Source organism: Hordeum vulgare, chromosome 2H, assembly GCF_904849725.1.
Source record: "Hordeum vulgare subsp. vulgare chromosome 2H, MorexV3_pseudomolecules_assembly, whole genome shotgun sequence".
Taxonomy (NCBI): Eukaryota; Viridiplantae; Streptophyta; class Magnoliopsida; order Poales; family Poaceae; genus Hordeum; species Hordeum vulgare.
This window is the reverse complement of record NC_058519.1, coordinates 647,745,523-647,817,611: the sequence shown is the minus strand read 5'-3', so window position 1 is coordinate 647,817,611 and position 72,089 is coordinate 647,745,523. Positions and strand designations below refer to the sequence as shown.

Here is a 72,089-nt window from a genome sequence, read left to right as displayed (position 1 = left end):
TGATATTTGTAAATTGTAGAATATTTGTAGATTGTAGATTGTACATGTTTAAGTGAATTTTCTTTTAGGCGTAGGTTAAGCTAGAGGAAAGAACATTGTTAGTGTTAATAATGGATTTATCAAGACTGCCACATTATGTATGTGCACAAGTTGATTCAATTTTTTTAGGGCCACATTCAGTAAGTTAGTTTAGGGCCTTTTAGTTTAGGTCACAGTTAGTGTTTAAGCATATACAAATCTACAATCTACAAATATCACTTAAATCACTACAAAAATCACTTAAGCATATAAATTAGTGTTAATTAGGTTAGTGTTAGCTAGTTTAGGGCTATGTAAATTTAAGTAAGTTAGTTTAGGGTCGGTCCATGGCTTCATCATTACCTGGTAGTAACAGACGCATGGCGCTATCAAGCTCTCGAGACTTGTTTTGGAACGGAATTCGTGATAGAATAATTCTTTTTTGTACAAAGTTCAACAAAGTCCTTCCAAATAGCGATATTCGGATGGCTCTTTTTGAACTGCGTACCAAAAAGCTAATTATCCTATTCGGGATTCCGTTACAAAACAACTTTATAAAGCTTCATAGCATCATGTTCCTATTTTTTTTTAAACAATACAATTGCACATGCTTACATACACGAATTTTTACACACACTTAAAACTTTTGTCAATATATAGTTGAACTAGTTGGTTTAATAAAACTACTTTATTTTACTATATATATAATTAGTTTATTTTTAGCAAGAAAATTAATAGAACTAGTTTATTTTTTTAGTTCATTTTACGATGTCTATCCCGCATCCTCGTTGTCGACTCGGCGGAGGACACCTGCTTGATCAGAGGGGCCATGTCCGGGACTGGGCTCCGCCCGGCTGGTATTGGGAGGTGCTACCTTCCGGGGGGCGTAGGTTGGTGAGGAGCCAGCCCGTTGTTGACCCGATCCTTGTTTGGTGGCGATCGCGTGGGCCAGTGACGGTGCCGAGGCTTCCGGACACCGCGCAGGTGTTACGTCACCGTGTCAGCAAGGAGGATGAGCATGTCCGTCGCTACATGGTTGCGTTGGAGGGCAGGTTCGACCATACCTGGCAGGTTCTTCAGGGATCTCACTAGAGCTATGATCCTGTGATGGTTCCTTCTCTTTGGGTGTTCACCGCCCGCGATGATACCCGTCGGGCGCTACGGTTCTAGCTGTATTAGTGATGCTATATGTATGATAGTATTCGAGGAGTATTAGTGATAATATTCGACGATGTACGGACACAAGAGATGATGTAGTTTTTCTTATAATTGAATGCATGCTAATTTGAATACTACATTATTTTACGATTTGGTTTTGCTTATTGAATGCTCAAATTGGAAAAGTACTCCTACTTTGAATACTATGCAGAAATCTAGGAGTCCCGGGTGGAGCCACAACCCGGGACTAAAGTTGTTTTGGAACGGAGTTCCTGATAGAATAATTCTTTTTTGGTACAAAGTTCAACAAAGTCCTTTGACACTAGACAATGTGACATATAGAAGGGTAGATGAGATCAGGAAAAATAGGATCATTTTCTACACATCTAGAATGTCGCCATTTTCTTAAATCCTTAAAGGTTAAGAGAATCCGTTAGACATATTTTAGAGTTCAGGTTCTAGCCAAGACCCGGGACTAAAGGTCCTCCTATATAAAACGACACTTCGAAGTTTCCAACCCCTCTTATATAGTTTGTTAGTTTATTAGTTAATCAAATGTCCGTTTTTTGGAGAACTATGGATCCACATATCAGGAACCTCGAAGAGGAAGAACTTCTCGAAGATATAATCAAAGACGGCCCCGACGTTGAACCAGTTGAATCTCGGTCGTCATATCTAAACCCCTCCGGATATGGAATGGAGGTCGACCGACACGAAGATGAAGCCGATGGGGTAGGAGATAGGTCCAATGACGGAGAAGGTGATAGCTCGACTGATGGAGAAGCCGGTGGAGAAATAATAAAGTCCGGCGAGGTATACATATGAAGTTCGACAATCACTTGTAATATATGAAAAATATTGGAGATAGTTCTATATTGTATACATATACATTCATTTGACGAATGTTTCTCCCTCTTAGGCCTCCACATCGAGCAAAGCTACGAAACGAGGCCCGACTAAAAAGTTGGATGCACGGACGCATTACACCTTTGAGGTGATATTGCCTACGGGCGAACCCAAGCTTCCTAAGAATGCTGCTGACACATTCAAGAAGCAATGCGTAGTTCTCGTTAGGGATCACGTCCCGATCAGCGTTCGGGAGTGGAACAAGCGCAAAGGGGCAGCCGATAGTGACTATGTCGCCGAAAGGTACAAAGGTAATCTTTGGAATGATCTCATGTCACATTTCAACCTGCCAGAATGTGAGAATGAAGATGCCGCAAAAAAACTGAGGGCCAAAGTCAAGCAGTTGACTCTAAAGAAGATGGCCGAACTGTTCCGTAGCTCGAAGAAGAAGCTATGGAAAAACTTTCTGAAGACAAAGAAAGTGCCAGTATTCGAGGGGTATCTAGCCAAGCAGGCGAATCACTGGAAGGCATTTCAAGAGTACAAGGAGTCAGAAGATGCCAAGGCATTATCACAAAAGAACAAGAAAAATGCCGACAAGAAGAAATATCACCACACGCTGGGGCCAGGGGGCTATGAGGCTGCCATCCCAAAGTGGGATAAGAAAGAGCAAGATCTGCTAGCTAAAGGCATCATACCTGAACCCATCCGTGATGAGTGGGAATTGAGAGCAAGAAATTGGTTCCTTGCGCATGGTGGTTCGTACGACGAAGAAACAGGGGACCTCATCTGCAGTGACGGTCTTAGGATACCCACGGAGAATTGGAAAAGGATAGTGAAAGAAATTAAGGAGGGAAAAAGACAGTTCACTGCATATAGAGAGAAATATTTGCTCACATGGTCCTCGGCAATGACGAACATGGAGGACGAACGCGAGGCTTCGGTCCTTCTTACCCGTGGTGGCTTGGGTTTGCCAGAGACCAAGACACTTACAGAAGCCGAGCGAGAGCAAAGAAGCGACAGCAGGATGACGAGAATGACAAGTTCAACCAGTTGCTTGCCAGGCTTAACGAGCAACAGAAGCAGATTGATGAGCTTAGAGGAGTAGCATGCCAGGAAGATCCTGCACTCGATATTACCAGCGCCCAATCTAAGCGGAAAAGCAGTGTGGCTGAATCTGAGGCCCCGCCCGACGATGCACGAAGAATGATAGAGGGCGGTCCCGACTACCCCGTGGATGGAATCAAGGAGTCAACATCATGTGAACTCCATCAGAAATTCAAGAACATATCCATGAAGGTGGCCGTCGGACAAGCTTTACCTTCTGGCCCTGATGCACGCTGGCATGGCCGTGAGATTCCAGCTAGCTTTGCTAAAGTCGGGGTGGATGAAATCATGGCGGGGTTTCATGATATGGAGCTCGACATAGCTGGACCCGAAGATGAGAGGACACTCGAAGAAGTACTGGGTGGAGTCATCCTATGGGACAAGAACTACATCAAGCTTCCAGGCTCGGCCCCAAGGACAACACCGCCTCCGAGTCGCAGCAGGTCACCTACACCTCCATCACCTCCAAGCCCTCCACATGACGACGGCCAGCACAACACGAGTCCATCTCGATCACCACCGCCGGACTTGGGTCGTCTGTCTCCGCCGCCGCCCGCTAAGGATACTAAGCGGAAGCGTGCCAGCAAGAACGCTCCGTTGATGAGTTCTAAGCAACGGAGCTCCCCAAAGCGCAAACTGTCGCCCCTCCCAAAGGTACCTCATGCTAATCTTCCTATCAGGCCATATGATCGTACCGACGAGGAAAACGCCAGGATAGCAAAGGAACATTATGATGCGCAGATGAAAAAGAAGGAACCCGAGCCCCGCCCAGAATACACCGAGAAGCAAATAGCATATGCAAAATACTTCACGACCCTTCCATCACAGTATGACTTACACCATAAGCCTGATGACTATACACGCACATTGCAGAAGGAAGGGAAAAAGAGCAGATCACGTGCAAGTGCAAGTGGGAGCAAATCAAGTTCAACTACAAGCAAAAAAAGATCAGACGTTCCTCAGCTTGGACAACAGGCCAAACAGTCGATCCCACCCCTCAGGGTGTTACCCGAGAATGTTCCCTCTCTGGTGCAGGGGCAAGATTTGGAATTAGCAAAGAAGTGGGCGGATGAATGGGGTATCCCGGTTGAAGACGTTCTGGCTTCCCAAGACGACAGGTTACCCAAGGTTGTGGTAGCCCCTAAGCCAGAGTTTGTCATGGGAGCGCCTTTGGTCAGCAAAGATGATCTCCCAACAAATATACGTTACTTGCATACATGGTACTTAAGTGAATCAAAGAATGGGAGAACGATGATCGTGGCGAGTGTCCCACGGGAGTACTACGGCCGCCCCGAAGAAATCCATATCGACTTTGATGAACTCTTCCAGATGTACAATGCCGACGCTCTCGACAAATCGCTTATGAGTTGCTATTGTCTGTAAGTTTTTCAATTCGTTGTCTACATATAACTTGTTTAGTTATTTCAATTCATTATCTACATATAACTTGTACTCTATTATGCAGAATGAAGATTCTGGAATGTAAAAGTAGGAACATCCTAAATATTGGGTTTATTGACCCAGATAAAATACATATAGCGACGCTAACTGATAAACCCAAGGAGACGGAGGAAAACCTTCTAAGGTTTCTAACAGATCAAAATTTCTGTGACCACATACTGTTTCCATACAACTTCAAGTGAGGGTATTTACTCTGTTGTGTCCATTCACTTATAAGTGTAATTGATAAGTTACTCACACACACACACACACACACACACACACACACACACACACACACACACATATATATATATATATACATGTGCAGCTACCATTGGATTCTGTTGGACATTCAAATTGATAAGGGAAGAGTTGATGCCTTCGACCCATTATCGAGACCCTTGGAACAGTTTCAAAGCCCGCGGGACATGCTCCAAGGGTAATTTCAATCATTCTTGCGCTCTATCGGTCTATTTCGATGATTTTCTGATATATCAATTAATATAAAACTTAGCAAATCATTTTCCTTGTCGGGCAGGGTTTGGAAGCGGTTCAAGTGCGTGACTCCCGGTATCGAGCATGAGAAGCTAACCTTTAGAGCGGCTCAGGTAAGTAGTAGTATGATATACTTCTAGTTTCAATACATTTATGATGCTAGATTATTATTTTAATTATATATATTCTATTCTCGTAAAGTGCGACCAGCAGCCACGGGGGACGCATCTATGCGGATACTATGTTTGCGAGACCATTCGCACGTTTACCTCTGAGCACAAGGATTACAAATACGACGTAAGCAATGAACATTCACACCTCTATTTTTACCCGTCATTCTTTGTTATCATGATTGATATTCATATTCATCTCCTCTTCTTATATAGTACACAATCATGAGGGAGAAGTACCTACCAAAGCAACGCGCGATTGCTGTTGCAGAGGAGCTTGTGATCTTTCTGAGGACGGAAGCTATAGATGACAAAGGATGATTTTGTGTAGCTAGGGGTCATTACTGATGTTGGTCCATGTAATCGAATAGACGGGCTCTAGTCCCGATAATTCGGATCTCCATATAATTGTATATATATGCTCGCTTGTAAGATAAGTTAATCTTATATATATATGCATAAACATGTATATTTAGAATTATATGAAAACTAATTCCCGAACACCAAACGAGGCATCACGTTAATCTCCCGAACACCTAAACCCTAAAACCCTAAAACCCTAAAATAAACAAAATCTGCAGAAACTCTTTAGTCCCGGTCCGTGTTAAGACCCGGGACTAAAGGGCCTGCCCCTAAGGGCGCTCCGAGGCGCCCACGTGGAGCACCTTTGGTCCCGGCTTGGAACAGGGCCGGGACTAAAGGTTAGGCCTTTAGTCCCGCCTCTTTGGTCCCGGCTGGTGAACCGGGACTAAAGCCCCTTACGGGCCGGGACTATAGGCCGTGTCCCCACTAGTGGTTTCATGCAGGACCACCACACCCTCTAGTATGTTCCGTCCCGGCATGAAAGTCGTTTGACTAGGTTGCACTACCTCATGTGCAATCTTGGTCAACCTATTCATTCCTACCTTTGTAAATATTTTGAAGCTGACATTCAGAAGACAAATAGGTCTAAATTGTTCTATACGTATTGCACCCTCCTTCTTTGGCAACAGTGTCACTATTCTAAAATTCAGGTGAAATAATTGTAAGTTTCCATCAAAAAGGTCTTGGAACATAGGTAGCAAGTCACCTTTGATAATGTGCCATCACTTCTTGTAAAACTCAGCCGGAAATCCATCCGAGCCTGGTGCCTTATTGTTTTTCATTTGTGATATGGCTTCAAACACTTCTTTCTCCGTGAAAGACCCGGTTAATAGCTCATTCTCGTCTGTCCCGAGCTGAGGTATGTCCCTGTCCATTTGTTCATTCATGGATACAAAATTGTCTTCCAAAGCCCCGAAGAGTTTTTTGTAGTACTCAGAGATATACAATTTCAGATTTTCATGTCCAACAATTGTACCCTCATCCTGCTCAAGCTGATGTATTTTTTTTCTTTCTATGTTTTCCGTTGGCTATCAAATGGAAGTATTGTGTATTGTCATCACCTTGCACAACATGGCGAACCTTTTCCCTTAGTGCCCACTTCAACTCCTCCTCTTTGATCAGTTGTTTTAGGTTTAATTCAGCCTCCGCTTTTAATGACCTCTCATTGTCACTTAATAACGAATTTTCGGCTTTTAAGTCTAGCGTATTTATAAGTTCGAGAAGCCTCTGTTTCTCTTTCTTATAAATTCCACTCTCATGCTTAGCCCATCCCCGTAAAAATTGACGCATGTGTCTTATCTTATTTTACCACCTGTCAATGTTGGAGGTACCCCCATATCCATGGCCCATTCTCAGGCAATGAGATCCATGAATCCCTCTCGTTCGAGCCATCCTAACTCGAATGAGAAGAGGTTTTTATTACCCACATGAGTTGCCTCCCTTGAGTCGACAAACAATGGGGTGTGATCGGATATAGCTCTGGGCATAGCGCAAACTGTGACATGAGGAAACTTCTGCTCCCAATCCACACTCGCAAGGACCCGGTCCAACTTCTCAAAAGATGGATTAGGTAGGTTGTTTTCCCAAGTAAATTTTCTGCCTGATAGCTCTATTTCTTGCAAAGCAAGGCTTCCGATGATAGAGTTAAACATGAATGACCATCTGCCATCAAAGTTCACATTGTTTTTCGCATCTCGTCTTCTGATTATATTAAAATCTCCACCAACTAAAATTGGCAACCGCTCGTCCCCACAAATCCGGACAAGGTTATCCAAGAAGTCTCTTTTAAGCTCAGGTTGGGCTGCCCCGTATACTAGCTACTAGGGCCCATTGGAATCCATCCACCTTTGACCGAACTCTAAATTTGACAGCAAAGTCTCCAAACACCACGTTCCGAACTTGTAGCGTCTCTCACCTCACCCCAAGCAAGATCCCCTCAGATCTTCCTCTTGGAGGTAGACAATGCCAGTCAAACTCAACACCGCTAGATAATGTTCCTAAAAATTGAGCAGTAAAATGTCTATATGGAGAGAATTTCACTTCCCAGCCTCTGCACCAACTAGGGATGCATACAACCATTTTAGTATGAGTACCAAGATAAACATGGTCCTCAAAATTTTCTAAATGAGTATCAAGATTTCTTTGATGAGTGGTTTCACCACATGCCAAACTTGATCCTTAATAAATGAGAGAAAACTCCATGTGCATCACCTGTCAATTCTAGGAATTGAACTTGGGTCGTTGGGCTGCACAAACGCATGCCCAACAACTGAGCCAAGGCTCTCTTTGCACATGTTTGTTATTATACTCGCACATTATATTACTTATGTTGAAGATAATTAATTGCACCAATGATGATGCTACTTTTACTTTTAGTAAATGGCAGAATTTTAGTGCTGAAGGCTTCTTAGATTGGAATGAGATATTTTCATAGGAATTTTGTGGTACTTTTGCTATACATGTATTTTCATTAGTTTTGAGTTTAGAGCCCTTACAAATTGTCTTATGTGATTGCTGTTATTGACAGTTTCGACCTGAGAGAGCTCACTTTGTGTGTTACATCTGGGCCAATAATAGATTAATCCCTATTTATGAAAAACTTGACCGGATGCTAGTGACCATCGACGGGGAATATAAATATCCCTTTACATCGGTACACGCACTAGAAAGAATCGATGCCTTATCGGATCATGCTCCTTTGCTAACCGATTTCTAGCAAACAACTTCAACCTGTAACCATCCACAGTTTAAATTCGAACTGGGATGGCTCACTAAGAGGGATTCCACGACCTAGTTAAGAAAGTGTGGGCGCGTCAACCTCGGGGTAACACACCCATTCAACTATGGAACAATCGAATTCGTGCATTGCGACGATTCCTTCCTGGAGCTAAACACACAGTCGGCATATACAAAAAGAAAGGTTGTGATTATCTACCTTAATAGATACCCTTGATAAAATTGCGGAGGTCAAGCCTCTTTCTGCTGCTGAGATTGAGGAAAAAGGTCATCTCAATGAGCGGATTGCCCACCATTTACGTGAGGAAGAGATTAAATGGTACCAACATTGCAAGGTCGACTCTCTTGTTCATGGTGATGATAATACGAAGTACTTTCAAATGCTCGCCAATGGAAAACATGGAAAGAACTGTATTTTCGCTCTGGACCAAGAAGAAGGCCGTATATAGGGGGATGCACCGTTTAGAAATTTAATTACTAAGTAAAACAAAGAGCTTTTTGGACCTTCACCTGAAAGCATTTTTGTGCTCGACGAGTCTATTGCTCATGACATACCTCAAGTTTTTGATGCCGAAAATGAGTTTTTAATGTCTCCGTTCTCTAAAGAGGAAATTCGGGCCGCGGTGTTTCAAATGGAACACAACAAGGCTCCTGGACCAGACGGTTTGCCCGCAAAGTATTTCTTTCAGTTGTTCAACCAACTACATGCCAAAAACCTTGATATTAACCGTTTAAACTTTGGTGAAATTATTCTGCTGCCCAAGACTAAGGAGGCAAGTCGTATTCAACAATACAAACCAATTTTCCTTCAGAATGTTAGGTTCAAGATATTCACAAAGGTGAAAACTAATCGGTTGAACGGGGTGGTTAACCATGTGAACAAACCCACTCAAACAACATTTATGCAAGGACGCAATATACTAGATGAAGTTGTTATGCCGCATGAAACTGTACATGAGCTTCACTGTAAAAAGTTGAATGGAGTCATCTTCAAAATAGACTTCGAATAAGCATATGACCAAGTCAAATGGCCCTTTCTCTTTTGCCCATGAAGGGATTTTTGCCCAGATGGTGTCAACGGATAGAGAGTTTTGTATCTGGAGGTAGTGTGGCTACCAAAGTCAACGATGACTTTGGCAACTACTTCCAGACTAGGAAGGGGCTTCGCCAAGGGGGGCTTCTATCCCCTATTCTGTTTAACATTTAGTAGAAGAAGGTTTGTCCATTCTACAATATGCAGATGACACTATACTTTTTATGGATCATGACCTAGATAATGCAAGAAACCTCGAATTGCTTTTATGTGCATTTGAGGAGCTCTCTGTTCTCAAAATAAACTTCCACAAAAGTGAGCTTTTTTGCTTCGGTGATGTTGCTGAGTCCGCATCTGAGAATGCTAAGATTTTCGGCTGCCAGCTAGGGTATTTCCCGATTAAGTATCCAGGTATTCCGATCCACTATCGGCGTTTAACTATTGCTGAGTGTAAGCACGTGGAGGAAAGACTTGAGAAACGTCTAGCCCGCTGGAAGGCCAAACTCTTGTCATATGGGGGGCGGTTGATTCTGATCAATTTCGTCCTTAGCAACATGGTTTTGTACATGTTGTCATTCTTTCACTTATCGAAAGGGGTTCCTCGGCATATTGATTGTTTTAGATCCACATTTGTTGGCAGTGTGATAATGAATCCAAGAAATATCGGCTGGCTAGGTGGAGTGTATTATGCCAACCTAAGAGTCAAGGGGGTCTTGGAATCCAAGATCTTGAGATTAGGAACATCGTTCTTCTGAGTAAATGCCTATACAAACTACTCACGCAAAATGAAGTGTGGCAAGAAATCATTCGTAACAAGTACATGGGGCCCAAAGCCATTTCTCAAGTTCTCTGGAAACCTGGTGATTCACATTTTTGGAGTGGTATGATGAAGGATTGAAGGCCGAGGAATTCCTTTTCCACTTTGATACTTTCTCGGTTAGGGATGGTTCTCAAGTGTGATTCTGGGAAGACACCTGGCTGGGGCACTCCACTTATGATGCAATACCCTAGCTTGTATATGATCGTCAAACATAAATTCGTAATGATCAAACAAGTATTTGGACAAGAAACCCTTAATATTTCTTCACGCAGGGACCTTTTTGGGCCTCACTTGGTACCATTCAGCCGTCGGGCGAACCAGATAAATTTTGATGGAATTTGTATCAGAATGGTAGCTTTTCAGTGAAATACTGCATGATGCATTGGTTCACACTGAAGTTCCGGTTAATAACAAGAAATTTTGAAAGCTAAAAATTCCTTTAAGAGTTAAGATATTCCTCTGTTTTCTTAACACATGGGTCATCTTAACTAGAGTTAACCTGACACGACGCAATTGGCAAGTAAGCAAGACATGCATCTTTTGCCAACATGACGAGTCCATTAAACACTTACTTTTTGAGTATAAGTTCGCCCTTGCAGTCTGGGCAATAGTTCAAGTAGTTTCAAATCTATATACCTCACGTAGTGCACCTAACATGGTCGGCAATTGGCTGCATGGAATCGATAAACAATTGTCTACACATCTACTCGTGGGGCAGCTGCCTTATGTTCGGCATTGTGTCTTATACGGAATGATGTGTTTTTAACAATAAATGTGTTTTATCTCCTGTCCAGGTTATTTATGTGTGTACGCAATGGCTCCGTACATAGTCTATCTTGCAGAGGTCCGAGGACAGAGACATTTTTATAATGGCATCCACACAGCTGGAGCATACTATTAGGGAGGTTTTCTCCCAACATGGATGACGGTGTAATCTCTGGATAGGATAGGTCCCACCCTAGGCTGGACTGATTTACTCTTCTTGTAAGACGACATTTATTTTTAGGCTTGTTGGACTTGTTAGCTCTGTGCGTCGTGCTATGCAGAGGTCAGGCATTCTTTCAATGCGGTTGTATCACCTTGATATATCAGTTGGATAAAATGTTTTTTATCGAAAAAAGAATCAACTTTTTTTTGAAATACATATATATTCACTCACAACATTGTAAATTCGAGAGCTGTAAACTCTAGTGAAATTTTAAAAAAGAATTGTTTCTCTATTACATACTCCCTCCATCCGGAAATACTTGTCCGAAAAATAGATATATCTAGATGTATTTTAATTCTAGATACATTCAATTCTATCTTTTTGCGACAATTAATTCCGGACGGAGGGAGTAAGTTCTATTCTTCTCTTCGTGCATTTTAGAACTCAACATTCCAGAAATGTTATTTTAGAAATTTTCTCAGGAATTAAGTAACGAGACATGATCGTATTGTCATATGCAAGCCACATACTATTACCAGTATTAGTGGGCGCAGAGTTTAGTTTCGCCCCACATAAAAAAGTTTAGTTTCGCCCTCTACCCCAAAATCTCAGGATTGGCCGTGCTACCAATTTCTAGACACTAAAAAATGTTGATTTGAAAATAACACATGATTTCAAAAGATAAAACACCCAAAAAAAACAAATACCCAATGCTCCGATCTATTACACGTGTTCCTTGTCCGTAATTATGTCCGAAGACATCAACATGCACGTCTGGATTGTTGGGCTCTATGGACTGAAGAATTTACAAAAGCAACCGCTAAGGCAAAGTGAGAAATAATACTCCCTCCGTTCCTAAATATAAGTCTTTTAAGAGATTTCATTAGATGTCTACATACGAAACAAAATGAGTGAATATACAAACTAAATTATGTCTATATACATCCGTATGTAGTTCACTAGTGCAATCTCTAGAAAGACTTATATTTAGGAACGGAGGGAGTAGAAGACAACTGTTGTTCCTAATTTTCCCATGATCTGGGAAGTAAAAAAGGGAAGACCACGAGGAGCACCACTAACCAGTTAGAGATGAGAGCACTTATAGTTGAAGTAGTGTACGAATATGTGGGTGCATATAAAAGATAAGTTTAGGGGTAAATTTCCTTATCACACAGGGGATGCGAGAGAAAATGAATAATCTACCATTGCCATTTTTTGGGTGAAAGAATCTATCATTGCCATTAACTGTTCTTGCATGTTGTGATCCATGATTTGTTGTGATACCATGGAAAAGAGGCTGAGAGCAGTGTTTATTTGCTAAGAGTCCTGCTACACGTTTTCATACGATTTACATACGACAGTCAGCAGCAGCCGTTCGTTGAACCACACAAACGAGTGAGATCACATCGTACACAAATCGTACAAAGCTTTTGTCGTATGCACAGCATTTTCGATTTGCTAAATGGTGATAAAAACATTTAAAAAAATACACACGAGGTAAGTTACTTGACAAATTTGCTCGGCATTTGATATGCTCTTTGGTTAAAAAATAGCATTATATACATGCACATGATGACATTGAGCAACACAATCAAAGTACGAGAGAGACATCATGCTGAAAGTAACAAGATCCAATGACTTTTTGCTGACCTAATTCGCCAATGCAATGATTCTGTGTCGGGTGGAGGCCTTATACTTGTAAATAAAAAAACTGAAGATATAAAACAAGAGCTGTTTTGACTCAACCACAAGATGCAGATGTAATGTTTCTATGGTATCTTTTCCTTTATATGTTTATTCATTATATGGATTTTCCTTTTTCTTTTGGGGTATACGAGTTTGTTGTTTCATCTATACAGTGGCGCGCATACCTGTTTCGAGTATAGGAGTTTGCTAAATCAGAGTTTGAGTCACTTTACTCACGGTCATATGATATGTGATGGATCACAAACGGCACGGCGGATTTAAATGTTTGTGATGTGGGCATCTTTCCGCACACATTCCATGTTGAGTAATCGTCTCGGATGTCGATCGCATCGCAGTAGATTTAAATTAATGTTTGTGATAGACATCTTTCCGCACATGTTCCATGTCGAGTAATCATCTGTGATGTCAATCACAAACATTGAATCAGAACATAGCGCATGTGATAGATCTGTCATCCAACACAATTTTGATGTACAAAACATTTGAGACATTTTATATGTATTGGCAACCCTTCACGAGTCTCGTGTGGGATAGGATTGGGGCATAGAATTGCTTTCGTCAATGTCTTCATCGTTGAGTCCCCATCGACACATATGCATGCATCAAGTGAGATAGACCCCCCCCTTCGCAAGGCGACAGGTCGAAACTGTATTAGTGAAAGGGGTTTAAAACCGTTTTCTTAGTACTTAACTGGATTATTGCATGACCACCAACCTTGCAATGTTCTCCGAAAAGAGTAGTGTACCATAGCAGCACACACAATGCCCGCGCCCACCGTGGATTGAGTTGAGGGATGAGTCAATGTAATCAGATCTATTTTCAAACTAAGAAAATAATTTGAGCTCATATTGCATATAAATGAAATAAATTCTCATATAATTATTTTCAAACTAAAACCCACAAATCACTATATTTATAGAGCATTGCACGAGCTAATCTAGCAATGAGAGATGAAAGGACAAAGTTGCTAACCTTTGTGAACACTTGGATAGATGGGGGTGCCTCAAATCTTGACAAATCTTGGCAAACATGAAGGATGAGCTCGAGCAAGGGAAAGAGAAGAGAAGAGAAATAAGAAAACGGAGAAAGGAGAACTCTTGGGCTCAGGCTGGACGAAACACTATATATAGTAACATCTTTAGACCTGGTTGGTGATACAAACGAGGACTAGAGATGGACAACTAGTCCTGGTTGGTAAAAACAACCGGAACTAAAGGGGATCCCAGGGGGCAGGTCTGACGCAATCCTGTCATGACACTTTTAGTCCCGGTTGGTAACATCAACCGAAATTAAAGGTCACAAATAAACCGGGTCTAAAACCTGACCATTGGAACCGGGACTAATGTTCTGGACGAAAACCCTGTTTTCTACTAGCGGATGAGTCAATGTAATCAGGATCTATTTCATAATGAAATGGTAGACTGCAACAAATGATTTTATTCTTTCCAAATTTAGGAACCCAATATTATTCCAAATAAAACACTAACATAACATAAAATCATGATTATTGATACCCAAATGATAAATTATTGAGGTGGCTATTCATATCGAATAGAGATAATCTATCAAGTGCTCTTCTGGAAGGGCCCACCATAGAAGAACTTGCCATTGATCACGGAACTAACAGAGTATGTGTCTCGGCTAGTCATATACGCGGACAAGTTGGGAGACAAGAGTGAAGCTTGCCCGTCCTGATCAATAACCTGGATGTTGCTGAAGGACGCCGCCATGGCCGTGGCCATGGCTTTGTCCGTTGGGAGGTAGCCACTGCCCATTGGAACCAAATCTCTCGTGCGAGCGGCCACCACGCCGCCAATATGAATGTGGGTCGCCCGATCTGCCAAGCCACCAGGAAACAACGACCTGGGGTAACGACCGATCAGCGTAGGGTCACGTTGGTTAAGCCCGCAATGCACCATCCAGTCTCCCGATGCACCGTCCTACAATATCATATCATATAATTAAGCTATTGCTTGACACACATTTATAATTTGTAACATTATATTTATATTTTTCCTGCTTAGATCTGTATATGTACACTAAGCTATTTTGTTGGCAGCTACCTTGAGGAGTTTGATTGTGATGGTTTGCTTGGTTCCGTTGAGGCTGGAGAGGGGTTCGATTATGTCGCCAAGAACTAGGGTCGCGCCAGCCTCGGGCTGGAAACCTACCGCACAGTTGGTGTTGCCACAACGCGTTTGGAACCCATCAGCCTGCATGCAAAAAAACAAAAACAGGATTGTTACTCGTACATATGCACTAACCATGAAGGAAAATGAGGGGCCGAACATCTTTACCGTCCAAACAGCACCTAAATGAGTGCGTGAATCACCACCGTACATGTGTGGGTAAACCTAGCCGGTAGAAATTTACATTAGGTGACTATATATATATATATATATATATATATATATATATATATATATATATATATATATATACAAGATCAATGTATTTTTGATGCATATATATGTACCTCCGAGCCGATTTTGATGAAGTTCTGATCGAGTGCACCGTCTTCTCCACTGGAGATTTGGACACCAGCCGAACTGTACTGATTGTTGCTTAGCGACAACGCGTACACATCCATGGTCACGCTGACTCCATAGTAACCGGCTGATTCCCCCGCTTGCAACCGGTGATAAGCAAACTATACGTGGTATATGATACAGATTAAGCCAACATAAAAGGGAGAAAAGTAATCATGACGTATATATATTAATTAAATAAGATAATGAGACTCGTGTATATATATATACATACGTCGTAGGTTATAAAAGAATCATATTTGCTCGCATCCACAAACCCTTGTGGTAATCCGGGTGCTTGAACAAAAAATTATGTGCCGTTGTTGTACTTGTGAATAAAAAAATAAGGTAAAATTAGTGGCCTGTTAATCAAAATAATAATACTGTACATTAGTGGCTTAGCTATTACGACATACCTCTTGGCTTTGGCTTGTTTGGTAGAGTCCATTGGCTCCACAGACGAATGGCAGCACCAGCACGGCGACCACAGAAAAGTATGCCATGAAGACTCGCTCGGCAGCTATATATGTTGATCTTTGTTGTCTTTGGCAGAGCAAGCCCCACAATTTATAGGGGCGCTTGGTTTCGGTTCAAATTAGGCATGCACTGCACGCTATAATGGAGATGGATTCGTATGTGGGATTGGCCGTCTATAAAAGGCAATTTCTATAATTTGATATCTGCCCTTCTGTTTCTAACCCTTATAGATGTTACTACTTGGAAACATATTGATGTGTTTCCCTGCACGCTATTCTATTATAATATCTTCCACTTTCCATGTTTAATTATTTTACCGATTCGCGAAATCACAGAGGAAGTGCCATGATAGTATACTAGCAAAAGAGTCTGTGTGTTGCACTGGAAAAGAAATAAGTCCTTTAAAATCTGGACAGCATTTTATGTCGAACAAAACATGCATCTACAGCCGTACTTGTCAAACCCGCTTCAAACGCCCGGGCAGCCCGCCCGTTCGCTGACCGATCACAAATAATCGATCCAGCCGGACCCCTCATATCCATCTCAAACGTCCGGACTAACCGGCATCCCTCATATCCATCTCAAACATGAGGACGGTATGAGGATTCGCGGATGCGCCCGGGCACGCTCGGTCAGTCCGCCACGTAGGACACGACTTCATCCTGAACCACCTTTTCTCTTTCTTTATTCATCATTTTCTTTCTCTCTCTCTTCTTCTTATACTAGTATAAAATGGGACTCTCGTTCTAGCTAAAGGAGAAAATAGATCCGACAAAAATGAAGCGTTGTCTAAAAACCCTTACGCCACCAGCGCCTTCGCTGCCATCGAACTATGACCACTCTATTATGAAGTCATATAAAGAACATGTGCAGCGGTCGGGAAGTAGTAGTGCAGGCCCGGCTTGGCGAACAGAAAAAACAATCCCCCCCCCCCCCTCTTGCTCAATAATTAGGGCAGCGGGTAGAGTTTCCCAAGGCTGATTTAGCATACAGATGCCAACACGGGAAGCCTCTCGCCGGATCTGGGGAGGTCCGACTTCTATCAACACAAATGCAAAGATTGCATAAATGGTACATGAAAGCCTCAAAGAAATGGAACAACTGGCTCATGATGGGAATTAGAGATGAGCATTATTTCAATGAAGACGAAGAGATGTACATTGAATTCGATAAATTATTTCAATTATACAATCAAGACGCCATCGACAAATCAAATATATACAAATTTAAAAATATACTTGATGGATGGGCCTAATGATGAAAGATATTTACTTCAGCTACTTTTTTTTTGACAACTAGAAATTTCATTTACCGGTCATCAGCAAGAATGTGCTAGACTGCACGCATTTTGGGGAGCCTACAGTGGCTTTGACAGATGTAATAAGCAAGTGATTGCATTGCGCGTGGCCTCCAGATATTTATTTACTCCTCTAGATAAGGAGTTTGTCACATTCCTCTGAATTTCTTCGGAATCTTTCCATTTTCATACAAGGGTGAAGAGGGTTTGCACCAACTGAGCAGGGATTTCCAATCAAACTCATGACAAATGATAGTGTTCACAAATGTGTAATCACTGAAATGATTAATATGTACTCCCTCTATAAACTAATATAAGAGCATTTAGATCACTAAAGTAATAATTCTAACACTCTTATATTAGTTTACGAAGAGAGTACGTAGGCATGCTTTTGTTCAGAGAAGCAGTAAGCGAGCAACACTGTTGAGCAGAGACTTCCTCATGCATGTTCAGAGAGTTACTGAATGACCCTAAAAAACTGTTGGAAGATGCAAATGAGATGGTATTTGTGCTTAACAAACTGCTTCAGCCTTTTCTTTTCTACTGATGTCTGAAAACTCGGCAAATATTCAACAGATATGGTATTTGTGCTATATCCAGTAATAAAACTTGTGATGTGAGTTTTACAGCACATTTTTCACACCAAGCCCTCTCTGCATGCAGTCAACAAGTGGCAGTCGTAAGAACTCTTGAAACTCAACGACTCTAGAGTTAAGTACAAGCCAAGATAAATTCAACCACCAGTCTTCTTCTGGTCACATAAGTAGCATCACATTCAGTTGATCAACTACTCTAATCCAAGCCAAAAGATCGTTTCCCTAACAAAGCATTCTTCACTTGTCAGCCTCACCATGTGCTTTCATTAATTCTCTGGCCTTCCTGTACAGAGTTAACCAAAATGAAACAAATTTCAGTTGTAATCCCAGCACCATCAGCACCCGGCAGTCGGAGCGCTGGTCCAGCATGCAACTGCTGGTCATTCTTATGGAAGTATGTGCCCTTCATGCTTGCAAGACGTATACTCAATCAAAAGAGATAAAATACAAGACAGGAGATTACCGTAGCTCTCTCTCGACCTCTGTGTTTCCAGGATCCAACTTTTGAGCGTCCAAGAAAGCATCACAAGCTTGTTTATACTCCTAGATATAGATTGTAGAGCACGTCAAAGGAGGAACATGAGCGACTATATAGACTGGACAGAGTGGGGAAACACAATGGGAAGCTAGACATGTAGTAACTCACTTTGAGTAGCATGTGAGCTGCAGCCTGGCGGTAGCAAGCTTTCACCCAGTTAGGTCGGAGCATTCTGCACCTGAGGGCGTCTGACAGAGCACCTTCACCATCATCCAACAGCAGCTTACAAAGACTCCTGTTCGCGTACAACGCTGCACTCGGCGCAACATCTATTGCCTATGGTGGTCAAACATAACAGGTTATACCATTATCATCTCATCATGGCAGGTTGAGACTAGTCCTGCAGAATCATATTAATCCAACAGAAATACATAATAATTTCAAATTAACACCTAATAAGCGGGAAACCATAGAACAATATTAGAAAACTAGTCAGCAAAACAAATAATGTCCCTGCTAACAGAAAAAATTGACCTTCTAAACTACCATAGTCCATAGATGAGGTTTAAGGGGCTTACCACACCATATGCTTTGGATGCCACCTTATAGTCCTTCAGCCTAAATAAATGGTCCGCATGTGATCTGAGTGTAGCTTTTGTTTGTTCAAGCTGCCTTCCATCCTGAATGATAAAACAATGGAAAAAATGTAGGAATGAAGCATCATTTCGAAGACATTCCGATTAAAATAGGCACTTCACAACTCTGTTACACATTCTTCATAGCTTGGTATCTAGATATATATGCTTATGCTGCAATGCAAAGTGCACATTATGTCAACTTCTCAAGTATATCAACACAACAAAAGGCAGCAGTTACTCACACAACAAGATTTTAATCACAAGAGGAAAAGGTCCAACATAATTTAGAAGTAATATGTCAAATTATTACTATATATGTTACTAAAACAGCATATACATGGGTGTATTTCACAGTTCACAACTCAACATCCACAATAAAGGAGCCATGCTTTGAACTATGTACAAGCATTATGCTTGTAAAAAAATTCTGTATCTTAAAGGCTGCGCATGACAAACAGTTAACAGCAATTCATTGAATCGATACTGAATAACCAAGTTTTTTTTAACCATTGAACAGCCGACAACAAATAAGGGGTCCCAATCTGGTCCTTCCAAATTAGAATTGGTAGTTTGTTCTCAAGAGCTATAACTACTTCAATTTTATCGTTTTGGCGAGGTGATGCTCTAAAGAAAAACCCATAAAAAAGCCATGATAGTATTTTTAAATGTTATGATCGTATGCATATATAGTAACTCCAAGTCATAACAGTTGACGGACAAATTCAGGACTGGCGAACAAAAAATATGACCAGGTATTCAAGTAAATTCTATCTACAGGGCACAACAGCAATAAATAACGTACCAGTGGCTTTGCACTTTCTAATTTTGCATGCGAGATGATTCCATCTATACTCCAGTTTGGGATAGTTGGTATTGGGGAAGTCAAAGGAAACAACATTTCAACTTCTTCCATACAGTCACGTTTAGCAGCAAGCTCTATTGGTAAGTTACCATACTGGGCAACAGAAGGAAAAATGTCAACTCTTTTGAAATTAACTACATAATTAAAGAACCCTCTAGAATGCAGTAAAAGAATATGAACATTATGAAAAGATATAAACCATATAGGAAACTATAGTACCATGGGAGAGGACCAGGGTCTACATAATACTGGTACAAAATGTTTCAGCCAGGATTCGTCCCAGCAAGCATTTCTAAATTCTAGTAGCAATTCAAACAGTCAACATACACCAACAGCATACCAAAAGGTCTTCCTTCAGCAAGGGACTAAAAATGGGAATTTCAGCGATAATTGAGATGGAGAGGTAACATGAATTTTTAGTGGCATAACATTTATGAGTCCCCATGAATTATATAGATAAAACTATAGGGAAAAGTAGGTATATATGAATTTTAAAATTGTTCCATGATTATTGAAAGCACAAATATAATTTGACACTTCAGAGTACATGAAAAAATACCAACAATTGGGATGAAGAAAACAACATAAAGTAAGCTGAATACATACATCCAAACATAGCCTAAGAGAATTCAAGTCATTTTGGTGATTGCTGGATGAGTACATTTGATAAATGTGGCTACCCGGAATGCTGCATTATGACATCTCAGTATCTCATCAAATGTTAAGTTAAAAACACTGACCTCATATCAAATAGGCAAACACTTTGTATATTGGGTACTTGTGGCCTTGTGGGCTCAATACAGGGACATCCACCATATTCAAAAGCATTTCAGACTAAGGATATACAAATATACAGTGTTGCGCAGAACAGAGTTGTTCTAGAAGAACTCAAAATTTGCTACTTTGTTTCAAAATATAAACCGTTAAAATGGAAGCTCACACCCCTACCTTTTGCCTACACATGCAATATTTTGGTAGGGCAGCTTAAATTCATATCAGCATAAGTTTCAATAGAACAGATATAGAAAATATAGAGAACATACAGCATCAGGAATATTAGGATCCGCTCCTGCCTTTAACAGAAACTTCACAAAGTTGGTGTAGCCTCCCCATCCTGTAGTAAACACTAATGGAGTCATCGGAAGTGAGCTCCCTCGATTGACATCAGCACCAGCCTGTAAAAAGGATTATGGAATATAGAACGTTTCACAGCTGCCTCTCCATGTAGGTCGACACAAAAGCATGGCAGAGATGGTAAATTAAGCAAAATCAAAACAAAGAAATGAAAGATATAGAACATAGAATACTCGCCTTAATCAGCAGCTTCATGCACTTCAAAGAACGGTACAATAGAGCACCCATCAGGGCAGTACCCAATCCGATGACAGTGGTGTTAGGCTGGCAAGAGTGATAATTGTTATAAAATAGTACAAAGGAACTATACTAATCAACTCTGGAAAACAAAAAATGAAAATAAAAAATAGTAAGGGTTATATACATCTGCATGGTGTTCCAACAATATCTTCACAGTTTTATCTTGTTCGTTGGTAGCAGCTTGATGGAGTGGTGTACCACGGCCACAATCTATGTCAACAGGCACTCCTTTTGAGAGTAGGAACTCAGTAACCGTACAGCTTCCTGTGGTGAATAACATAATTGCACAAGTCATGTGGCTACACATCTGACTGTACAGCAGCAAGTGACTACTAATATAACGACCACCATGGCGTAAATCATAAATGGGCAAAATTTATTCATATGAAATATGATAAAAATATTATTATTTTTATTCTACGATATTATTGGAGTAACCATACACCCATAGTGTCTTACACAGAGATGCGCTTGGTAATAAAAACAAAATGCATGGGTGAGGGACCAGGGGAGCTACCTGCACATGCCGCATGGTGGAGAACTGTGCGTCCTTTAGCATCTGATCTTGTTAGATCACCACCATGATCAAGCAAATACTTCACAGTAGAAACATCGCCAGACTGAGCAGATGACATAAAGGGTGTCACACCTGCAAAGTCTGGAATCAAAAAGCACAACAACGCAACTCAGACATCTCATAGTGCAAAACATAGACAGGACAGATGGCAATTTCTAGAAAAAGAAGGAAGAGTTAGAGAAAGACCTGCTACTCCAGGAACAGGAGCATTCACATCTCCCCCGAGTTCCTCCACCAAGTATTTGCAAACATCAAGATGCCCTCCGGCGGCTGCGATGTGCAGCACACCAAGGCCACCGTTGTCGAAAGAGAAGATCACCCTTGGGTCGTCGAGACTCTTTACAGTACCTTTCACCCAAAGTAAACACCCAAGCATCAATACACTGATGAATCAAACTGCCAAATCATAACTAGCTGGACAACCAAAAGAAAAGGAGCCCACATGTGTTGTATATATGGACAGGAACTTCACTAGCTAGCTAGTCAAGCAGGGATGCAATCATGCGAATTGGTGAGCTTTAGAGTACCCTCCATCCCTCCTTATAGTTGAATCAAATGAAGTATATTTGTGATTTTGGAAATTCAGTTCACTTGATCGAACTAAAGAGGGTTGGAGGGTCCCCTACCCATGAAGGCTTGCCATTTTGCACTCATGTCAAGGGACTTGTTCGCGTCCTGGACAAACAGTCAATCAGCGCATAGACTTGACAAAAAGAATAGCGATCTGATTGTAAAGTCATAAGATGTGCCCCGTGCAAGCACTTGTTTTGACCAATTTCTGAATAAATCGCATTTCCCTTTGAACAGTCCAAAAGACCACAATCCCAGGAAAAAAATTCTTAATTCGGAGAATAATTACTCGTATGCACCAAATTTTACACTTAATTGACTAGAATGCGAAAGCTGACACCAAATTAACAAGGCAATCATATATAGGCACTAGTCTACATACATCATACTGCTCCACACCACACAAGTGCAGAAACCCTCCCCAACTCAGAGAGCGATTTTTGTTTTCACAATTCAGAGAAAAATTGCAGCGTGCACCTAATTCTACACTTGATTGCGTACAGTGCAGCATAATAACAAAGATAGCCCGCCATCCATCATAGCGCTCCACACAAGTGCAGGAGGGAGGAAGCTTAAATTACGATAGCGAGGGGTCATTTTTTCCTGGTGCTCCTGCAAATTGAAATATGACCCAAACTGGCGCGGCTAGGTAAGGAACAATTGTGGCATCCGCATAGTTAGTCTAGCCGCCGGAGATTGGATGGCCACGGCAGCCAAAAGCAAAACCCTAGCCCGACCGAACAAATTCGCGAGGAGGGGAAAAGGTGAGGAACGTGGGCGGGCGCCGGGCGGAGGGGCAGGAGAGGCTGACCTCTGAGACGCCGGAGGTTGCCGTCGAACGCCGCTCGCATGGCCGCGTCCTGACCTGCACACACACACACACACACAAAGCGCCCGAATTTAGAGAGAGAGAGAGAGAGAGAGGAGGGGAGGGGAGGAGGAGGGGGGCTGACCGTACTGGTGCGGCCGCCGGAGCTGCCGGTGTAGACGAACGGCGCAGCCATGGCCCCTCCGTCTGGAGCTCGCAGCAGGGAGGCTTCCGGAAGAAGGCTTGGCTAATTGCGAGCGAGATTTTTTCTTTTTCTTTTGAATGGTGAACTGGATCGCAATGCAAGCGGGGGTTTTGGTTTTGGCCAGCGCCCCCTCCCTCCCTCGCTCGCTCTGGTTGGTTTGGTTCGGGGGGCGCTGGACCCGGTGCACGGCCGTGGCTGTGGCCGCGGAAGAGCCGCCCGCTCCTGGGCGTATGGAGGCCCGGTTCACGGGAGGGTCCGCGGGGGAGAGGGAGGGACTGGCGGGTAGAGAGTAGGAGCAGGGTGGCAGTACAGTGCTACAGTAGTGGTGGTGGACGAGAGGTTACGTACGTGCGTGCGTGGGTGGGCATAGCGCGCCGATCAGAGCTGCTGCTCTTCTCTGTCTTTTGACGTGCGCGTACGATTTTTAATTTTGGGTTTGCACAACTTTAGGCTATTGGAATACTACTACTAGTATGGAACTTCTTCACAAGTTTGATTTTTCAGAATCAACGTACCCCTAATTCGTTTCTAAATAAAATCTTACATTAGGAGGCACTCATTGATCCTTCTCCTCTCCTCTCCTCTCCTTATTATGGGTGACCAACGACCATGTCATGCAGGTTGGAGGTGCCCACAACATGATCCATATTGCAACGGGGAATCAAAAGCCCATAACAGCTAAGGTCCACGTTGCAAAAGCTCCACAACACAACACAGTCCTTGTTTCAAAGGCTGCGCCTGCCGCAGCACAAGATCACACGCTTGCCTATCACACCATCGGTACGCTAACACAGACAAAAAAAATGGTTGTCTATCACGCTATAAAAGCAAACAGGCAGCAACCAAGAAAAAAGATCTTCTACACCCAACACCAGGGAATGTCAACTGGCATATTGATCTAAAATTACTTGCTACCCAAAAGTTTCCGAGAATTCCATCACAGTATATGCTCAAACAAAAATGAGTGACCAGCTATCACAACTACCAGGTCCTCAACTTTGAAACAACAGTATGAGTTACTGTTAGTCTTGCAAAAACAAAAGGTTCACGACTAGGCACCCTCCTCATGTGACCAATGTCAAAGCAATCACCCCCAAACCGTTCTCTCTGTCTTGCCGCTTCCCTCCTGGGACGAAACCTTAGGATCTATTCTTTGGAGGTTTGACCTTGTATATGCGCACTATCCAGTTTGATGTTGTGAATGCCTCCTCCAAGTACTCAAGCTTCACGTCTTTATTGCCTATCTCCACTCCTCGCACTCGGTCGTATCTGCATATCAAAAATAAACACAGTACAAGAATGTAGTGTTAATATCGATAGCTTGCATCTACAGCCACAAGTCATAAGAATGTTGTCTACATATTTATTGGAAAGAAAACACTAGTCAATCTGCAAGGGTTATTGTAAAAAAAAATAGTCTACAGAAGATACAATCATTCATGCTAAAATGAGCTTATATGCTGCTTATCTAGAAACCTTAGTACAATCAAGTACATACATCTCCATCCGACACTAGTTAATCTTGAACTTGAAACAGGCATATAAAAACAATATGAGGATGTACAATACCCTGGAGGTTTTCCATATTCCGTGGTCAGTTCGCCAAATCGATAATAACAGAGTTTGTACCTGCCACAAAAATAGGGAGATGAAGCCCATGAAAACAGCAATGTGTAGCTTAACTCTAGTTAATGGAAGGATAATGGTAGCACATATTTTGACATAAGAAATGTCCTGAGAATTTTCATAAGTTTGACAATACCAACAGAACTGAAAAGCTAAATGTTATTAAAATCATGTCTTTCATAAGCATATATAGCTTGTGGAATCGAAATTGAAATAGCCATGGTGAAGCACCGCACATTTTGATTGACCTATCACAACAGAAGCACAAAAGACTGCGCAGATCTGCTACAGAATAAACAAAATCTATTTGTTTTAGATTGTATCAGCTCCATCACAAATTTTGGTTGATACAACAACAGTTTTTCTTCTCAGTCTGGCAATTCATTTGTTCATGCCAAACAATGAAAGGAAGAAGTATCACAACACACACAAAATTACTTCCCTCGTAAACAGTACTTACATTAGACAGTTCAACATTTTTGGCGATGCCCCCTTGTCAACACGATATTCCCCATTGACAAGGTAATCAGGCTCTTTGATTACAGGAAAAACTCCTCCACCAATACGGACCATCCATAAGAACCTGGAAACAAACAGCTAAGTAAGAGAATCTGTTTTGTGATTCAGGACAAAATTGTCTCGCCCCAGCATCAAATCAGATGCATATATAAATTACATAATATACGCTCATGATTAAGTTTATTAACTTACTTATTGATGTCGTCAGAAGAGTACCCTGTAACACCTCCAAATACGACAAGCACATAATTCACGTCCAATGACTGCATTATCTCATATGCCTCGTCTTCATAAGATGACATTGCCCGTCCAACAGTTGCTATGTGTGTATTATTCCATGTGTTATTATCAACAATAACAGTTCTGTTACCCATGGCTGTAATTTGGTACCCATAGTCCCACCATGACATTATCTTGGCATCTGTAGGAGTGTTCTGACGAAGCCAGTAGTATGCCTCACGATAATCATCAAATATAACCCTTCCTCCATTGTGACCCCTTGCGGACAGAACGATGGAAGGAGAAGAGTAAGCCTCAGAGGTTACCCAAGTGCAGTGTATGGCATATCTACTGAGCAAGTAGAAAGCGCCCACAAGTAAAGCAACAGCCACATTATGTTGGAAAGGCAAGGGTTGATCAACTGCTCCCTGTTTCACACAAGAACACAAGTCAGTTGCAAAGTGAAACTTAAAACAGTTGGCAGAAATAACCTTAAAACCACAAAATTCTTGTCCAATTCAAATTAAAAGTTAGACATTTGTATTTTCTCAGCAACTGACACAAACAAAGCCTATCTGAGACAGTCAGTAGAGCAGACACGCCCTGAAAGGCTCCAGCAATCTGTGGCTATCATCGGATGGTTGTTACAACCTCAATGGGTTGGTCTTTTACAATCATCCAGGGATTTCTATACTAGTGGTTCTCGACATCAACAGGTAGGCACAGGGATTAACAACAGAGCCAACAGGGTGGCATCATGACCAACTTTCCTGGCGCTGCTCCCCATCATTGATCCAATCATAATTAGCTTGCTCTATTACCGTACTAGTAAGTGAGTGAGGTCTTCCTCACGTCTCCAGGGGATGGTGCTATTACCTTATCCTTATCAGGGATTTAGGGCTGAAGATAGGGTGGGCGAATGAATCAATAATGAGGGGCAAAAATACTGAAATACCCGAGTTTCAGTAAACTATAGCCACGCACTCATTACATTAATTAATATGATAAGATGGTGAGTTGGTGACAGGTTGAGAATGGATAAAAATTAACTATTCCTTTATCCCACAGTTTTGTGTTTCACGTGCGATTGGCCAAGTTTGGATCTAGCTAGCTAGTTTAGAGCACTATTGAACACATGGATCGACAACTGACGGTGATCGCAATTAAGCTACAGCATGCATTCCTCACGTCCAGGATATGCTCTCATTTATAACAAAAAAACTTAATTATATGCTAATTAAGGCAGGATATCACATGGATCGATAATGGTCAGGACCAATAGATTGAGATATCCTAAAGTTTTAGCATGCAGTAGAGCACACGTTGTATTAAGTTGTGACAAGGTTAGGATGCGTTAAAAAAGTTATCCCTTTATGTACTAGTTTTGTGTTGCGCATGTGATTGGCTAGACCTGGACTACTTTGAACTACTACAAAACATTGCTAACTATGGACCGACGGGCAATTAGTTAACCTACCACAAAGATGCTTGATCGATCCCGACCTATCATGATACTCTAGAAAAAATACATTGTATGCAGTAATTAAAAATCCCGTACTATGAGCTGAGAATTAAGTACTTCTCGATCAGATTCCATATACATAACTCTACATGTGGTTTTTATGGGCTACTGATCTGGACCATGGTATCCAATCTTTTGCCAAAGTATCAAAGTCCATATTGTGAATTTCTGTTTCTTGTCACTCGTGTATCATTTAGTCCGAAAATAGTAGTCTCGCCTTCAACAGGATGGTGACTTGCCCAAAAATGTCAGGTCAGTTTCAAATCCAAGTGTTTACCATTATGAATTTATGCGCATAAAGTATATACAATACAAAATAAGCAACTTCAATTGAATTACTTTATTCTCAGTCAGAAAGACTGTTTTAATTGGAACCTGTTATCAAACTTACTTACTTACACTTTGGTTTTAAGGTACACTATACTACAGAAGTAAATTGTACAAGCAAGTGTAAGTGAAAATAGAAGACATAAATACCTTTGCAGCTGCCTTCGAGCCTGTTGTTTTTCCTGTAGTCTGTGGACTTTTGCTTTTTGACCGGATCAATGTTGTCAGATTCTTTACTGTAGCAGATACAGCAATGGCACTAATAAGGCAAACTGCTGGTGCTGCAACAAGAATCAACCTTACCATCACACCAGCAAAGTACATACTCGTAAGGCCATACATAACTATAAATATTGTGGCATCTGACAGGCGCTTGAAGCAGAAATAGAGGCCCGCTGGGAACAGGAAAAGAAGGATGTGGAAATCAAACATAAAAGAAGACCACGCTGTTGGCTGATGCTCAGAAACAGATGCGATGATTGGTATATGGTCTTTCGCATAGGTCGGATCAAGCAGGGAATAAAACCGCCCTGTCCAAGGGGAGATGTAACCTGACGCAGTACCAATCCCAAGAGCCAGGGTGCCAACACTTATCACACAGGTCAGGGTAATTCTCAAGAATGACTTGAATAGTTTGACATCATTCAGCATGTATTTCACCCAATCCAGGAAGAAGAAAACCTGCAAAAGCAAGGAAGTGGTTTATGTCAGCTCTTCTTTTTCCATGCTACCATCTAGACTCTAGAGAAAGTACAGGAGATCTTAACTAGAATAGATAATTGTCCAGGCAGAAATCAAATTATCAACAGTACAGCAGTAGATCTACAGTTCTAAACTCCGGCTTTTGTCCGTAAACGAAGTGGGTATTTTTCTTGAGACAAACAGGAGGGTAAGCCTCTATGCAATTCATTTAAAAATACGCACTAAACATCATAACACCAATGATATAAGTAAGTTGACCGTTGACACTCATAATTGAGAATCACGGGTACTGTTTGTTGATTTAAATAGCCATATACTTCCTCCGTCCGGAAATACTTGTCCTAGAAATGCATAAAATGGATGTATCTATAACGAAAATAAGTCTAGATACATTCATTTCTAGGACAAGTATTTCCGGACGGAGGGAGTATGATATACAGAAGTTAAGCGTGGTAAATAAGATGGTAAGTTCTGTTTTACAAAAGAAAAGTGGGTATATCCAGTAACACAATCTACCTAAAGGCTAAAGATGAATAAATTGGTAGTGGAGGTCATCAATCTGAAAGCACTTTTCAGTCAACTGGAGCCTAATGGAGGTCGTCAATGGTATAAACAGCCTGATTATGTAGCATGTCATTTAATCTTATTCAAGACGAACTTTGCTTTTCTACTAATTCAGTTTTTCTGTTGTCAGTTCTGAAATCAGAAATGATGTGAATGCATTTTCCAAGTCAATGAATTCAGAAATATTTCCATTGCATTTCACAGTAATGTGCGGGAAACTACCTGTAACAGGAAGAAGACTCCCATGGCGGCCATGTGTTCCCCAGACTGAACATGCTGGAAGCCGACGAAGCGGATCTGCATCCCGAGCAGCATTCCCAGCACATAGGTGCAATTGTAGGCGACATAGAGCCTCTGCGAGTACCTCCCAGTGACGAGCAGGACGAGGACGTAGAGCGGAAGGAGGTTGATGATGAAGACGTAGCCTCCCCAGGCGGAGACCATGTAGAAGTAGCCGAACGCGGCGGCGAGCGACCAGGCGAGGGATCCGGTGTTGACGGCGCGGACGAAGAGGTAGAAGGTGAGCAGCAGCGCGAAGATGGCGACGCCCTCGTTGTCGTAGGACCCAGCAACGGAGCGGGAGATGTATCCGGGGCAGACGGCAATGAGGGCGGCGGCGACGAGGCCGGCCCCGGAGTCCCAGATCTCGCGGCCGAAGGCGTAGGCGACGAGCGTGGTGTTGGCGGCGAAGAAGGGGGCGGTGAGGACGCAGACCTCCCGGATGTGGACGGCGAGGGAGAGCGCGCGGAGGAGGCGGTGGAGGAGGGCGGCGGTGACCATGAGGCCGGGGAAGAGCGTGCCCCCGACGACGCGGCCGAGCGGGTACCAGCTCTCGTGGTCGAACCAGTTCCAGAACTCGGAGTAGCCGTGCTCCGTGAGGTAGAGCGTGGTGCGGTAGTTGAAGTAGGGGTCGAACTCGTGGATCATGGACTCGTAGCGGAGCACGGAGAAGAGGCGCACGGCGAAGGCGAGCACGTAGATGAGCGCCAGCGCGGACACGCGCAGCAGCAGCTCCTGCTGCTTCGTCTTGAGCCGCAGCGCCCGCAGCAGCGGCGCCGGGAGGGAGTCCAGCATCGTCGTCGTCGCGGCGGCGGCGGCCATGGACGGCGGGCGGGGCGGGGGATCTGGGCTACTAGGGTTTCATCCGCGCGCGGGGCGGGGGTTGGGTTTAGGGGAGTGGCGGAGCTCGTGTGGTTTGGTGGTGTGGATCTGGGAGATCGGGGAAGACGATGGTGGCGGAGTGGGTCCGGGCCGGGTCGGGCCGGGGATCTGGATGGATATCTGTTCGTGAGGGCCGGGTGTGCGGCTGACTGGTGGGGCATGGGAGGCTGGCCAGGCAGTTGACTGACGTGGATGGTCGCGTAGGGAGTTTATGTGAGGCTGACGGCTGGGGCCAGGCTTGGATCGGAGGAGGCGATTGGCTGGAGAAGGTAGAAGACACGTGGTCTTGGGTTCAGCAGAGGGTTTCCGGCTCGGCGGCATGAACACCAAGGATCACGGTTGCTCTGCTTTCGGCGAGAAAAAAAGACTCACTCATCAGCCCGTGTGCGGATTGTCAGTTGTGACTACTCCCTCCGTACCTAAATATAAATCTTTTAAGATATTTTAGTAGGTGTCTATATACGAAATAAAATAAATGAATCTATACTTTAAAGTATGTCTATATACATCCGTATGTAGTTTATTAGTTGAACCTCTAAAAAAACTTATATTTAGGAACGGAGGGAGTAGCTCTGACCTCCTTTTTAAGATAAGGCGCATGCATTCATTCACGAACAAATTTTTTTTTCATACAATATACATACATAGATGAACATAGTTTTCATTCGAGGTCTTTGTGCATCCATAACACAATTGATACAACACTGCGCCAAAAGCAAAAAAACACCAACAATCACGGCTACGCTCGATGGAGGAAGCACTAATGACCCCGCTACATGTAAAACATAGCCACTGATCCCCCACCTTGACATTGGAGCAAATGTCGCCGCGGCGGCATAATTGAAGCACAAAGGGCCACCACAAAGTCACCAATGCGTCAACCAAGCTTGGGCATTAAATGCACCGGATCCACCAACGGCGACGCCAGATAGATGCACCGTGTCGAAGAATGATCGAAAGACAGTTTGTTCACATCCGTCAAGAACGATGATCGTCACAAGACGAGCAACCCTGGCCGACAGAAACCGAGAGACTTTAGTTGTGCACCATTTTATTTACCAAAAAGGGTTGGGCGCGCTTTTTTGCGTTCGTTAGCATTGTCCGATTTTCATATTTTTTTACTTGCTCTGTTTTAAAATATAAGGTATATTAGGTTTCTAAAAAGTCAAACATCTTTAAGATCGACCAAAATTTCCCTAATATAAAATCACTATCAATAGATTCGTCATAAAATGAGCATTCATATTTTATTTATTTAGTGTTGTGGATGTTGATATTTTTTGCTCTTAAGTCAAAGTAAAAGAAATTTGACTTTTTCATAATACTAATATGCCTTATATATTGGAACTGAGAAAATATTTGTTTGACGGGTGGGGGAGATGATGGAGTGCATTTTCTGTTTACAATGTGATGTTTTGATGGGCCTTTCGCGATTTGTTTGTGTGTTAACCCATATTTATGTGGAAACTTTTCCTTTTTCTGTGTATGTCAATGCAATTAATATATTGAAGCTAGAGTGTTACATGGTGACACTTATTTTTTCTAGATGATGAGAGGGTGTGCGAAATTAATAAGTTTTTATTACAGGCCAGCTAAGGTAGAATGATTTGAAAAATTGGTGATCCGGTCAAATATGTGAATCAAATCCAAAATTGCATACCTAATTCAAATGGAAGAGCTCCAAAATTAATATATATTCTTTTTAAATGAGAGCGCCTTGAGGAATTGTTTATTTAATTCTGAATTGGAGGCTTTAATTGATTGTGAGACCTTCGAACTCAAGGAGCCGACTTGCGATGGGCACTACTCCATACATTTCAATCAAGTTGTCATAAGTGGAACTATGCAAATGGGACCAAGTGCAAGATAATGTCTCGCAACACTTTCAGGTCAGACTAAATGTGCAGGATCGTCATGCCCAAATCCCAAGGCACAATGTGCAAAATCTGTCTCCAAATCCCACGGTATAATGTGCAAGATGTGTCATGACCAAATCCTTGACAACATTATATTACAACGAACGTCCCACAACAAAGGCCCATGCCCATCACAAGCTTACAACATAGCTGAGAAAACACAGGGCCAAATAAACGACATATTGGTACAGAGTGAGTAGTACGCTGTACCCATACAGAGGGAGTAGTAGCATGATTTACTTAGCGAACACCACTTTGGAGTGGACATCTTTCGGCTAAACAGAGAGCACCCCTCTCCCATCTATGGCTGAGCACACATTACCCAGGTAGACTTACCACCTGCATGTGTGCGAGAGGTGGAGAGCAAGGACCAAGCAACGGTGACCTGCATCTTGCAGAAACGAAGGTCACACATGCCGACGCTCGTCCCGGACATCTTCGGCTCGAAGACGGCCCGATTTCTCGTAAGGAGACCGACGCGGCGCGCCTGCACGGACACCATGAGCTTGTCCCTTCCGCTAAGCTCCGCGCAAACAACGCGCCTCGAGAGTGCAAACATGCCGTCCGGACCGATGGGCATGTTGCCATCTCGACAGTCAAGCAGCAGCATCTTGGCGTCTTCTATGCCGGTGGCGCAGCAGAAGATCTGTCCCTGGTGACCGTCCGGCCATGACCCGTCGACTAGCTGGACGCTGACAGTGGCCTCGACTGAATGCCGCAGAGGCGCGAACGAGAGGTCGAGCGTCCAACTGTCGTAGGGGATGTGTGTATGGATGCCGTCTTCAAGGGGAGAGGGAGGCCCCAGGCGGAAATGGAAGACTTTGGAGGCCAACACTCTATCTTCAGATTCAGTTTTTTTACCCTTCACTTTCAGCTGAACTTCGAAGGTGATCCGAGTCCGACCGACCAACATGACCGCACGAGACGGGCCTGTTAGCATCAAAAAGGGATCCTGCGATGCAAGCGTCACCAAAATGGTTAGTTAACTGACAGACTGTTCGAGATATCTTGCTCCTTCTAACTTTCCTAGTAAGGAAGGCGGATAAATTGGGGACAACCAGCCAATCGTATTAATGGAAACAAAGCCATGGCCACGGAGAGTGGATTTTTCCTAACTCATTGCCCGCGCAACCTATATCTGGATCACTCATCATCTTAGACATCAAATCAACATGCAGCTGGTCCCATGCATGCAGGTCAAATCAATATGTCATACACCTTAATGTGAGGCTACTCCACCATACTAGTATTTGCTAGGAAAAACTATATGTCGCCCTAACTTCTAAATAAATTATGCAAATTTAAATTCATTTATGTATTGGAGTTTCTCACGGTTAGCTCTACGAAACAAGTCCAATATCGATATATTTCTAACAAAGTGTCATACACTTTTCATCAAAGTTCACACAAGCTGTCTATAAAATTCTTCGGTTTCAAATACATTCTCTAATAAAGTGCAGACCCGCTATTGAGAAAGTTCTTCATCTCCTGATTCTGCTTATTTAGCACTTTGTGAAGAAAATAAAGAAGTTCTTCACTATGCCCGCCAAAGTTCCTTACAGAAAACACTTCTAATCTTCTAAAACTCCATATTTCAATTGCAGTTAACAAAAGTTTGTCTAAAGGTTATCCATGACTGATCTTGTTCTAAAGATCTTAGCACCAGCCGTTCAAATGTATATAAAGTTTTAAAAACAAAATTTTAATTTTGAAGATATCAAGCATCTAAACTGTCAAAAAACAACTAAAAGTAATGAAGTTTGAGGAGAGAGGAAAGATGACATAGGCATGCATGCATGTGTCAGCGCGTTAGCAGGAAAAGAGAGAAAGAGGGGTCATGCACATGCAAAACAACCCGGATCCATATGTTGAAGCAATGGCTGTGATAGGCGTTGCGCGCGCAATAAGCTAGGAATAGCTATATTCGATGGCCACGCCTGAATCGAGAGCTAGGACGATGACTATCTGGTGGTTCAAGGTTGAATTAGGTGAACACGAATGTTGGATGGTGACAACTGTCAAATGATGCAGAATTCACATCCACGTATGGCATTTGCATGAATTGATAATAATGTGCTGAAATTACTAATGGACATGGTAACATAATCAGATCAGCATGAACATAAAGAGAGATCATAAAGATAGGAAAAATAGGATCCGTAAGAACAAGCACCTCTTCGGTAAGGATTTGGTAGTTATCCCTTGTGCGTCTGAAGAGAAAGTTGCGATCATGATCTACTCCGTCTCTGATGGCAACCAAGCCATAGACATGAAGTGGCCACCAGCAGAGACCATTCAGGTCAGTAACTCTGATGGAGAAGACCTGCAGGGTGGTAGCTGGAAAGGCATTTTCTGGGATAGGTCCAGATGTATAACGCATTGGACCAAGGGCAGCTGCAAGAAGCCAGATTAAGTGATTAGATAGATACCATAGATACTTGCAATGTCAGTGTAGTACTCCCTTTGTTTCTAAACATAAGACTTTTTAGAATTTCAATTCAGACTACATATGAATGTATATAGACGTATTTTAGAGTGTAGATTCACTCATTTTGCTACGTACACAGCCCATATTGGAATCTTTAAAAAGTCTTATATTTAGGAACGGAGGGAGTATATATATATATATCAGAAATGACAGCATGCTCGAGAAGCAGATGTTGATGGTTTATTTGTTCATCTTACTTACGATCTGTAGGTTGGTATCTTATCTCTAAGCAATGCAAAGGATCCCCTCCAATAGGTCGGTTGCCAATGTACTCCGTATTAAATATGTGGTTGTTTCCTTGTTAAATACTTACTAGATGCAATAGTTGAAGAAGGAGGATGTCAAAGAAAATTGATCTACTTTGGTGCCGTCGATTGCTCATCCTTGCAATTAACTAGTGTTTCACTAAATTAACCAGGAATCGCATCACGCACGCTACGAAATCGCAAATCGGACTTTGCTGAAACTAGATTTGACTTGACACTAGCTTGATGTGTCGAGAGATAAAGTGGGTTGGGATGAGTAGGCACAGTTTTGTTCTTACTCCCGTCGTCGAAGGAGCCGAAGACGCCGCCGAAGGAGGTCTCCCAGTCACGACGGTAGATGGGGATCGCGCCCTCCTCTTCCTCGTCGTCTCGGGATGGGGGATTCTTCTTCTTCTTCTTCTTCCCAGGCAGTGAATTGATGGAATCGCGATGAAGTTGGCGCTCCCGCCTTGCCCTTTCGTCGCCTATCCGGTTCACATCGCCAAGAGCTCGGCCCTGCCGCCGTGTGTTTGCCCCGACCTTGCTGCTGATGACCCCTTTCCCAGTCGCAACCCCGCGAGTTCCGCCGGCTCACTAGTGGGGACAGGGCCTATAGCCCCGGCCCGTAAGGGGCTTTAGTCCCGGTTCAGCAACCGGGACTAAAGGGACGGGACTAAAGGCCTAACCTTTAGACCCGGCCCTGTTACAAGCCGGGACTAAAGGGACGGGACTAAAGGCCTAACCTTTAGACCCGGCCCTGTTACAAGCCGGGACTAAAGGTGCTCCACGTGGGCGCCTCGTAGCGCCCCAGGGGCAGTCCATTTAGTCCCGGTTCGTTACACGGACCGGGACTAAAGATTTTCAGATTTTGCTGGTTTTGAGGGGTTTTTTTTTTTAATGAAATTATTTTTGGGTTTTAGGGTTTTAGGGTTTAGGTGTTCGGGAGATTAACGTGATGCCTCGTTTGGTGTTCGGGAATTAGTTTTCATATAATTTAAATAGAATAATTATGCATATATATATAAGATTAACTTATCTTACAAGCGAGCATATATATACAATTATATGCAGATCTGAATTATCGGGACTAGAGCCCGTCTATTCGATTACATGGACGAACATCAGTAATGGCCCCTATTTACACTAAATCGTCCTTTGTCATCTATAGCATCCGTCTTCAGAAATCCCGCAAGCTCCTGTGCAACAGCAATCGCGTGCTGCTCTGGTAGGACCTTCGTCCTTACGGCCGTGTGCTATATAAGAAGAAGAGATGAATATGAATATCAATCATGATAACAAAGAATGACGGATAAAAATAGAGGTGTGAATGTTTATTGCTTACGTCGAATCTGTGATCCTTGAACTCAGAGGTAAACGTGCGAATGGTCTCGCAAACATAGTATCCGCATAGATGCGTTCCCCGTGGCTGCTGGTCGCACTTTACGAGAATAGAATATATATAATTAAAATAATAATCTAGCATCATAAATGTATTGAAAATTAATAGAAGTATATCATAGTACTACTTACCTGAGCCGCTCTAAAGGTCAGCTTCTCAGGAAAGTTACCGGGAGTCACGCACTTGAACCGCTTCCAAACCCTGCCCGACAAGGATAATGATTTGCTAAGTTTTTCATTAATTGATATATCAGAAAATCATCGAAAGAGACTGATAGAGCGCAAGAATGATTAAAATTACCCTTGGAGCATGTCCTGCAGGCTTTGGAACTGTTCCAAGGGTCTCGATAATGGGTCGAAGGCATCAACTCTTCCCTTATCAATTTGAATGTCCAACAGAATTCAATGAAAGCTGCACATGTATATATATATATATATGTGTGTGTGTGTGTGTGTGTGTGTGTGTGTGTGTGTGTGTGTGTGTCAGTAACTTATCAATTACACTTATAAGTGAATGGACACAACAGAGTAAAGACCCTCACCTGAAGTTGTATGGAAACAGTATGTGGTCACAGAAATTTTGATCTATTAGAAACCTTAGAAGGTTTTCCTCCGTCTCCTTGGGTTTGTCAGTTAGCGTCGCTATATGTATTTTATCTGGGTCAATAAACCCAATATTTAGGATGCTCTTGCTTTTACAATCCAGAATCTTCATTCTGCATAATAGAGTACAAGTTATATATAGACAATGAATTGAAATAACTAAACAAGTTATATGTAGACAACAAATTGAAAAACTTACAGACAATAGCAACTCATAAGCGATGTGTCGAGGGCGTCGCCATTGTACATCTGGAAGAGTTCATCAAAGTCGATATGGATTTCTTCGGAGCGGCCGTAGTACTCCCGTGGGACACTCAGCACGATCATCGTTCTCCCATTCTTTGATTCACTTAAGTACCATTTATGCAAGTAATGCATATTTGTTGGGAGATCATCTTTGCTGACCAAAGGCTCTCCCATGACAAACTGTGGCTTAGGGGCCACCACAGCCTTGGGTATCCTGTCGTCTTGGGAAGCCAGCAAATCTTCAACCAAGATACCACATTCAGCCGCCAACTCCTTTGCTCTTTCAAAAGCTTGCCCCTGCACCAGAGGGGGAACATTCTCGGTTAACACCTTGAGGGGTGTGATTGACTGTTTGGCCTGTTGTCCAAGCTGAGGAACGTCTGATTTTTTCTTGCTTGTAGTTGAACTTGATTTGCTCCCACTTGCACTTGCACGTGAGCTGCTCTTTTTCACTTCCTTCTGCAATGTGCATGTATAGTCATCAGGCTTATAGTGTAAGTCATACTATGATGGAAGGGTTATGAAGTCTTTTGCCCATGCTATTTGCTTCTCGGTGTATTCCGGGCGGGGCTCGGGTTCCTTCTTTTTCATCTGCGCATAATGATGTTCCTTTGCTATCCTGGCGTTTTCCTCGGGGGTACGATCATAAGGTCTGATAGGAAGATTAGCATGAGGTACCTTTGGGAGGGGCGACAGTTTGCGCTTTGGGGAGCTCCGTCGCTTAGAAATCATCGACGAAGCATTCTTGCTGGCACGCTTCCGCTTAGTATCATGTGCGGGCGGCGACGGAGACGGACGACCCAAGTCCGGCGGCGGTGATCGAGATGGACTCGTGTTGTGCTGGCCGACGTCATGTGGAGGGCTTGGAGGTAATGGAGGTGTAGGTGACCTGCGACGACTCGGAGGCGGTGTTGTCCTTGGGGCCGAGCCTGGAAGCTTGATGTAGTTCTTGTCCCATAGGATGACTCCACCCAGTACTTCTCCGAGTGTCCTCTCATCTTTGGGTCCAGCTATGTCTAGCTCCATATCATTAAACCCCGTCATGATTTCATCCACCCCGACTTTAGCAAAGCCAGCTGGAATCTCACGGCCATGCCAGCGTGCATCAGGGCCAGAAGGTAAAGCTTGTCCGACGGCCACCTTCATGGATATGTTCTTGAATTTCTGATGGAGTTCACATGATGTTGACTCCTTGATTCCATCCACGGGGTAGCCGGGACCGCCCTCTATCATTCTTCGTTCATCGTCGGGCGGGGCCTCAGATTCAGCCACGCTGCTTTTTCGCTTAGATGGGGCGCCGGTAATATCAAGTGCAGGATCTTCCTGGCGCGGTACTCCTCTAAGCTCATCAATCTGCTTCTGTTGCTCGTTAATCCTGGCAAGCAACTGGTTGAACTTGTCATTCTCCTCATCCTGCTGCTGCTTCTTTGCTCTCTCTCGGCTTCTGTAAGTGTCTTGGTCTCTGGCAAACCCAAGCCACCACGGGTAAGAAGGACCGAAGCCTTGCGTTCGTCCTCCATGTTCGTCATTGCCGAGGACCAGTGTGAGCAAATCTCTATCTATATCTGCAGTGAACTTTCTTGTTCCCTCCTTAATTTCTTTCACTATCCTTTTCCAATTCTCCCTGGGTATCCTAAGATCGTCATTGCAGATGAGGTCCCCTGTTGTTTCGTCGTACGACCCACCATGCGCAAGGAACCAATTTCTTGCTCTCAATTCCCACTCATCACGGAGTGGTTCAGGTACGATGCCTTTATGTATCAGATCTTGCTCTTTCTTATCCCACTTTGGGATGGCAGTCTCATAGCCCCCTGGCCCCAGCTTGTGGTGATTTTCTTCTTGTCGGCATTTAGCTTGTTCTTTTCTGATAATGCCTGGGCATCTTCTGACTCCTTGTACTCTTGAAATGCCTTCCAGTGATTCGCCTGCTTGGCTAGATACCCCTCGAATACTGGCACTTTCTTTGTCTTCAGATAGTTTTTCCATAGCTTCTTCTTCCAGCTACGGAACAGTTCGGCCATCTTCTTCAGAGTCCACTGCTTGACTTTGGCCCTCAGTTTGTCTGCGGCGTCTTCATTCTCACATTCTAGCAGGTTGAAATGTGACATGAGATCATTCCAAAGATTATCTTTGTACCTTTCGGCGACATAGTCACTATCGGCTGCCCCTTTGCGCTTGTTCAACTTGTTGGAAATATGCCCTAGAGGCAATAATAAAATGGTTATTATCATATTTCCTTGTTCATGATAATCGTCTATTGTTCATGCTATAATTGTATTAACAGGACACAGTAATACATGTGTGAATAGATAGATCACAATGTGTCCCTAGCAAGCCTCTAGTTGGCTAGCTCGTTAGTCAATAGATGATCATGGTTTCTTGATCATGGGCATTAGATGTCATTGATAACGGGATCACATCATTGGGAGAATGATGTGATGGACAAGACCCAATCCTAAGCATAGCACTAGATCGTATTGTTCGTATGCTAAAGCTTTTCTAATGTCAAGTATCTTTTCCTTCGACCGTGAGATTGCGCAACTCCCGGATACCATAGGAGTGCTTTGGGTGTATCATACGTCACAATGTAACTGGGTGACTATAAAGGTGCAGTACGCGTACCTCCGAAAGTGTCTATTGGGTTGGTACGAATCGAGATCGGGATTTGTCACTCCGTGTGACGGAGAGGTACCTCTGGGCCCACTCGGTAGAACACCATCATGAGCTCAATGTGACTAAGGAGTTAGTCACACGATGACGTGCTACGGAACGAGTAAAGAGACTTACCGGTAACGAGATTGAACAAGGTATAGGTATACCGACGATCGAATCTCGGGCAAGTTCTATACCGACAGACAAAGGGAATCATATACGGGATTGATTGAATCCTTGACATCGTGGTTCATCCGATGAGATCATCGTGGAGCAAGTGGGAGCCACCATGGGTATCCAGACCCCGCTGATGGTTATTGGCCAGAGAGGTGTCTCGGTCATGTCTGCCTGTCTCCCGAACCCGTAGGGTCTACACACTTAAGGTTCGATCACGCTAGGGTTATAGGGAATTGTTATACGAGGTTACCGAAAGATGTTCGGAGTCCCGGATGAGATCCCGGACATCACGAGGAGCTCCGGAATGGTTCGGAGGTAAAGATTGATATATAGGACGGATGGTTTCGGATACCGGAAGTGTTTCGGGCATCACCGGTAACGTACCGGGACCACCGGGACCACCGGAGGTGGCCCCGGGGGACCATCGAAGGGGGGCAACGACCCCGGGAGGTAAGGTGGGCCAAGTGGGGGTGGGAACCAGCCCCTAGGTGGGCTGGTGCGCCTCCCCACGCAGCCCAATGCGCAGGGGAGAGAAAAGGGGGGGCAAACCCTAAGCCAGGTGGGCCTAAGGCCCACCAGATGGTGCGCCACCCCCTCCTTCCCCCTCTGGTCGCCGCACCTCCCATCTGGGGGGGCTGCCGCACCCCCTAGGGTGGGAACCCTAGGGGTGGCACCCCCTCTCCCCTCCCCCTATATATATCGGGCACTTTTGGCCATTGAGAGACAAACTTTTCCCTCTCCCTCGGCGCAACCCTGCTCTTCTTTCTCCTCCTCTCTGCCGGTGCTTGGCGAAGCCCTGCCGGGAGACCTCGTCTCTCCATCGACACCACGCCGTCGTGCTGCTGGAGTTCTTCCCCAACCTCTCCCTCCTCCTTGCTGGATCAAGGTGTGGGAGACGTCACCGGGCTGCACGTGTGTTGAACATGGAGGTGCCGTAGTTCGGCACTAGATCGGAATCGCTGCGAGTACGACTCCATCAACCGCGTTCTAGCAACGCTTCCGCTTAGCGATCTTCAAAGGTATGAAGATGCTCTTACCCCTCTCTCGTTGCTGGTCTCTCTATAGGAAGATCTGAATATGCGTAGGAAAATTTTGAATTTATGCTACGTTACCCTACAGTGGCATCCGAGCCAGGTTTTCTATGTGTAGATTCTATGCACGAGTAGAACACAAAAGTTGTGGGCGATGATTTGTCAATTTGCTTGCCGCTACTAGTCTTATTCTTTTCCGGCGGTATTGTGGGATGAAGCGTCCCGGACCGACTTTACACGTACGCTTATGTGAGACTGGTTCCACCGACAGACATGCACACCGTGCATAAAGGTGGCTAGCGGGTGTCTGTCTCTCCTACTCTAGTCGGATTGGATTTGATGAAAAGGGTCCTTATGAAGGGTAAATAGCTTTGGCATATCATCGTTGTGGCTGTCACGTAGGTAAGAAGGCGTTCTTGCTAGAAACCCAAATCAGCCACGTAAAACTTGCAACAACAATTAGAGGACGTCTAACTTGTTTTTGCAGGGTTTGACATGTGATGTGATATGGCCAAAGTTGTGATGTTGCATGTATGATGTATGAGATGATCATGTTATTGTAATAGGTTTCACGACTTGCATGTCGATGAGTATGACAACCGGCAGGAGCCATAGGAGTTGTCTTAATTTATTGTATGAGATGCAACGCCATGTGCTTACTACTTTTACTTCATTGCTAACGGTTAGCTATAGTAGTAGTGATAGTAGTAGTTGGCGTGACGACTTCACGGAGACACGATGATGGAGATCATGATGATGGAGATCATGGTGTCACGCCGGTGACGATGATGATCATGCGATGCCTGAAGATGGAGATCGAAAGAGCAAAGATGATAATGGCCATATCATGTCACTATATGATTGCATTGTGATGTTTATCATGTTTTACATCTTATTTCTTAGAACGGCGGTAGCATAATAAGATGATCCCTCTTAAAATTTCGAGAACGTATTCCCTAAGTGTGCACCGTTGCGAAGGTTCGTTGTCTCGAGGCACCACGTGATGATCGGGTGTGATAGATTCTAACGTTCGCATACAACGGGTGTAAGCCAGATTTACACACGCGAAACACCTAGGTTGAGTCGACGAGCTTAGCATGTACAGACATGTTCTCGAATACAAGAGACCGAAAGGTCGAACATGAGTCGTATGGTTGAATATGATCAGCATGCAGTTGCTCACCATGGTGACTAGTCCGTCTCACGTGATGATCGGACACGGGTTAGTCAACATGGATCATGTATCACTTAGATGACTAGAGGGATGTCGATTTAAGTGGGAGTTCATACTTAATTTGATTAAATGAACTTAATTGTCATGAACTTAGTCTAAAAGTTGTCTTTATAAATATTGTAGATGGCCAACGTCAACCTCAATTTCAACGCATTCCTAGAGAAAAACAAGCTGAAAGATGATGGTAGCAACTATGCGGACTGGGTTCGCAACTTAAAGCTCATCCTTGAAGCAGCTAAAAAGGCTTATGTCCTTGATGCGCCGCTAGGTGACCCTCCCGCTCCCGCAGCAGCCCAGGACATTCTGAACGTCTGGCAAACGCGGAGTGATGACTACTCTCTAGTTAGGTGTGGCATGTTATACAGTTTAGAAACGGGGCTCCAAAGGCGTTTTGAGCAACACGGGGCATATGAGATGTTCCAGGAGCTGAAGCTAGTTTTTCAAGCTCATGCCCGTGTCGAGAGATATGAAGTCTCCGACAAGTTCTTTAGCTGTAAGATGGAGGAGAACTGTTCTGTCAGTGAGCACATACTCAAAATGTCTGGGTTACACGGTCGTCTGACTTCACTTGGAGTCGAACTTCCGGATGATGCTATAATTGACAGAATCCTCCAGTCTCTCCCACCAAGCTACAAAGGCTTTGTGCTTAACTACAACATGCAAGGGATGGAGAAGACCATTCCTGAGTTGTACTCGATGCTCAAATCTGCAGAAGTAGAAATCAAGAAAGAGCATCAAGTGTTGATGGTCAACAAGACCACTAGTTTCAAGAAAGGCAAGGGTAAGAAGAACTTCAAGAAAGACGGCAAAGCTGTTGCCGCGCCCGGTAAGCCAGATGCCGGGAAGAAGAAAAAGAATGGACCCAAGCCTGAGACTGAATGCTTCTATTGCAAGGGAAAAGGTCACTCGAAGCGGAACTGCCCCAAATACTTAGCGGACAAGAAGGCCGGCAATATTAAAGGTATATGTGATATACATGTTATTGATGTGTACCTTACCAGCGCTCGTAGTAGCTCCTGGGTATTTGATACCGGTGTTGTTGCTCACATTTGCAACTCAAAGCAGGAACTGCGGAATAAGCGGAGATTGGCCAAGGACGAGGTGACGATGCGCGTCGGGAATGGTTCAAAGGTCGATGTGATCGCCGTCGGCACGCTACCTCTACATCTACCATCGGGATTAGTTTTAAAACTTAATAATTGTTATTTAGTACCAGCTTTAAGCATGAACATTGTATCAGGGTCTTGCTTAATGCGAGACGGCTACTCATTTAAGTCAGAGAATAATGGTTGTTCTATTTATATGAGTGATATGTTTTATGGTCATGCTCCGCTGGTGAATGGTTTATTCTTGATGAATCTCGATCGTGATGTTACACATATTCATAGTGTGAGTACCAAAAGATGTAAAGTTGATAATGATAGTCCCACATACTTGTGGCACTGCCGCCTTCGTCATATCGGCGTTAAGCGCATGAAGAAGCTCCATACTGATGGACTATTAGAGTCTCTTGACTTTGAATCATTTGATACATGCGAACCGTGCCTCATGGGCAAGATGACTAAGACTCCATTCTCAGGAATAATGGAGAGAGCAACCGACTTATTGGAAATGATACATACTAATGTGTGTGGTCCAATGAATGTTGAAGCTCGCGGTGGTTATCGTTATGTTCTCACTCTCACCGATGATTTGAGTAGGTATGGGTATATCTACTTGATGAAGCAAAAATCTGAGACGTTTGAAAAGTTCAAGGAATTTCAAAGTGATGTTGAGAATCAACGTGACAGAAAAATTAAATGTCTACGATCTGATCGTGGAGGAGAATATTTGAGTCACGAGTTTGGCACACACCTAAGGAAGTGTGGAATCGTTTCACAACTGACGCCGCCTGGCACACCGCAACGCAACGGAGTGTCTGAACGTCGTAATCGCACTTTATTAGATATGGTACGATCTATGATGTCTCTTACCGACTTACCGCTATCATTTTGGGGATACGCATTAGAAACTGCAGCATTCACTTTAAATAGGGCACCGTCTAAATCCGTTGAGACAACACCATATGAACTATGGTTTGGCAAGAAACCTAAGTTGTCGTTTCTTAAAGTTTGGGGCTGCGATGCTTATGTGAAGAAACTTCAACCAGAAAAGCTCGAACCCAAAGCGGAGAAATGCGTATTCATAGGATACCCTAAGGAAACTATTGGGTATACCTTCTATCTTAGATCCGAAGGTAAAACCTTTGTTGCCAAGAACGGATCCTTTCTAGAGAAAGAGTTTCTCTCGAAAGAAGTAAGTGGGAGGAAGGTAGAACTTGATGAGGTAATTACACCCCCTCTCGAACAGGATACTAGCGCAGCGCGGGAAGTTGTTCCTGTGGCGCCTACACCGACTAAAGAGGAAGTTAATGATGATGATCATGAAGCTTCGGATCAAGTTACTACTGAACCACGAAGGTGTTGGAATTATGCCCTAGAGGCAATAATACATATAGTTATTATTATAATTCCTGTATCAAGATAATCGTTTATTATCCATGCTATAATTGTATTGAATGAAGACTCATTTACATGTGTGGATACATAGACAAAACACTGTCCCTAGCAAGCCTCTAGTTGGCTAGCCAGTTGATCAAAGATAGTCAGTGTCTTCTGATTATAAACAAGGTGTTGTTGCTTGATAACTGGATCACGTCATTAGGAGAATCACGTGATGGACTAGACCCAAACTAATAGACGTAGCATGTTGATCGTGTCATTTTGTTGCTACTGTTTTCTGCGTGTCAAGTATTTGTTCCTATGACCATGAGATCATATAACTCACTGACACCGGAGGAATACTTTGTGTGTATCAAACGTCGCAACGTAACTGGGTGACTATAAAGATGCTCTACAGGTATCTCCGAAGGTGTTAGTTGAGTTAGTCTGGATCAAGACTGGGATTTGTCACTCCGTGTGACGGAGAGGTATCTCGGGGCCCACTCGGTAATACAACATCACACACAAGCCTTGCAAGCAATGTGACTTAGTGTAAGTTGCGGGATCTTGTATTACAGAACGAGTAAAGAGACTTGCTAGTAAACAAGATTGAAATAGGTATGCGGATACTGACGATCCAATCTCGGGCAAGTAACATACCGAAGGACAAAGGGAATGACATACGGGATTATATGAATCCTTGGCACTGAGGTTCAAACGATAAGATCTTCGTAGAATATGTAGGATCCAATATGGGCATCCAGGTCCCGCTATTGGATATTGACCAAGGAGTCTCTCGGGTCATGTCTACATAGTTCTCGAACCCGCAGGGTCTGCACACTTAAGGTTCGACGTTGTTTTATGCATATTTGAGTTATATGGTTGGTTACCGAATGTTGTTCGGAGTCCCGGATGAGATCACGGACGTCACGAGGGTTTCCGGAATGGTCCGGAAACGAAGATTGATATATAGGATGACCTCATTTGATTACCGGAAGGTTTTCAGAGTTACCGGGAATGTACCGGGAATGACGAATGGGTTTTGGGAGTTCACCGGGGGAGGGGGGCAACCCACCCCGGGGAAGCCCATAGGCCTTGAGGGTGGCACACCAGCCCTTAGTGGGCTGGTGGGACAGCCCAAAAGGGCCCTATGCGCCTAGGAAAGAAAATCAAAGAGAAAAGAAAAAAAAGGAGGTGGGAAGGGAAGGAAGGACTCCCACCCACCAAACCAAGTCCAACTCGGTTTGGGGGGGGGGAGCCTTCCCCCTTGGACTCGGCCGACCCCCTTGGGGCTCCTTGAGCCCCAAGGCAAGGTCCCCTCCCTCCCTCCTATATATACGGAGGTTTTAGGGCTGATTTGAGACGACTTTTCCACGGCAGCCCGACTACATACCTCCACGGGTTTTCCTCTAGATCGCATTTCTGCGGAGCTCGGGCGGAGCCCTGCTGAGACAAGGTCATCACCAACCTCCGGAGCGCCGTCACGCTGCCGGAGAACTCTTCTACCTCTCCGTCTCTCTTGCTGGATCAAGAAGGCCGAGATCATCGTCGAGCTGTACGTGTGCTGAACGCGGAGGTGCCGTCCGTTCGGTACTAGATCATGGGACCGATCGCGGGATTGTTCGCGGGGCGGATCGAGGGACGTGAGGACGTTCCACTACATCAACCGCGTTCACTAATGCTTCTGCTGTACGGTCTACAAGGGTGCGTAGATCACTCATCGCCTCTCGTAGATGGACATCACCATGATAGGTCTTCGTGCGCGTAGGAAATTTTTTGTTTCCCATGCGACGTTCCCCAACAGAAGGTCCACAAGGGCACGCTCCGCACCAGAGTGGTACGACAACCCTGTGATGGAAATCATGTTGTTAGACAACGGTGAACCTTCGAACTATGAAGAAGCGATGGCAGTCCCGGATTCCAACAAATGGCTTGAGGCTATGAAATCCGAGATAGGATCCATGTATGAGAACAAAGTATGGACTTTGGTGGACTTGCCCGATGACCGGCGAGCCATAGAAAATAAATGGATCTTCAAGAAGAAGACTGATGCAAACGGTAATGTAACCGTTTACAAAGCCCGACTTGTCACAAAGGGTTTTCGACAAATTCAAGGAGTTGACTACGAAGAGACTTTTTCTCCCGTAGCGAAGCTGAAATCAGTCCGAATCATGTTAGCAATTGCCGCCTTTTATGATTATGAAATTTGGCAAATGGACGTCAAAACAGCGTTCCTTAACGGGAACCTTAAGGAAGAGTTGTATATGATGCAACCAGAAGGTTTTGTCGACCCTAAGGGTGCTAACAAAGTGTGCAAGCTCGAGCGCTCCATCTATGGGCTGGTGCAAGCATCTCGGAGTTGGAACATTCGCTTTAATGAGGTGATTAAAGCGTTTGGGTTCATACAGGTTTACGAAGAAGCCTGTCTGTACAAGAAAGTGAGTGGGAGCTCTGCAGCTTTCCTCATACTATATGTGGATGACATATTATTGATGGGGAATAATATAGAGATGTTGGAGAGCATAAAGGCCTATTTGAACAAGAGTTTTTCAATGAAGGACCTTGGAGAAGCTGCATACATATTAGGCATCAAGATCTATAGAGATAGATCGAGACGCCTCATAGGTCTTTCGCAAAGTACATACCTTGACAAGATATTGAAGAAGTTCAATATGGAAAACTCAAAGAAAGGGTTCTTGCCAGTTTTGCAAGGTATGAGATTGAGTAAGGCTCAGTCGCCGACCACGGCGGCAGATAGAGAGAAGATGAGTTCTGTCCCCTACGCTTCAGCCGTGGGCTCTCTAATGTATGCCATGCTGTGTACCAGACCTGATATAAACCTTGCCATAAGTTTGGTAGGGAGGTACCAAAGTGATCCCGGTATGGAACACTGGACAGCGGTCAAGAATATCCTTAAGTACCTGAAAAGGACTAAGGAAATGTTTCTCGTTTATGGAGGTGACGAAGAGCTCGTCGTAAAGGGTTACGTCGATGCTATCTTTGACACAGATCCGGATGACTCTAAGTCACAGACCGGATACGTATATGTGTTGAATGGTGGGGCAGTGAGCTGGTGCAGCAGCAAGCAAGAAGTCGTGGCAGCATCTACATGTGAAGCGGAGTACATAGCTGCTTCAGAAGCAGCTCATGAAGGAATTTGGATGAAGGAGCTCATCACCAACCTTGGAGTGGTTCCAAGCGCGTCGGGTCCAATGACACTCTTCTGTGATAACATTGGGGCCATTGCCATAGCCAAGGAGCCCAGGTTTCACCGGAAGACGAAGCACATCAAACGCCGCTACAACTCCATCCAGGACCATGTCCAGAGTGGAGTGATAGATATTTGTAAAGTACACACGGATCTGAATATTGCAGACCTGTTGACTAAACCTCTTCCACGAGCAAAACATGATCAACACCATAATGCTATGGGTGTTCGATACATCACAATGTAACTAGATTATTGACTCTAGTGCAAGTGGGAGACTGTTGGAAATATGCCCTAGAGGCAATAATAAAATGGTTATTATCATATTTCCTTGTGATAATCGTCTATTGTTCATGCTATAATGTATTAACAGGAAACCGTAATACATGTGTGAATAGATAGATCACAATGTGTCCCTAGCAAGCCTCTAGTTGGCTAGCTCGTTAGTCAATAGATGATCATGGTTTCCTGATCATGGGCATTAGATGTCATTGATAACGGGATCACATCATTGGGAGAATGATGTGATGGACAAGACCCAATCCTAAGCATATCACTAGATCTTATTGTTCGTATGCTAAAGCTTTTCTAATGTCAAGTATCTTTTCCTTCGACCGTGAGATTGTGCAACTCCCGGATACCGTAGGAGTGCTTTGGGTGTATCAAACGTCACAATGTAACTGGGTGACTATAAAGGTGCACTACGGGTACCTCCGAAAGTGTCTATTGGGTTGGTACGAATCGAGATCGGGATTTGTCACTCCGTGTGACGGAGAGGTATATCTGGGCCCACTCGGTAGAACATCATCATGAGCTCAATGTGACTAAGGAGTTAGTCACACGATGACGTGCTACGGAACGAGTAAAGAGACTTACCGGTAACGAGATTGAACAAGGTATAGGTATACCGACGATCGAATCTCGGGCAAGTTCTATACCGACAGACAAAGGGAATCGTATACGGGATTGATTGAATCCTTGACATCGTGGTTCATCCGATGAGATCATCGTGGAGCAAGTGGGAGCCACCATGGGTATCCAGACCCCGCTGATGGTTATTGGCCAGAGAGGTGTCTCGGTCATGTCTGCCTGTCTCCCGAACCCGTAGGGTCTACACACTTAAGGTTCGATCACGCTAGGGTTATAGGGAATTGTTATACGAGGTTACCGAAAGATGTTCAGAGTCCCGGATGAGATCTCGGACGTCACGAGGAGCTCCGAAATGGTTCGGAGGTAAAGATTGATATATAGGACGGATGGTTTCGGATACCGGAAGTGTTTCGGGCATCACCGGTAACGTACCGGGACCACCGGGACCACCGGAGGTGGCCCCGGGGGACCACTGAAGGGGGGAAACGACTCCGGGAAGTAAGGTGGGCTAAGTGGGGGTGGGAACCAGCCCCTAGGTGGGCTGGTGCGCCTCCTCACTCAGCCCAATGCGCAGGGGAGAGAAAAGGGGGGGCAAACCCTAAGCCAGGTGGGCCTAAGGCCCACCAGATGGTGCGCCACCGCCTCCTCCCCCCTCTGGCCGCCGCACCTCCCATCTGGGGGGGCTGCCGCACCCCCTAGGGTGGGAACCCTAGGGGTGGCACCCCCTCTACCCTTCCCCTATATATATCGGGCACTTTTGGCCATTGAGAGACAGACTTTTCCCTCTCCCTCGGCGCAGCCCTGCTCTTCTTTCTCCTCCTCTCTGTCGGTGCTTGGCGAAGCCCTGCCGGGAGACCTCATCTCTCCATCGACACCACGCCGTCGTGCTGCTGGAGTTCTTCCCCAACCTCTCCCTCCTCCTTGCTGGATCAAGGTGTGGGAGACGTCACCGGGCTGCACGTGTGTTGAACGCGGAGGTGCCATAGTTCGGCACTAGATCGGAATCGCTGCGAGTACGACTCCATCAACCGCGTTCTAGCAACGCTTCCGCTTAGCGGTCTTCAAAGGTATGAATATGCTCTTACCCCTCTCTCGTTGCTGGTCTCTCCATAGGAAGATCTGAATATGCGTAGGAAAATTTTGAATTTATGCTACGTTACCCTACACCACTCCCGAACGCTGATCGGGACGTGATCCCTAACGAGAACTCCGCATTGCTTCTTGAATGTGTCAGCAGCATTCTTAGGAAGCTTGGGTTCGCCCGTAGGAAATATCACCTCAAATGTGTAATGCGTCCGTGCATCCAACTTTCTAGTCGGGCCTCGTTTCGTAGTTTTGCTCGATGTGGAGGCCTAAGAGGGAGAAACACTCGTCAAATGAATGTATATGTATACAATATAGAGCTATCTCCAATATTTTTCACATATTACAAGTGATTGTCGAACTTCATATGTATACCTCGCCGGACTTTATTATTTCTTAATCGGCTTCTCCATCAGTGGAGCTATCACCTTCTCCGTCATTGGACCTATCTCCTGCCCCATCGGCTTCATCTTCCTGTCGCTCGACCTCCATTCCAACGTCCTGGTTTAGATATGACGATGGAGATTCAGCTGGTTCAATGTCGAGGCCGTCTTTGATTATATCTTCGAGAAGTTCTTCCTCTTCGAGGTTCCTGATATGTGGATCCATAGTTCTGCAAAAAATGGATTCTCTTAACCTTTGTACCAAAAAAGAATTATTCTATCAGGAACTCCGTTCCAAAACAACTTAAGTCCCGGGTCGTGGCTCCACCCGGGACTCCTAGATTTCTGCATAGTATTCAAAGTAGGAGTACTTTTCCAATTTGTGCATTCAATAAGCAAAACAAAATCGTAAAATAAAGTAGTATTCAAATTAGCATCCATTCAATTATAAGCTAATACATCATCACTTTTGTCCGTACATCGTCGAATATTATCACTAATACTCCTCGAATACTATCATACATATAGCATCGCTGATACATCTAGAATCGTAGCGCTCGACGGGTATCGGCGCGGGCGGTGGACACCCAAAGAGAAGGAACCATCACAGGATCATAGCTCCAGGGAGATCCCCGAAGAACCTGCTAGGTATGCTCGTACCTGCCCTCCAACGCAACCATGTAGCGACGGACGTGCTCATCCTCCTCGCTGACATGGTGACGTACCACCTTCGCGGTGTCCGGAAGCCTCGGCACCCTCACTGGCCCACGCGTGTTGGGGAACTGTTGGGGAACGTCGCATGGGAAACAAAAATTTTCCTACGCGCACGAAGACCTATCATGGTGATGTCCATCGACGAGAGGGGATATTCGATCTACGTACCCTTGTAGACTGTACAGTAGAAGAGTTAGTGAACGCGGTTGATGTAGTGGAACATCCTCACGTCCCTCGATCCGCCCCGTGAACCGTCCCGCGATCAGTCCCACGATCTAGTGCCGAACGGACGGCACCTCCGCGTTCAGCACACGTACAGCTCGACGATGATCTCGGCCTTCTTGATCCAGCAAGAGAGACGGAGAGGTAGATGAGTTCTCCGGCAGTGTGACGGCGCTCCGGAGGTTGGTGGTGATCTAATCTCAGTAGGGCTCCGCCCGAGCTCCGCAGAAACGCGATCTAGAGGTAAAACCGTGGAGATATGTGGTCGGGCTGCCGTGGCAAAGTTGTCTCAAATCAGCCCTAAAACCTCCGTATATATAGGGGGAAGAGGGGGAGCCTTGCCTTGGGGTCCAAGGACCCCTAAGGACTTCGGCCGAGCCAAGGGGGGCAACCCTCCCCTTCCAAACCGAGTCCAACTAGGTTTGGAAGGAGGAGTCCTTCCCCTTTTTCCCACCTCCTCTTTTTTTTTTCTTTTCTCTTTGATTTTCTTCCTATGGCGCATAGGGCTTTCTTGGGCTGTCCCACCAGCCCACTAAGGGCTGATGCGCCACCCCCAAGGCCTATGGGCTTCCCCGGGGTGGGTTGCCCCCCCCCCCCCCGGTGAACACCCGGAACCCATTCATCATTCCCGGTAACTCCGAAAACCTTCTGGTAATCAAATGAGGTCATCCTATATATCAATATTCGTTTCCGGACCATTCCGGAAACCCTCGTGACATCTGTGATCTCATCCGGGACTCCGAACAACATTCGGTAACCAACCATATAACTCAAATACGCATAAAACAACGTCGAACCTTAAGTGTGCAGACTCCGCGGGTTCGAGAACTATGTAGACATGACCCGAGAGACTCCTCGGTCAATATCCAATAGCAGGACCTGGATGCCCATATTGGATCCTACATATTCTACGAAGATCTTATCGTTTGAACCTCAGTGCCAAGGATTCATATACTCCCGTATGTCATTCCCTTTGTCCTTCGGTATGTTACTTGCCCGAGATTCGATGGTTAGTATCCGCATACCTATTTCAATCTCGTTTACCGGCAAGTCTCTTTACTCGTTCCGTAATACAAGATCCCGCAACTTACACTAAGTCACATTGCTTGCAAGGCTTGTGTGTGATGTTGTATTACCAAGTGGGCCCCGAGATACCTCTCCGTCATACGGAGTGACAAATCCCAGTCTCGATCCATACTAACTCAACGAACACCTTCGGAGATACCTGTAGAGCATATTTATAGTCACCCAGTTACGTTGCGACGTTTGATACACACAAAGCATTCCTTCGGTGTCAGTGAGTTATGTGATCTCATGGTCATAGGAACAAATACTTGACACGCAGAAAACAGTAGCAACAAAATGACACGATCAATATGCTACGTCTATTAGTTTGGGTCTAGTCCATCACATGATTCTCCTAATGATGTGATCCCATTATCAAGTGACAACACTTGCCTATGGTCAGGAAACCTTGACCATCTTTGATCAACGAGCTAGTCAACTAGAGGCTTACTAGGGACAGTGTTTTGTCTATGTATCCACACATGCACTGTGTTTCCAATCAATACAATTATAGCATGGATAATAAACGATTATCATGAACTAAAAAATATAATAATAACTAATTTATTATTGCCTCTAGGGCATATTTCCAACAGTCTCCCACTTGCACTAGAGTCAATAATCTAGTTCACCTCACCATGTGATTCCAACGAATCCAACACCCATATAGTTATGGGGTCTGATCATGTCTTGCTCGTGAGAGAGGTTTTAGTCAACGGTTCTGAAACTTTCAGATCCGTGTGTTCTTTTACAAATCTTTATGTCATCTTATAGATGCTGCTACTATGTGCTATTCGGAAATACTCCAAATATCTACTCTACTATAAGATTCCGTTTCACTACTCATAGTTATTCGGATTAGTGTCAAAGCTTGCATCGACGTAATCCTTTACGACGAACTCTTTAACCACCTCCATAATCGAGAAAAGTTCCTTAGTCTATTTAGTTACTAAGGATAACTTTGACCACTGATCAGTGATTGAATCCTGGATCACTCTGTGTACCTATTATCAGACTTGCTGCAAGGCACACATCAGGTGCGGTACTCAGCATGTCATACTTTAGAGTCTACGGCTAAGGCATAGAAGACGACCTTCGTCTATTCTCTTTATTCTGCCGGGGTCGGGTTTTGAGTCTTACTCAAATTCACACCTTACAACGCAACCAAGAACTCCTTCTTTGCTGATCTATTTTGAACTCCTTCAAAAACTTGTCAAGGCATGCATCTTGTTGAAACTTCTATTAAGCGTTTTGATCTATCTCCATAGATCTTGATGCTCAACGTTCAAGTAGCTCAATCCAAGTATTCCTTTGAAAAACTCCTTTCAAACAACCTTTTATGCTTCACAGAAATTCTACATTACTTCTGATCAACAATATGTCAACCACATATACTTATCAGAAAGTCTACAGTGCTCCCACTCACTTCTTTGGAAATACAAGTTTCTCATAAACCTTGTACACACCCAAAATCTTTGATCATCTCATCAAAGTGTATATTCCAACTCCGAGATGCTTGCACCAGTCCATTGAAGGATCCCTAGAGCTTGCGTACTTGTTAGTACCTTTAGGATCGACAAAACCTTCTGGTTGTATCACATACAATGTTTGCTCAAGGAAACCGTCGAGGAAACAATGTTTTGACATCCTACGTGCAATATTTCATAAATAATGCAGCAACTACTAACATAATTCTAACAGACTTTTAGCATCGCTACGAGTGAGAAAGTCTCATCATAGTCAACTGTTTGATCTTGTCGGAAACATCTTTGCGACAAGTCGAGCCTTTCTTAATAGTGACTTGTCACCATCATCGTCTGTCTTCCTTTTAAAGATCCATCTTTACTCAATAGTCCTATGACCATCAAGTAGTTCTTCCAAAGTCTACACTTTGTTTTCATACATGGATCCTCTCTCGGATTTCATGGCCTCCAGCCATTTGTCGGAATCCGGGCCCACCATTGCTTTCTCCATAACTCGTAGGTTCACAGTTGCTCAACAACATGACCTCCAAGACAGGGTTACCGTACCACTCTGCAGTAGTATGCGACCTTGTCGACCTACGAGGTTTGTAGTAGCTTGATCCGATGCTCGATGAGCACCATCATCAGCTTTCACTTCAATTGGTGTAGGCGCCACAGGAACAACTTCCTGCGCCCTGTTACACATTGGTTGAAGTGATGGTTCAATAACCTCATCAAGTTCTACCACCCTCCCACTCAATTCTTTCGAGAGAAACCTTTCCTCGAGAAAGGATCCGTTTCTAGAAACAAACACTTTGCTTTCGGATCTGAGATAGGAGATGAACCCAACTGTTTTGGATATCCTATGAAGATGCATTTATCCGCTTTGGGTTCGAGCTTATCAGACTGAAGCTTTTTCACATAAGTGTCGAAGCCCCAAACTTTCAAGAAACGACAGTTTAGATTTCTCTAAACCTCAGTCTATACTGTGTCATCTCAACAGAAATACGCGGTGCCCTATTTAAAGTGAATGCGGTTGTCTCTAATGCATAACCCATAAACGATAGTGGTAATTCGATAAGAGACATCATAGCATGCACCATACCAAATAGTGCGTGGCTATGACGTTCAGACACATCATCACACTATGATGTTCCAGGTGGTATGAACTGCGAAACAATTTCCACATTGTCTTAACTGCGTACCAAAACTCGTAACTCAGATATTCATTTCTATGATCATATCGTAGACAGTTTATCCTCTTGTTACGACGAACTTCACTCTGAAACAGAATTGAACTTTTCAATATTTCAGACTTGTGATTCATTAAGTAAATACTCTTGTATCTGCTCAAATCGTCATTGAAGTAAGAACATAATGATATCCACTGCGTGCCTCAGCACCCATTGGACTGCATACATCAAAATGTATCACTTCCAACAAGTTACTATCTTGTTTCATCTCAATGAAAACAAGGCCTTGCTCATGTGGCATGATTTGCATGTCACTAGTGATTCAAAATCAAGTGAGTATAAAGATCCATCAGCATGGAGCCTCTTCATGCAATTTATACCAACATGACTCAAGCGGCAGTGCCACAAGTACGTGGTATTATCATCATTACGTCGCATCTTTTGGCACCAATATCATGAACATGTGTAACACTATGATCGAGATTCAATAAACTATTGAAGGTGATTATTCAAGCAAATAGAGTAACCATTATTCTCTTTAAATGAATAATCGTATTGCAATAAACACGATCCAATCATGTTCATGCTTAACGCAAGCACCAAATAACAATTATTTCGGTGTAACACCAATCCCGATGGTGGAGGGAGCGTGCGACATTTTGATCATATCAATCTTGGAAACACTTCCAACACATATCGTCACCTCGCCTTTAGCTAGTCTCCGTTTACGCTGTAGCTATCATTTCGTGTTACTAATCACTTAGCAACCGAACCGGTATCTAATACCCTCATGCTACTAGGAGTACTAGTAAAGCACACATCAACATCATGTATATCAAATATACTTCTTTCGACTTTTGCCAGCCTTCTTATCTACCAAGTATCTAGAGTTGCTCCGCCTCAGTGACTGTTCCCCTCATTACAGAAGCACTTAGTCTCGGGTTTGGGTTTAATCTTGGGTCTCTTCATTAGTGCAGCAACTGTTTTGCCGTTTCATGAAGTATCCCTTCTAGCCCTTGCCTTTCTTGAAACTTAGTGGTTTTACTAAGCATCAACTATTGATGCTCCTTCTTGATTTCTACTTTCGCAGTGTCAAACATCGTGAATCGCTCAAGGATCATTGTATCTATCCTTGATATGTTATAGTTCATCACGAAGCTCTCACAGCTTGGTGGCAGTGACTTTGGAGAACCATCACCATCTTATCTGGAAGATTAACTCCCACTTGATTCAAGCGATTGTCGTACTCAGACAATCTGAGCACACGCTCAACGATTGAGCTTTTCTCCTTTACTTTGTGGACAAAGAATCTTGTTGGAGGTCTCGTACCTCTTAACAAGGGCACAAGCATGAAATCACAATTTCATCTCTTTAGAACATCACTTATGTTCCGTGACGTTTCAAAACGTTTTCGACGCCTTGCTTCTAAGCCACTAAGTATTTTGCACTGAACTATCGTGTAGTCATCAGAAACGTGTATGTCGGATGTTCACAACATTCATAGACGACGCTCGAGGTGCAGCACACCGAGTGGTGCATTAAGGACATAAGCCTTCTGCGCAGCAACGAGGACAATCCTCGGTTTTACAGACTTAGTCTGCAAAATTTGCTACTATCAACTTTCAACTAAATTTTCTCTAGGAACATATAAAAAAACAGTAGAGCTATAGCGCAAGCTACATCGTAATTTGCAAAGACCATTAGACTATGTTCATGACAATTAGTTCAATTAATCATATTACTTAAGAACTCCCACTCAAAAAATACATCTCTCTAGTCATTTGAGTGGTACATGATCCAAATCCACTATCTCAAGTCCGATCATCACGTGAGTCGAGAATAGTTTCAGTGGTAAGCATCTCTATGCTAATCATATCAACTATACGATTCACGCTCGACCTTTCGGTCTCATGTGTTCCGAGGCCATGTCTGCACATGCTAGGCTCGTCAAACTTAACCCGAGTGTTCTGCGTGTGCAACTGTTTTGCACCCGTTGTATGTGAACGTTGAGTCTATCACACCCGATCATCACGTGGTGTCTCGAAACGAAGAACTGTCGCAACGGTGCACAGTCGGGGAGAACACAATTTCGTCTTGAAATTTTAGTGAGAGATCACCTCATAATTCTACCGTCGTTCTAAGCAAAATAAGGTGCATAAAAGGATTAACATCACATGCAATTCATAAGTGACATGATATGGCCATCATCACGTGCTTCTTGATCTCCATCACCAAAGCACCGGCACGATCTTCTTGTCACCGGCGTCACACCATGATCTCCATCAACGTGTCACCATCGGGGTTGTCATGCTACTCATGCTATTACTACTAAAGCTACGTCCTAGCAATATAGTAAACGCATCTGCAAGCACAAACGTTAGTTTAAAGACAACCCTATGACTCCTGTCGGTTGCCGTACCATCAACGTGCAAGTCGATATTAACTATTACAACATGATCATCTCATACATCCAATATATCACATCACATCGTTGGCCATATCACATCACAAGCATACCCTGCAAAAACAAGTTAGACGTCCTCTAATTGTTGTTGCATGTTTTACGTGGTGACCATGGGTATATAGTAGGATCGCATCTTACTTACGCAAACACCACAACGGAGATATATGAATTCCTATTTAACCTCATCCAAGGACCTCCTCGGTCAATTCCGGTTCAACTAAAGTTGGAGAAACTGACACCCGCCAGTCATCTTTGAGCATGGAATTACTCGTAGCGATGAATCCAGTCTCTCGTAAGCGTACGAGTAATGTCGGTCCGAGCCGCTTCGATCCAACAATACCACGGAATCAAGAAAAGACTAAGGAGGGCAGAAAAACACACATCACCACCCACAAAAACTTTTGTGTTCTACTCGAGAAGACATCTACGCATGAACCTAGCTCATGATGCCACTGTTGGGGAACTATTGGGGAACGTCGCATGGGAAACAAAAAATTTCCTACGCGCACGAAGACCTATCATGGTGATGTCCATCTACGAGAGGGGATATTCGATCTACGTACCCTTGTAGACCGTACAGCAGAAGCGTTAGTGAACGCGGTTGATGTAGTGGAACGTCCTCACGTCCCTCGATCCACCCCGTGATCCGTCCCGCGATCAGTCCCACGATCTAGTGCCGAACGGACGGCACCTCTGCGTTCAGCACACGTACAGCTCGACGATGATCTCGGCCTTCTTGATCCAGCAAGAGAGACGGAGAGGTAGATGAGTTCTCCGGCAGCATGACGACGCTCCGGAGGTTCGTGGTGATCTAATCTCAGCAGGGCTCCGCCCGAGCTCCGCAGAAACGCGATCTAGAGGTAAAACCGTGGAGATATGTGGTCGAGCTGCCGTGGCAAAGTTGTCTCAAATCAGCCCTAAAACCTCCGTATATATAGGGGAAAGAGGGGGATCTTTGCCTTGGGGTCCAAGGACCCCTAAGGACTTTGGCCGAGCCAAGGGGGGCAACCCTCCCCTTCCAAACCGAGTCCAACTAGGTTTGGAAGGAGGAGTCCTTCCCCTTTTTCCCACCTCCTCTTTTTTTTCTCTTTGATTTTCTTCCTATGGAGCATAGGGCCTTTTTGGGCTGTCCCACCAACCCACTAAGGGCTGGTGCGCCACCCCCAAGGCCTATGGGCTTCCCCGGGGTGGGTTGCCCCCCACCCCCCGGTGAACACCCGAAACCCATTCGTCATTCCCGGTACATTCCCGGTAACTCCGAAAACCTTCCGGTAATCAAATGAGGTCATCCTATATATCAATCTTCGTTTCCGGACCATTCCCGAAACCCTTGTGACCTCCGTGATCTCATCCGGGACTCCGAACAACATTCGGTAACCAACCATATAACTCAAATACGCATAAAACAACGTCGAACCTTAAGTGTGCAGACCCTACGGGTTCGAGAACTATGTAGACATGACCCGAGAGACTCCTCGGTCAATATCCAATAGCGGGACCTGGATGCCCATATTGGATCCTACATATTCTACGAAGATCTAATCGTTTGAACCTCAGTGCCAAGGATTCATATAATCCCGTATGTCATTCCCTTTGTCCTTCGGTATGTTACTTGCCCGAGATTCGATCGTCAGTATCCGCATACCTATTTCAATCTTGTTTACCGGCAAGTCTCTTTACTCGTTCTGTAATACAAGATCCCACAACTTACACTAAGTCACATTGCTTGCAAGGCTTGTGTGTGATGTTGTATTACCGAGTGGGCCCCGAGATACCTCTCCGTCATACGGAGTGACAAATCCCAGTCTCGATCCATACTAACTCAACGAACACCTTCGGAGATACCTGTAGAGCATCTTTATAGTCACCCAGTTACGTTGCGACGTTTGATACACACAAAGCATTCCTCCGGTGTCAGTGAGTTATATGATCTCATGGTCATAGGAACAAATACTTGACACGCAGAAAACAGTAGCAACAAAATGACACGATCAATATGCTACGTCTATTAGTTTGGGTCTAGTCCATCACATGATTCTCCTAATGATGTGATCCCGTTATCAAGTGACAACACTTGCCTATGGTCAAGAAACCTTGACCATCTTTGATCAACGAGCTAGTCAACTAGAGGCTTACTAGGGAAAGTGTTTTGTCTATGTATCCACACATGCACTGTGTTTCCAATCAATACAATTACAGCATGGATAATAAACGATTATCATGAACTAAGAAATATAATAATAACTAATTTATTATTGCCTCTAGGGCATATTTCCAACAACACGACCGCCACTAAACAAGGATCGGGTCAACGACGGGCTGGCTCCTCACCAACCTACGCCCCCCGGAAGGTAGCACCTCTCAATACCAGCCGGGCGGAGCCCAGTCCCGGTCAGGGCCCCTCTGATCAAGCAGGTGTGCTCCGCCGAGTCGACGACGAGGATGCGGGATAGGCATCGTAAAATGAACTAAAAAAATAAACTAGTTCTATTAATTTTCTTGCTAAAAATAAACTATTAACACTTAAGCATATACAATAGCAAAATTAAACTATTAACACCTAAGCATAGACAATAGCAAAATTAAGCAATAATCTAAGAAACACTATTAACACTTAAGCATATACACTATACAATAGCAAAATTAAATGACAAAAAATAATATTTCTTCTTCTTGTAACCCTAAACTAATTTTTCCTCTTCTTCTATTTCTCCTCTTCTTCTACTTCTTCTTCTACTTCTACTTCTCCTCTTCTTGTGGTACTTCTCCTCTTCTCTTCTTCTACTTCTCCTCTCCTCCTCTTCTAATTTTTTCTCTTCTTCTAGTTCTACTCTTCTTCTATTTTTTCCTCTTCTTCTCCTCTCCTCCTCTTCTTATTCTACTTTTTCTTCTTTTCTTCTCCTCCTCTTCTTATTTTCATTTTTCCTAATCTTATTTTCTTATTTTCTTCTCCTTTTTCTTCTTTTCTTCTCCTTTGTCTTCCTTTCTTCTCCTTTTTCTTCTTCTCTTCTCCCTTTTCTTCTTTTCTTCTACTGGCCGGAGTGTTGGGGAGGAGGGGGCGGGGGGCTTACCGGCCGGAGGTGTCGACGGCGCGCGGCGAGGAGGACGGCGGCGGCGAGGAGGACGACGGCGACGGCGAGGAGGACGGCAGGCGGCGGCGAGCAGGACGTCGGGCAGCCTGACGGCGTCGTCGAGTTCGTCGCTGTGCCGCGCCGGGCAGGAGAACGAGAGGAAGAAGAAGAGAAATGGACGATTTGGATTGGAATTTTTTGAAGTCCCGCTTATATAGGTGGATCTTTAGTCCCGGTGCGTGGCTCGAACCGGGACTAAAGACCCCCTTTAGTCCCGGGTGGAGCCACGACCCGGGACTAAAGGCCTCTTTTCGGGCAGACCAGGAAGCGGGAAGCAGGGGGTCTTTAGTCCCGGTGCGTGGCTCCAGCCGGGACTAAAGGGGGTCTTTAGTCCCGGGGCTTTGAAAGTTGGCATGCTATGTGCATTTACTTATTATTTTTGAGCTAGTTGACCCTGAAGTTGAAAAGCACTACAACCATTCAAAAGTAGCAAATGAAGTTAGAAAGGGCTAAACCATTCAAATTTGGAAACTATAATGGCACAAACAGAAACTAGACATATATAAATTGGTCCAAGAAGTACATGATACTAGTCCAAACAGTACATAATAATAGCTACCATAGATATATATACAAGTGTTTGACGTTCAGAACACTACTCGTCTGAATCATCTAAATCAGAATGTCCACCTTCCTTGAGGTGACGCTGGCCATAGTGGACGACTCGAATCTTGCGGTACAACTCGTATGAAACGTATGCATCTTTTGCTGCATACTCAATGTTGATATCATCAAGTGGGCCCTTCTCCCAAAGTTTGTGCTGATACTTTGCGAAACTGGTCTTCATATCACGATATCCCTCATCGATCAAGGCAACTGCCATATGAGCCATCGAAGTCCTGTCATGCCGAAGTCTGAATACCGTTTGGAGATCAACGAGGCAACCAGTTGGTATCTCAATACCGAAGCTGTGCCTCATCTTCAGCTTGTCGTTCCTTATGTCAACGGAAGCAAAAGCGATGCCGCTGCGAAGGAAGTCCATGAGTTCTGGACAATGCTTGTCACTCCTGCAACAGAAACAAATTAAAATGGAACAAATGTTACATACTGCTGCAATAAGGAAACATGTTTCACTACAACTAAAGAGAAACTTATCTTTAGGATTCAAATAGAACATATGCAATGGAACCTAAAGAGGTCACTATAGCTATCCAATGGAACCTAGAGAGATCACTAGCTATATGCAATTTTCATGACTATGACATATCATATTGCTATCCAATGGAACCTAGAGAGATCACTAGCTATATTCAATTTTCATAACCTTGGATCAAAGAACACCGCATAAAATTGTATCACTACAACTATGATTTCAATGGAACATATTGAACCAATCAGATTTTTCAGATTGTGGAACACTATTCCAATCAGATTGTGTTCCCTTCAACTAATCAAAATTGTTTCACTACAACTATTTGAAGCGAACCAACTATGATTCCAATGGAACATATTAAACACTAGTTGATTCTAATACGATTTTTCAGATTATGGAACACTATTCCTATCAGATTGTGTTCCCCTTCAACTAATCAAAATTGTTTCACTACAACTATTTGAAGGGAACCAACTATGATTCCAATGAAACATATTAAACACTAGTTGATTCTAATACGATTTTCAGATTATGGAACACTATTCCAATTAGATTGTGTTCCCCTTCAACTAATCAAAATTGTTTCACTACAACTATTTGAAGGGAATCAACTATGATTCCACTGGAACATATTAAACACTAGTTGATTCTAATACGATTTTTCAGATTATGGAACACTATTCCAATTAGATTGTGTTCCCCTTCAACTAATCAAAATTGTTTCACTACAACTATTTGAAGGGAACCAACTATGATTGAAACAAATAAACTTACCATGTCATTATCTTGGACCAAAGAAAGCCTCAAAACTTACCTCGCCCATTGGAAGATCAAGACATGGCGTGCGAAGCATAGTTGGATGACGGCAACACCGTGTTGATCAGCCGTGTACTCCAGATCAAGCCCCAAGAACTTCTCATGATCCACTGCGTTGTCAAACCATTTTTCCTTCAACTGTTGAAGAAAAAACGGCACCTCCCTGCTCAGGTTCGTGTACACGACATCGAGCTTGGTCGTGCCATGTGCGAGCACCTCATGAAAGCTAGTTGGCATGGTGGAAGAAGAGAAGGGAAGAAGAGAGGAGAAGAACAGAGAGGGAGAGCAAGAGAGAAGAAGAAACAGAGAAATGGCGACTGTACGCTTCGGTTCGTGCTTTTCATCGCCCGAAACGACGTGGGATGCAAACCGTTTGGGTCTTTAGTCCCGGGTTGAGCCACCAACCGGGACTAAAGAGGTATACCAACGGTCGCCACCACTACGGCAGGCCGCGTGTTAGACCTTTAGTCCCGGGTTGAGCCACCAACCGGGACTAAAGGGGGATACGAACGGTTGCCACCACCACTGCCCGCCGTGTAGCCCTTTAGTCCCGGTTTGGGACACGAACCGAGACTAAAGGCTCCTTACGGGCCGGGACTAAAGCCTCGAGGGAGGCATTGAGAATTGGGGCGATGTGGCCGGGCCTTTAGTCCCGGCCTAGAGGCAGGCCGGGACTAAATGGTCCCGGCCAAAGGCCCGTTTTCCACTAGTGGCTGGTCTTGAGACGCCATCGTCGTCGCTGGTGTACATCTTGAACCCCGCGAATGCGCTGCTCATCGTCTCCATCTCCATCTCCACCGCTCCGCTGCGCCGCCGCTCAATCAATCGATGGTGGTTAGGGTTTCCTCGGTGCGGCTTTCCCTTCGCTATAACTTTTCTTTCTTACTCTTTTTTACGGGGCGGGGGCGGGGCCTTTCCTTTTGAGAGAGAGAGATGGGCGATACGCCTTGTTCTCAACAAAGCCGCCAGAATATTCGATGTAGGCAACTGCAGTGTTGGCTGCAGCGGCCAGGCGAGCGCGGCGGTTGCCAGGGCGGCTAGGACGGGCAGGCGCTGGTTGGTGGTGGCGCGACTGGCTGCGGCCCGTAGGGCGCGGTCAGGTATAGCCGGATGCCGTGGACGGCGTAGCCAGGTCGCGGATCACGCCGGTCAGCTCCTCCGGGATGAGGACGACCGGAGGCGGCGCGACAGAAGAGGCTGGCGCAGGCAGGTGCGGCCTGATGGCCATGGAGATCCTCGAAGTGGTGATGGGGAATGACGACGCAACGGTAGAGACGGGTGGCGGTGATGACATGATCGAACTAGAGCCTCGTTATACCAAACTGGTAGAAACTAGGGTTCTACCGACCCTCTGCCTTAGGTTATAAGGGTAGGAGGGAGGTTGGAGGAGACGAGGGCGCCACGGCCGACACAACGGCGCCGTCTCGGCGTAGGAAGGAAGCGACGACGTATCTGTTAGGAGGAATTTCTCTAAGTAGAAGGTTCTATAGTTCCATTATGGAATATGCAATTTAGATTTATCTGGAATCACAGATTGTGTTTGTGTGGATGATGTGGTGCTAATTGATGATAGTGGGACGAGGGTTAATAGAAAGTTAGAGTTATTGAGACAAACCTTAGAATCAAAAGGTTTTGGGCTTACTAGTACTAAAACTGAGTACATGAGGTGTGGTTTCAGTACTACTATGCACGAAGAGGAGGAGGAGGCTAGCCTTCATTGGCAGGTGGTACCTCGAAAGGGCACCCTTCGGTATTTGGGGTCAATGTTGTAGAAGGATGGTGATATCGATGAAGACGTGAGCCACCGAATCAAAGTCGGATGGATGAAGTGGCGCGAAGCTTGTGGCCTTCTCTATGACAAGAGACTAAAAAGGCATGTTATACAGTATGGCGATTCAACCTGCAATTTCGTATGGCGTTGAGTGTTGGCCGACTAAAAGGTGTTCAACAGTTAGGTGCAACGAAGATGCACATGCTGAGACGGATGTGTGATCACACAAGAAAGGTCTGAGTCTTGAATGATGATATACATAATAGAGTTGGGGTAGCATCGATTGGAGAGAAGCTTGTCCAACATTTTTTGAGGTGGTTTGAGCATATTCGACACATGCATCATAAGCTGATGGCTAAAGCATGCTGATAATGTAAGAGAGATCGGGATAGACCAAACTGGACATGTGCATAGTCCGTCAAGAGAGATCTGAAAAATTGAAGTATCACCAAAGAATTAGCCATGGAGAGGGATGCATGAAAATTAGTTATCCACGTGCCAGAACCATGAGTTGATTTCGAGATTTTATGGATTTCAGCTCTAGCCTTCCCAACTTAGTTTGGATTAAAGACTTTCTCGTTGTTGTTGTGGTTGTTTGTTGTTATTTTAGCAAAATGTGTTGTGCGTTGTATTTTATATGCAAAAGATTTGTCATGTTGAGATAATGGCGTATGATGTTTTTTAAAGGAGGATCACAGCCTTCGGCCTCTGCATCAATCGATGTATGCGGCCATTTTATTAAGCAAGTAACCAAACAAAGCCGTAAGTTCTCAATTACAAAGCAAAGTTGAAAAAAAACAATGGTGTATGATGTGGTACTTGTTCTTATTTCATAGTAAATTTGTGATTCTTAAGATATTGTTCAAATTTCTTTGCACGCAGGGCCTTGGCGATGCAAGTGGCGGTGAAAAATTTGTACGCGTCCTCATAGGATTGCTTCGGAAGACTATGGAGGCGGATAAAAAAGTGCAGGAGCTTGCCATTGATGCACTTGAAGTAGTGGAAGAGGTTTCCTATTTTTGTTTATTCAATCGTTTATCTTTTCTTAGAGAATTCAGTTGTTTGTCTCTGTGATTTGAAACATTACTTGCTTTTATTAATACTTGTGTGCGAAACTGACAAACTCTCCTCTACTATTATGGCCCTAGTGAAAGATTTTAAGGAAGGCAATCTGGAACTACATAGACTGAACTTTGCTTTAATCATTCTTCTCCCTAAGGAACCAGAAGCCAATACTATGAAAAAGTTTAGGCCTATCAGCCTTAGCAATTGTGTGGTTAAGATTTTGTCAAAAATTCTTACCAATAGATTATCTCCTATTTGTAATAGGCTGATTTCCCCAAATCAAACTCCTTTCATCAAAGGCAGATATATTCTTGAAAGTGTGGTCCTTGCTCATGAAGTGATTCATGAGGTTAAAAAAACTAATAGACATGGGTTTGTGCTCAAATTAGATTATGAAAAGGCATATGATAGAGTTAGTTGGGGATTCCTCTTTGATATGCTTGAATCTAGGGGTTTCTTGTGACAGCCCGATGCCGACGTTCCAGAAGATTCCCCTTCTATTCCGTTTTCGTCGTGTGTCTATTTTTCATTTGTCACATCATCATCGCATCATGCGCATCATCTGCATTGCATCAGCATCTCCGTTGCTGTCAGTTTTCAAACTTGCATCCGTTGTTAGTTGCCGGTTCACGTCGTTGTCCGTTCTAAGCCCGACCGCACACGCACGTGCCCGCGGCATCGTCAAAACCTTGTTTTAAAAGTGTGCGTAAAATTTTCTCTGATCGAGGTGAAACTTAGCATGCGGTCGTGATTAGTTGTAGCTAGGCCGCCTGTCGAATTTCGTCGCGATCGGAGTCCGTCTGGTACCCGAACGGTCGACCGTAGCGGCACCGTATTCGGTCTACCGTCGGACGTCTGTCGATGTTTTTAAATACGTTGCCGGGTCGCCCGTTTTCCCCCTCATCTTCGCCTAGCCCCTCTGCACAGTGTGTCAACCCTACGCGCAGCCCAGTCCGAAAACCTCCCAAAACCCGAACCGGGTGCTCGTGACCGTTGGATCCAGATCAACCCGGTTTTACCCCAAAACATCATCGGTTTGTCAATTGGTCTTCCTAACCTATTTTTTTACCGTCCGATCTAGATCGGAGGGCTGTATTAGACCGCATATAGACCCTAGACTATAAAAATAGGTCGAACCCTAAATTCTAGGAGAGCTGTCCCATCAGCGCCGCCGCCGCACACCACCTGGGCTCCGTCCTCGTTTTCCTCCTCCTCCCATTCAGACACAGATCCAGTCCCTAGAACCACCTAGTTTTCCCCGCTAGGAGCCAGCACGAAAGAAACTGCAGCCGCATAGCTCCTTTCCTCGATCTACGAGCCGTCCCCGTGCCAGATCCCATCCTCCCCGCGCCGTGTGGATCGCGCCAGCCGCCGCAATGTTCCGCTCGCTGCTTCCCCCGCGTGGACTCCCGCGGTGCCGAGCCCCCCGCGTTGACCAAGCGCCAGCGCCGCCCTTCCCGCGATCTGGGGATCCAGATCGGGTCCCGAGGCAGCCATCCTCCCACGATTGTGCAGAGAAGCCGTCGTCGCCTCTCTGTGTGCATCGGGACGAGGAGGAGGCGCTGGCCTCGCTTCCCCCGTTGACCACCGCGCAGCCTCTAGCGCTCTGGCCGTCATCCCCGCCCGCCCCTCCACCTGGGCCTGCCGTGCCAGCGCCCGATGAGGCCCAGCCGGCCTTCGCCTCGGCCCAGGCCAGCGCCACGTCCGGCCCAGTCGGCCTCCTTCCCCGCCGCCAGGCATGCCTCCTCCTCAGATCCGGCCCATCCCGCGAAGGTAACCCCCAGATCCCTATGTTGCGCCCCGAGCGTGATTTAGTTATTCAGCGCTGCCCAGTTTCGGCCCGGCAGAACAGATTAGGCCCGTTAGCTATATTTCTTTTAGGATTTCGAATTTATTAAATTCCAGGGTTTGCTAGATATTAGAATGCCCGTAGATTATTATCTGTATGTCGGATCGCGATGTATTAGATATGTATTTCATGTAGAATTTCGCGTAGATTATGAATTCGCAACTTGCATAATTGTTTGACGTCGTTTAGCGTGCCGGATTCCTAGAATAACGTGATGTTTTAATAGGATACGTCTCGTATTTAATTTTCGCGCAAGTCCGGATTGCTCGTATGCCATAGTAGAAATGCCCATGTTTTAGGAACCTATTTTCCATATATTTTAGAGCGGTCATTGGTATTTGTGCGTGTAGGGATTGCCGCTAGTTTATTTTCCTGTGTATAGGTTATTATCTCGCATTTATGTGTGGAATTATTTGTGTGTTGCAACCCCACATATTTTATATGTTTTCGGGGGGATTTTTCTGTTGGGAACGTCGCATGGGAAACAAAAATTTTCCTACGCGCACGAAGACCTATCATGGTGATGTCCATCTACGAAAGGGGATTTCTGATCTACGTACCCTTGTAGATCGCACAGCAGAAGCGTTAAGAAACGCGGTTGATGTAGTGGAACATCCTCACGTCCCTCGATCCGCCCCGCGAACCGTCCCACGAACCGTCCTGCGATCCGTCCCATGATCCGCTCCGATCTAGTGCCGAACGGACGGCACCTCCGCATTCAGCACACGTACAGCTCGACGATGATCTCGGCCTTCTTGATCCAGCAAGAGAGACGGAGAGGTAGATGAGTTCTCCGGCAGCGTGACGGCACTCCGGAGGTTGGTGGTGATATAATCTCAGCAGGGCTCCGCCCGAGCTCCGCAGAAACGCGATCTAGAGGAAAAACCGTGGAGGTATGTGGTCGGACTGCCGTGGCAAAAGTCGTCTCAAATCAGCCCTAATAGCTCCATATATATAGGAGGAGGGAAGGGGAGGCTTGCCTTGAGGCTCAAGGAGCCCCAAGGGCTGCGCCACCAAGGGGAGGAGGAGTCCTCCTCCAATCCTAGTCCAACTAGGATTGGAAGGTGGAGTCCTTCTCTTCTTTCCCACCTCCCTTTTTTTTCTTTTCTCTTTGATTTTCTATCTATGGCGCATAGGGCCTTCTTGGGCTGTCCCACCAGCCCACCAAGGGCTGGTGCGCCACCCCCAAGGCCCATGGGCTTCCCCGGGGTGGGCTGCCCCCCCGGTGAACATCCAGAACCCATTCGTCATTCCCGGTACATTCCCGGTAACTCCGAAAACCTTCCGGTAATCAAATGAGGTCATCCTATATATCAATCTTCGTTTCCGGACCATTTCGGAAACCCTCGTGATGTCCGTGATCTCATCCGGGACTCTGAACAACATTCGGTAACCAACCATATAACTCAAATACGCATAAAACAACGTCGAACCTTAAGTGTGCAGACCCTGCGGGTTCGAGAACTATGTAGACATGACAAAGCATTCCTCCGGTGTCGTTTGATACACACAAAGCATTCCTCCGGTGTCGCTGAGTTATATGATCTCATGGTCATAGGAACAAATACTTGACACGCAGAAAACAGTAGCAACAAAATGACACAATCAACATGCTACGTCTATTAGTTTGGGTTTAGTCCATCACATGATTCTCCTAATGATGTGATCCCGTTATCAAGTGACAACACTTGCCTATTGTCAGGAAACCTTGACCATCTTTGATCAACGAGCTAGTCAACTAGAGGCTTACTAGGGACAGTGTTTTGTCTATGTATCCACACCTGCACTGTGTTTCCAATCAATACAATTATAGCATGGATAACGATTATCATGAACAAAGAATATAATAATAACTAATTTATTATTGCCTCTAGGGCATATTTCCAACAGTCTCCCACTTGCACTAGAGTAAATAATCTAGTTCACATCACCATGTGATTCCAACGAATCCAACACCCATATAGTTACGGGGTCTGATCACGTCTTGCTTGTGAGAAAGGTTTTAGTCAACGGTTCTGAAACTTTCAGATCCGTGTTTTCTTCACAAATCTTTATGTCATCTTATAGATCTGCTACTATCTGCTATTCGGAAATACTCCGAATATCTACTCTACTATACGAATCCGTTTCACTACTCATAGTTATTCGGATTAGTGTCAAAGCTTGCATCGACGTAACCCTTTACGACGAACTCTTTAACCACCTCCATAATCGAGAAAAATTCCTTAGTCCATCAGTTACTAAGGATAAATTTTGACCGCTGCTAGTGATTCAATCATGGATCACTCTCTGTACCTCTCAACAGACTTTGAGTCAAGGCACACATCAGGTGCGGTACCCAGCATGGCATACTTTAGAGTCTACGGCCAAGGCATAGAAGACGACCTTCGTCTATTCTCTTTATTCTGCCGGGGTCGGGTTTTGAGTCTTATTCAAATTCACACCTCACAACGCAACCAAGAACTCCTTCTTTGCTGATCTATTTTGAACTCCTTCAAAAACTTGTCAAGGCATGCATCTTGTTGAAACTTCTATTAAGCGCTTTCGATCTATCTCCATAGATCTTTGATGCTCAACGTTCAAGTAGCTCAATCCAGGTACTCCTTTGAAAACTCCTTTCAAACAACCTTGTATGCTTTACAGAAATTCTACATTACTTCTGATCCACAATATGTCAACCACATATACTTATCAGAAATTCTATAGTGCTCTCACTCACTTCTTTGGAAATACAAGTTTCTTATAAACCTTGTACACACCCAAAATATTTGATCATCTCATCAAAGTGTTTATTCCAACTCTGAGATGCTTGCACCAGTCCATTGAAGGATCGCTGGAGCTTGCATACTTGCTAGTATCTTTAGGATCGACAAAACCTCCTGGTTTTATCACATACAATGTTTGCTCAAGGAAACCGTCGAGGAAACAATGTTTTGACATCCTATGTGCAATATTTCATAAATAATGCAGCAACTACTAACATAATTCTAATAGACTTTCAGCATCGCTACGTGTGAGAAAGTCTCATCATAGTCAACTGTTTGATCTTGTCGGAAACATCTTTGCGACAAGTCGAGCTTTTCTAAATAGTGACTTATCACCATCATCTTCTATGTTCCTTTTAAAGATCCATCTTTACTCAATAGTCCTATGACCATCAAGTAGTTCTTCCAAAGTCTACACTTTGTTTTCATACATGGATCCTCTCTCGGATTTCATGGCCTCCAGCCATTTGTCGGAATCCGGGCCCACCATTGCTTTCTCCATAACTCGTAGGTTCACTCTTGCTCAACAACATGACCTCCAACACAGGGTTACCGTACCACTCTGCAGTAGTACGCGACCTTGTCGACCTACGAGGTTTGTAGTAGCTTGATCCGATGCTCGATGAGCACCATCATCAGCTTTCACTTCAATTGGTGTAGGCGCCACAGGAACAACTTCCTGCGCCCTGTTACACATTGGTTGAAGTGATGGTTCAATAACCTCATCAAGTTCTACCACCCTCCCACTCAATTCTTTCGAGAGAAACCTTTCCTCGAGAAAGGATCCGTTTCTAGAAACAAACACTTTGCTTTCGGATCTGAGATAGGAGATGTACCCAACTATTTTGGATATCCTATGAAGATGCATTTATCCGCTTTGGGTTTGAGCTTATTCAACAGAAACTTTTTCACATAAGTGTCGAAGCCCCAAACTTTCAAGAAACGACAGTTTAGATTTCTCTAAACCTCAGTCTATACTGTGTCATCTCAACGGAAATACGCGGTGCCCTATTTAAAGTGAATGCGGTTGTCTCTAGTGCATAACCCATAAACGATAGTGGTAATTCGATAAGAGACATCATAGCATGCACCATACCAAATAGTGCGTGGCTATGACGTTCAGACACATCATCACACTATGATGTTCCAGGTGGCATGAACTGCGAAACAATTTCCACATTGTCTTAACTGCGTACCAAAACTCATAACTCAGATATTCATTTCTATGATCATATCGTAGACCATTTATCCTCTCGTTACGACGAACTTCACTCCGAAACAGAATTGAACTTTTCAATATTTCAGACTTGTGATTCATTAAGTAAATACTCTTGTATCTAGTTGAATCGTAACTGAAGTAAGAACATAATGATATCCACTGCGTGCCTCAGCACCCATTGGACTGCATACATCAAAATGTATCACTTCCAACAAGTTACTATCTTGTTTCTGTTGGAATTATGCCCTAGAGACAATAATAAATATAGTTATTATTATAATTCCTGTATCAAGATAATCATTTATTATCCATGCTATAATTGTATTGAATGTAGACTTATATACATGTGTGGATACATAGACAAAACACTGTCCCTAGGAAGCCTCTAGTTGGCTAGCCAGTTGATCAAAGATAGTCAGGGTCTTCTGATTATGAACAAGGTGTTGTTGCTTGATAACTGGATCACGTCATTAGGAGAATCACGTGATGGACTAGACCCAAACTAATAGACGTAGCATGTTGATCGTGTCATTTTGTTGCTACTGTTTTCTGCGTGTCAAGTATTTGTTCCTATGACTATGAGATCATATAACTCACTGACACCGGAGGAATGCTTTGTGTGTATCAGACATCGCAACGTAACTGGGTGACTATAAAGATGCTCTACATGTATCTCCGAAGGTGTTCGTTGAGTTAGTATGGATCGAGACTGGGATTTGTCACTCCGTGTGACGGAGAGGTATTTCAGGGCCCACTCGGTAATACAACATCACACACAAGCCTTGCAAGCAATGTGACTTAGTGTAAGTTGCGGGATCTTGTATTACGGAACGAGTAAAGAGACTTGCCGATAAATGAGATTGAAATAGGTATGCGGATACTGACGATCGAATCTCGGGCAAGTAACATACCGAAGGACAAAGGGAATGACATACGGGATTATATGAATCCTTGACACTAAGGTTCAAACGATAAGATCTTCGTAGAATATGTAGGATCCAATATGGGCATCCAGGTCCCGCTATTGGATATTGACCGAGGAGTCTCTCGGGTCAAGTCTACATAGTTGTCGAACCCGCAGGGTCTGCACACTTAAGGTTCGACGTTGTTTTATGCGTATTTGAGTTATATGGTTGGTTACCGAATGTTGTTCGGAGTCCCGGATGAGATCACGGACGTCACGAGGGTTTCCGGAATGGTCCGAGAACGAAGATTGATATATAGGATGACCTCATTTGATTACCGGAAGGTTTTCGGAGTTACCGGGAATGTACCGGGAATGACGAATGGGTTCCGGGTGTTCATCGGGGGGGGGGGGGGCAACCCACCCCGGGGAAGCCCATAGGCCTTGGGGGTGGCGCACCAGCCCTT

The 72,089-nt window shown here is 44.3% G+C and overlaps 3 protein-coding genes across 4 annotated transcripts; all 3 read right to left on the bottom strand.

Moving 5' to 3' along the window:
- Positions 1-17,692: 17,692 nt before the first annotated feature.
- LOC123428363 (ankyrin repeat and SOCS box protein 11-like) lies at positions 17,693-23,337 on the bottom strand. Of its 2 annotated transcripts, XM_045112561.1 has the most exons (12): positions 23,180-23,337; positions 23,033-23,086; positions 21,838-21,999; positions 21,592-21,732; positions 21,199-21,338; positions 21,012-21,098; positions 20,744-20,875; positions 19,641-19,793; positions 18,779-18,880; positions 18,369-18,536; positions 18,186-18,265; positions 17,693-18,005 (listed from the first exon to the last, which is right to left on the bottom strand). In XM_045112561.1, the coding sequence occupies exons 1-12, from the start codon at positions 23,223-23,225 to the stop codon at positions 17,960-17,962; spliced, it is 1,311 nt and encodes a 436-aa protein (XP_044968496.1). In that variant the 5' UTR covers positions 23,226-23,337; the 3' UTR covers positions 17,693-17,959. The 2 variants fall into 2 exon arrangements, with proteins under 2 accessions (XP_044968496.1, XP_044968497.1); XM_045112562.1 differs by lacking the exons at positions 23,033-23,086; positions 23,180-23,337 and adding an exon at positions 22,278-22,296.
- A 757-nt stretch (positions 23,338-24,094) lies between these two features.
- On the bottom strand, positions 24,095-29,961 carry LOC123428362 (dolichyl-diphosphooligosaccharide--protein glycosyltransferase subunit STT3B). Its single transcript, XM_045112560.1, has 6 exons — positions 28,936-29,961; positions 27,598-28,128; positions 25,572-26,026; positions 25,321-25,443; positions 24,804-24,863; positions 24,095-24,503 (listed from the first exon to the last, which is right to left on the bottom strand). The coding sequence occupies exons 1-6, from the start codon at positions 29,812-29,814 to the stop codon at positions 24,374-24,376; spliced, it is 2,178 nt and encodes a 725-aa protein (XP_044968495.1). The 5' UTR covers positions 29,815-29,961; the 3' UTR covers positions 24,095-24,373.
- A 2,130-nt stretch (positions 29,962-32,091) lies between these two features.
- Positions 32,092-63,277, bottom strand: LOC123428904. Its single transcript, XM_045113008.1, has 4 exons — positions 63,157-63,277; positions 34,823-35,113; positions 33,964-34,184; positions 32,092-32,742 (listed from the first exon to the last, which is right to left on the bottom strand). Exons 1-4 carry the CDS (start codon positions 63,275-63,277, stop codon positions 32,092-32,094), a joined length of 1,284 nt encoding a protein of 427 aa, XP_044968943.1.
- Positions 63,278-72,089: the final 8,812 nt, after the last annotated feature.

Bases quoted from the DNA above. Each gene is read 5' to 3' on its own strand.
- LOC123428363 (XM_045112561.1), bottom strand. From the start codon at position 23,225: ATGGCTGCGCCGTTCGTCTACACCGGCAGCTCCGGCGGCCGCACCA. The intron at 21,099-21,198 runs GTATATAACCCT...CACTCTTGCCAG, and splicing joins TGTTGGAACACCATGCAGAT to CCTAACACCACTGTCATCGG. The intron at 20,876-21,011 runs GCGAGTATTCTA...TCCTTTTTACAG, and splicing joins GCATGAAGCTGCTGATTAAG to GCTGGTGCTGATGTCAATCG.
- LOC123428904 (XM_045113008.1), bottom strand. From the start codon at position 63,277: ATGGCCATCAGGCCGCACCTGCCTGCGCCAGCCTCTTCTGTCGCGCCG. The intron at 35,114-63,156 runs GCTATACCTGAC...CCCACTAGTGAG, and splicing joins TACGCCGTCCACGGCATCCG to CCGGCGGAACTCGCGGGGTT. The intron at 32,743-33,963 runs GTGCTTGTTCTT...CTTGCATCGCAG, and splicing joins ACCAAATCCTTACCGAAGAG to GATCCCTTTTTGATGCTAAC.
- LOC123428362 (XM_045112560.1), bottom strand. From the start codon at position 29,814: ATGGCCGCCGCCGCCGCGACGACGACGATGCTGGACTCCCTCCCGGCG. The intron at 28,129-28,935 runs GTAGTTTCCCGC...TTGCTTTTGCAG, and splicing joins GAGTCTTCTTCCTGTTACAG to GTTTTCTTCTTCCTGGATTG. The intron at 26,027-27,597 runs GTATTTATGTCT...TGTGTGAAACAG, and splicing joins GCTCGAAGGCAGCTGCAAAG to GGAGCAGTTGATCAACCCTT.